General features: G+C 40.6%; 1 long non-coding RNA gene across 2 annotated transcripts; it reads left to right on the forward strand.

Annotated features, from left to right (window-relative positions):
* The first annotated feature begins 15,880 nt into the window (after positions 1–15,880).
* LOC101904715 (uncharacterized) lies at positions 15,881–29,624 on the forward strand. Of its 2 annotated transcripts, none has more exons than XR_237383.5 (3): positions 15,881–16,879; positions 20,587–20,694; positions 27,360–29,624. It is a non-coding gene; the product is annotated as an uncharacterized lncRNA (long non-coding RNA). The 2 variants fall into 2 exon arrangements; XR_003038085.2 differs by lacking the exon at positions 15,881–16,879 and adding an exon at positions 16,928–17,537.
* The last annotated feature ends 42,465 nt before the right edge of the window (positions 29,625–72,089 follow it).

Consider the following 72,089-nt stretch of genomic DNA (forward strand, 5'->3'; position numbering starts at 1 on the left):
AGAAAAGTCCAGAACTGGGCTTTTGTCTAGAAGTTCAGGCATGCATATTATTCATGGGTAGGGGCGTGGGAATGTCAAGCAGTGGCCCAAAGGCAAAGAGGGTTGTCCAAGACAATACCTGCCAGTTGCATAGTTCTTTCCTCAGCCTATTACTCTGGAAACAGTAGACACTCCAGGAATTCTTGCTGAGCAACTTGCTTTTACTACATTTTAAGCTAGGATGTTACATTTGGACAAATCTCAATCAAAGAGCAGATGTTTTCTTATGCTTCTATAAATCAGTGTGGCTTATTATTCTCAACTTTCTGTTAATATGCACTGTGTTACAAATACATTCCCTAGGCAAGGACTCAGCTATATTTTTAATGGGGAAGAAGGAATGACTTTCACTGCAGCCAGATTAGAAACAGCAGTCCTTCTCTTTCATCTCTCAACAAACAATTCATGCAGAAGTCAATGAAAAGTCTGCAGAGTCAAATTGTTTAGGGGTCAGTTAGTCATACTGTTGGATATTCAGACTCCCACAAATGTGATTCCAATATAAAAACAAAAGCAACAGTAATAATTACAATTTCCCAGGGTCATAGGGGCTTTGCATGATGAAAAAATCTTTCACAAGCTTTGCAGACTTTTCTCCCATCAACTAGTTTTTAAGTTAGGCAAAGAGGGTGTAGTGAAGGGTTTGGCAAACTTTTTCTATAAAATGGCTAAGTAGTAACTATTTTAGGCTTGTGAGCCAGATGGTCTCTCCCTCAATCCCTTTTGGAGCACAAAAGCAGCCACAGACAATGTGTAAAATTACAGGTATGTCTGTGTTTCCCCCAACATGTTATTTATGGATGCTGAGATTTGAATTTCATCTGATTTTTTTTTTCTGTTTTACAATTTTTTTTCATATTTATTTCTTTGGCTGTGTCAAATCTTTAGTCATGCGGGATCTTTCGTTGCGGTGCACAGTCTGATTGTGGTTACAGCATGCAGGCTCTCCAGTCGTGGCACACAGGCTCTGGAGTGTGCGAGCTCAGTAGTCGCACCAAGGCATGTGGGATCTTAGTTCCCCATAACCGTGTGCATGCGTGCTAAGTCACTTCAATTGTTTCTGACTCTTTGTGATCCTACGGACTTTGGTCCTCCAGACCCCTCTGTCCATGGGATTCTCCAGGCAAGAATACTGGAGTGGGTTGTCATGCCCTCCTCCAAGGGGATCTTCCCAACCCAGGGATCTCTTGGCAGGTGGGTTCTTTACCGCTAGCACCACCTGGGAAGCCCCTTATTCCCCAACCAAGGATCAAACCCATGTCCCCTGCATTGCAAGGTGTATTCTTAACCACTGGACTGCCAGGAAAGTGCCTTCATCTGATCTTTATATGTTACAAACTATCATTCTTCTTTTTATTCAACCATTTAAGGATATAAAAAATATTCCTAGTATATGGACCATATGAAAAGAGGAGGTGGACTGTATTTCACCCATGAGCCAGAGTTAGCCAATTCCAGGGCTTCCCTGATAGCTCAGTTGGTAAAGATAGCTCACCTGCAATGCAGGAGACCCCAGTGTGATTCCTTTCTGGGTCGGGAAGAGCTGCTGGAGAAGGGATAGGCTACCCACTCCAATATTCGTGGGCTTGCCTGTGGCTCAGCTGGTAAAGAATCTGCCTGCAGTGCAGAACCCCTGGGTTCAATCCCTGGCTTAGGAAGATCCCCTGGAGAAGGGAAAGGCTATCGACTCCAGTACTCTGGCCTGGAGAATTCCATGGACCGTATAGTCCACAGGGGTCACAAAGAGTCTAACATGACTAAGTGACTTTCACTTTCACTTTCTGGTTATAGTGCTTTCCTCAATCTACAGATGAGATTCTGTAGCTCAGAAGTTGAAATGACTTGTGTCTGAAATCACACAAGATGACACCAGTATTAGGTGTCTAGGCCATGTCATCTGATGAGAAGTCTATGCCCTGGCTCTCCAGCAATGTTTCCCTACATTTGTAAACATCTAAGAGTAGCTTATTCCTTGGAAGAGAAGTTATGACCAACCTAGATAGCATATTCAAAAGCAGAGACATTACTTTGCCAACAAAGGTCCGTCTAGTCAAGGCTATGGTTTTTCCTGTGGTTATGTATGGATGTGAGAGTTGGACTGTGAAGAAAGCTGAGCGCCAAAGAATTAATGCTTTTGAACTGTGGTGTTGGAGAAGACTCTTGAGAGTCCCTTGGACTGCAAGGAGATCCAACCAGTCCATTCTGAAGGAGGTCAGCCCTGGGATTTCTTTGGAAGGAATGATGCTAAGCTGCAACTCCAGTACTTTGGCCACCTCATGCGAAGAGTTGACTCATTGGAAAAGACTCTGATGCTGGGAGGGATTGGGGGCAAGAGGAGAAGGGGACGACAGAGGATGAGATGGCTGGATGGCATCACTGACTCGATGGACGTGAGTCTGAGTGAACTCCGGGAGTTGGTGATGGACAGGGAGGCCTGGTATGCTGCGATTCATGGGGTCGCAAAGAGTCGGACACGACTGAGTGACTGAACTGAACTGAAGAGTAGCTGCCTATTTTCTAAGCAAGGAACACTACACCCAACATGGAGAAAAGCATCTGAAACAATATCAAAGAATCACAACATTCCATCTTCCCCCGAAAGTCTCATGGGTGGTCTGTGACATCTCCCCAAAACTAAACGCAAAAATGATGTGTGGGTTTTCATTAACAAAGACTCCCTCCTGGACCAGACTTTAGCCCAGCTCCTCTGGATCTTCTCCTCAATTAGACCTCATTCTTGGCCTGCAGCCCTTACCTGCCATGCCCAGTTTTTGAGGCGGGGGAGAAGATTGAGCTTGTGCTATTACTGGGATCTACCCCGTCTTCTAGTTAGGATGGTAAACTCCCCTTCCAAAGGGACTGGGAGTGTTAAAGGCCCAGTGGCACAGAGCCCTGACTTTGGCCAGAAGCCTTTACCCTAATAGTTACCACCATAGGGATGGAAAATGAGCATGGCTGGGGACAGCAGCTGAAATAACTGGTTGGCCTCAACTTGGATGTCAGTGGTGGAGACCAGGGGAGGAGACTGGAAGAAGGGGTATTCCAGAATCACCCTGAACCTGAACGGTTCCCCTTGACAGGATTGACTTCATCATTCATAGTCAGATGCTACACTACCATTTGAAAATGGGGCTCGGTAATATGGAGAATGCACTAATATCCTAATATATTCTTGGGCTTAAGTCAACACAAACAGGGCTTTCTAGAGATACTGCTCAGGTACGTGGAGGATGAACAGACTGTGGGTACACTGCACAGCTATGTGAATACAAATCATTACTTTCCTGACACATTTGGTGTTTGATCCCCCAGGCTACTACTGCTTATGGGCATGGAAATATTGTAGAAGTCCTGACTAGTCAGATCACTGAGAAGAGCATGTCCATGCTTAGGGTCTGCAGATCTTTCTTCATTTATTTTTATATTAATTTTAAGTCTTTTCCTTGAATGGCAGAGCTGCTTCACTGACTCCTTTTGTTAGCCATTCCTTCCACTTTGGTGTTTTCCCAAAACAGCCTTCCCTAGACCATGCTGTCAGCTTTTTCTGTTTTAAGTAATCCACCCACCCACCTGTTAATGGCAAGTTTATGCCAAGTAGCATGATATAAATTTTTAAAGGTCAAGAAATTAGTTCCAGCCAATAAAAATCTTAATGATATCCAGTGGCCTGTATCAGGACAATGAACTATTTTAGAGTCTGATAATATTATTTTAATAAGGAGAAATGCATAGACATGTTTAGAGCCTATATAAGTGAATTTGGGTATCAGGGCTGTGTGTGTGTACAGGGAGTGGGGAGGACTGAAAATGGTGTGGTCCTGCCCTTGGTCAGAAGGGGGCGACAGAGGATGACATGGTTGGATGGCATCATTGTGGACTGTGAGTTTGAGCAAAGTCAAGGGAAGCCTGGTGTGCTGCAGTTCATGGGGTTGCAAAGAGTTGGACACGACTTAGCGACTGAACAACAATTCTCTTGGTCATGCCCAAGAGATCCTCTAACTAACCTTGGCCTTGCTTTGATCTATGTCTCTCTGCAGACCTGACTACTATCACACATTGAAAAAACAGAGACAGTTGCTAGACTCTCCTGACTCTCTATTTCTGGATTGGACCCGACAAGAAATTGTTTTTCCCTGTGTTAACCCTTAGTCTTTTCCCTTGGTCAGAGTTTTGTCCTTGACCTTCATCTGCCTCCAGTCAGATTTGGATCCAAAGCCTATTCTGCAGACCCACCTCTCACCCTCAGCTGCAGAAGGGGCTGGATGGACTTCCCTCCCCTCCATTGCATGTATTCCTCTCCTCACTTAAGATTTATCCACCTTCTCTTTTTAGGGAACTTACATTTGAACTTTCTTGTCCATGGCATACTCTATATTAGACCCTAAGGGCAGGCATCAGTTTTTTTCAGGTAGATGCTGGTACTACAGACATTCAATAAGTAAAACTAAAAACAAGCTTTCAGTTGCATTGTGCTTCTATTCTGCAGTCTGTTTGGTAAGTTACAGGATAGAGGTAAATCTGATATTCTACCTGTCTGAAGAAAAATACAAGCTACAGCTGGGAGGTCAACATGAGAGTGCATTCAGTTCAGTTCAGTACAGTTCAGTCGCTCAGTCGTGTCCGACTCTTTGTGACCCCATGAATTGCAGCACACCAGGCCTCCCTGTCCATCACCAACTCCCGGAGAGAGTGCATTAGAATGTATATATGTGGATTCAATCACGGGATAACTGATCTACATCTTATAACCACAAATACACGTAGAATTTCTTTATGCTTTTTCCTTATGCCTTTATACCGCCAGACCCTACTGAATGTCCTTACAGAAGGACATATTTACATACATTCTCTATTACACTCATTCATATTAGTGGTCATTTCATTTTTATCATTATCTCGCCATTTCATGTGGGATGCTCAAATGGCTCTCACAAGCCTGTGGAACTGAAACAATAATGATGATCACAATAGGGTAAGAATGCACAGAACATAGAAAAGAAATGCTAGCTAACTGAAGAAGTAGGAAACAAGGAATGCAGATTTGAAGTGACATTTGGGACCCAAATCAAAGTGATATCCTAAAAGGAGCGAAAGAGGGGACCATGCTGGCCCTGTGACAGCTGTTGAGGGGATCAGAAGTCACTCTCTGCAGCCCAACAAATGCTGCTATGTTTGGAGGAGCCAATTCAGGATGTGCTTCAGTAGCTGTAATTTAAGAATAAGGGCATTGGGATTTGAAGCTGAGCTCTCCACGTGCATATAATAACCAAGGATATTTCTATCCGAACTGCAGAACCTTGGGCTCATGCCACAGCTTTTCTACTCTCTGTCATCTTTTTGCAATTAGAGAGAAGATCACATATGAAAAAATGATCACCCACCAGCCCTATCTGAAAATCATCAGCTCTGAGCCCCTATGTTAGCTTTTTAAGTTCCGCTCCCTGGAGACCGACCGTAACTGGGCATTTCCAAGCACTGATTGAAGCTCATTATCACCAAAGTGGTTCTGTAGTTCAATTTTGTCCACCCCATTTCACAGATGGCCAAATTAAGGTCCAGTGAGGTTAAATAGTTGGCATGGTCTCCCAGAGACTGAATTTCAAGGACCTTGAACTGGAGATCAAGGTCTGCCCTTTCCTCACCAAAAGCTATTTCTTTTTCTCCCTCATCAAAACATTTGGAGAGAATCAGAGTTAAGTAAAAAAAAAAAAAAAATGTGGTAGGAGTCTTAGGGCTCTGAATAAAATGTTCTGCAGAACCCACATGAGATTTGATAGCAAACATTTTCTGTCGAGCTATCAAAAATAGACTCTTGCCACTCTTGACTAGCTCTGGATAAAATTCTTTTTTCCTTCTCCTCTGCAATCCTTTACCATTTTCCTGGCATGCTTCATATCTAATTAATATTTTCTGTAGTTCTGACCATTTTAATCCTTCCCCTCCATTATTCTATTCTCACCACTCTCACCAAGATAAAAGGGGAAAAATTTCTCACCAGTCACAACTAGTAACTTGTTGAGTATTGTTCAGTCCAACAAGGGAGGGATTTGAGCATTGTCCTGTCTATTTCCAACATTATCATTGTTGATAATGATGAACTGGATTCTATTTAGAATTTCACATCATTTGCTCTTATTAGTTGTCTCACCTACAAAATGAGGTTCCCACCCATAGGGTTGTTTGAAGGTTAAATTTTATATTCCTGGTGATACAGTGGGTAAGAATCCACCTGCCAATGCAGGGGACACTGTTCAATGCCTGGTCCAGGAAGATTCCATATGCTGCAGAGCAACTAAGCCTGTGTGCCACAGCTACTGAGCCTGTGCACTAGAGCCCTAGAGCTGAAACTCCTGAAGCCCTGGCACCCTAGAGCCTGTGCTCTACAACAAGCGAAGCCACCACAATGAGAGGCCCACAACTGGAGTAGGCCCTGCTCACCGCAACTAGGGAAAGTCCATGCGCAATAACAAAAACCCAGCAAAGCCAAAAATAAATGCATTTAATTAAGTTTGGCCACCTGATGTGATACTTTCGGCCACCTGATGGGAAGAACTGACTCATTGGAAAAGACCCTGATGCTGGGAAAGATTGAAGGCAAGAGGAGAAGGGGACGACAGAGGATGAGATGGTCAGATGGCATCACTGACTCAATGGACATGAGTCTGAGTAAACTCCAGGAGCTGGTGATGGACAGGGAGGCCTGGCGTGCTGCAGTCCATGGGCTCGCAAAGAGTGGGACATGACTGAGCGACTAAACTGAACTGAATTAATTTCAAAAATCTGATGGTATATGTAAAGGATTTAGCAGCACATCTGCTATACACTAGGCATCTTTAAAATATGTATTATTTTTAATGAACCTTTCATGGAGGCAATATGGTAGAAAGAGCATAAAGTTATAATTAATTCAGAGATTTGTGTTCCAGTTGTGGATCTGACATTGAGTGCCCATTTGTTTAACTCCAAAAGACCTCCTTCTGCTCTCTACCACGGGAACCAATCCCTGTTCAGTCTTCTCAAATTTATAGAAAGGATCAAATATGCTGGTAGTTTTCAAGTACATTTGAAAACATTTAAAGTCTATACACACAAGTGTGTATAATTATTTTAGTCATTCTTGCCATTGCTGTATGTAATAACAATGAGTTCATTCCCTTCATATTGGAGGGTGTGAGTCATGGTAGAATAATGTAGCAGACTTGGGCTCCAGACAGAATGGAATTCAATTCTAGTTCTACCACTGACATCCTTTGAGACCTTGGGAATGTCATGAACCTCTCAGAACCTTAATTTGAACATATATTGAGTGGGGATAATAAGTAGTAGTAAAAATCGCTCAGTTGTGTCCGACTCTTTGCATCCCCATGGACTGTAGCCCACCAGGCTCCTCTGTCCATGGAATTCTCCAGGCAAGAATACTGGAGTGGGTGGCCATTTCCTTCTCCAGGGGAATCTTCCTGACCCAGGGATTGAACCCGGGTCTCCTGCATTGCAGGCAGATTCTTTTCTGCTGATCCACCAGGAGATAATAAAGTCCATAGTAATAGAGATTCCTAGAACAGCTGGGTTAGGGCTAAGGCTCAGACATCCCAGAATTTGAATCTGGGCAACACTGCCTCTGTTTTCTGTGTGTATCCTCTCTTTGCTTGAGACACAGAGAAAATGTGAATCCAGTCTATACCTGGGGGTTAAATATACACAGTTATGATTCTCTGACTGGACTGGTATGGGTGGAAGTCAGATTCCAGAAAAATAATATTGAACCCCTAGAGAGAAAAATCTTAGTGAGAAAGAGCCACTACAATTGACCACTAAAAACAGAAGGCTTTTCATTTCATCCTAATATGAGATTCAGCGATAATAGGACCTATCTACATACATAATGTTTTTTTAAAATCAATAAAATGGCCTACCTATAATATGAAGAAGTAAAAGGGAAAGTAATTTATAATAAAATCCTTTGCACTTCATAAAGTAACAGCTGGGAGGTGATAACACTGGGATATTAAATGAAATAAGCAGAAGCGTGTACCTTTTTATAGAATCACACTGCTACAGTCCAGCTGACCCACAAGTCTGTAATATTGGCAACTCACACTTCACAAGTGGTGTTGCCACTGGTGATGTAATTTTCTGAGCTAAACAAATCCTAATGATGTTATGAAAAGACAAAATGTAATGTTCTCTCAGTTTATATAGTTGAATTGTAACTCCTCCTGAATTCTTAGAAAATTCAACGTATATTAAAAGAATGCATTGTGCTGACAAAAATAAGTTAGTTGCTAGGCTTGGAAAATGATAAATCGGCTTTCTTTATCTAATAAATGTCCAGGCGGACATTCAAAAGTTAGATGGGTATGGGACAATTCATTTGGGGCAACAGTGTAACACATATCACAAGATTTCCAATATTTCTGCCCCAACAACCAAGAGCTTCCTTAGTCATTGTAATAACCAAAACGGTTCCATGAATTTAAAAAACACTCTTTACGGGGTGGTACCCTCCCCATAGAAAATTATTGTTCCAATGAGTCAGTACAGTCTGACCAAAATTTAAAACTATAGTTATCAAGTAACTTCATAATCTATCCCTTCCTCTGGGCTTCCGTCTCATCCTAACAATCCCAGACCACTGTCCCTCTTTCTGTCTCTACTTTTATCTTAAATGATCTTCTTAGATTGTGCTCTGATCACATTGAGATCATATTTAGCAAGAATACTGTGCCTTTTCTCTGACTCGTGCATCTTCCATGATCAGTGGGTACCAGGACCCAATTTATCAATACTTCTAGTCCCATTTCACAGAGGAGAAGCCTGAGGAAATGAATGCAGGTAATTCACCCAAGGTCATGCCACAACCTGCTTGTAGGGATTGACTAGACTCTGTATCTTTCAGATCTGACCACTGAACCCCTGTTCCACCCACTTCCCTCATAGACCTTGACTTCATTAGCCCTTTAAGAAGGAGTGGGTAGGGACTTCCCTGGTGGCCCAGTGGTTACGACTTTGCCTTCCAACATAGGGGTCACAGGGTCAATCCCTGGTTGGGGGCCTAAGATCCCACATGCCTAGGGGCCAAGAGAAATAAAACATAAAACAGAAACAATATTGTAACATATTAAATAAAGACTTTAAGAGAGAATGGGTCAGCAGGTAAAACTGCAGTTGCTGTTTGGCTCTTTGTCAGCTTGGTAAGAAATCAGTGATGGAGGTGGAGACTCCCCAAATGAATTTCCATTCATCCAACTCTTGCCCTCCATCATTTGCGTGATTAATTGCACCCTAGCTCTCAGAGAACTTCTGGCTACCACCAAGGCTGCAACTCCAGTGAGTGCAGATCCACCACAGAACCTACTTAAGAGGAGGAGCGGATGATGAACACATCCAAATATGCTGAAGCAGGGTCAAACCGCAGACTCATTCAGCCCAGCGACAAGCAGTGTACCAGGCTTCCCATCTCCCTCCTTTGCAGAGATGTGGCCGGGAGTGTAATAAAAAGTAATGATGTGGAAGAAAGCATGCTGTTGCCTTCCAAGGGTCAAGTCAGTACAATTTGTGCAAGGTCCTGACATTTTTACTCTTTTCCAGTAGAGAAATACTGAGCTGGAAAAAAATGCAGTGCCCAAGGGAAAAAAAAAGACACAAGCCAGGGTCACTTCACACAGTTTAAAATAGATCCCATATGAAGCATCCCAATATATCATGAAGATTGCTTTACAGAGCAGGAAAGGAAGCTTGGGGGGACTGCCATCCAGCACCACCTCCATGAGTGACGATAGACTCACTCTTCTTAATCACTGTGGGCCATTCTTGTGAGCAGTTATACATGAGCTCTCACTTCTGGAAAAGCCGTTTTCTAATGGGGCAGCTGGGTTCTTGCTAATGCTGACAAAGAGACTTATCATTTCATGAAGTGAGTCAAAGGATTTATTCAGTGTTTTCAGAAGGCGAAGGGCACAGTGCCCACTTGGAAACACACATCATACAGCAGGTAAAGAAGACGGCAATTTGTAAAAGAATTTTCAAAACCTCCAAACAACTGATGTATTCCTGAGGGCTCTAAAATGATAAGTGGAAGTTTGCAGCCTCCAAATTGCAATGGTTGTAGCTGTGACCTCCTTGGAGAGAAAAGGGGTCTTTGAAAGGCTTCACTGGAGACTGTATTCTCGTATTATTATCCCCTAGATGGTAACCTAGCTTTTAAGAGCCAATGTGTGCATGCGTGCATACATGCAAAGTCACTTCAGTCATGTCCAACTCTTGTGACCCTATGGACTGTAGCCCGCCAGGATCCTCTATCCATGGGGTTCTCCAGACAAGAATACTGGAGTAGGTTGCTGTACCCTCCTCCAGGCAATCTTCCTGACACAGGGATGGAACCCACGTCTTCATGTGTCCTGCATTGCAGGCAGATTCTTTACTGCAGAGCTACTGGGGAAGCCCTTAATCTTAGTTAACCCACCCTAAAATCCTGTGAAACTATCTAATATGATGCTAATCAGTAAAAATCTCCAGTCTTTTAAATTAAGATGTACGTTTCTATTAGTAAAAGCCCCTTTTTAAAATTTTCAGTAAGGTCTACATGGATGGGAATTTAACTATCTCCATGAAGGCAGCACGTTAGGATCAAGACTTATTAATCTTTTTGCTATTCTTATGCTCTACCTGTAAAAGAAATGGAGCTGGGATTGTTTTCTAATCCCATAGGGAATGTTGCAAGGGTAATGGTCTTAGAATAACACAGTCTTATTTTTAGCAATGAGCATTGTGTTTTTAGGTGAGGATTGATTGCACTCACTCATTCAGCAGATACTTGTTGTGTACCGGTGCTGGGCACTTTGCCAGGTAGTGGGGACAGATCGGGCAGCATGTTAGCCCAGATACCTACAAGCTATTGGGCCATCCTACTAAACCAGACAGAAAAAGAAAATTAGAAAGAATAAGGTCAGACTGTTTTAGAGACATTGAAAATAATCACAATCAGCAGGATCTAGTGATTAATGAGGCAATTCCACAGAAAGATGGGAAACATAAAATGGTAGCACCACAGGTACATCAAGATGCATTTTTGAACAACTACGGCAATTAAAGCACCTGAAATAAAACTTTAAGGATATAGAAGGAGAGCATGAGAAAATATCTTGATGCTTTTCTAGTCTTCACTCCTCCTCCACCGCCTCCCCCAACACCCCTCCCCGCCCCCAACCCAGCCATCTGATTCTTGTTCCAATAATTATCCATTTACTAGCCTCCTGACAGCAAATCTGATGAACACATTCAATCAATTCTTTCCATTCTGGTCAGTCACACTGAACACATGCAGTATGACCACCCTTGGGAAAGAACGATCCACCAAGGTCAAACGAGCCTGAAAGATCTGTGGCCCGCAGAGCCATTCTCAGATCCTGATCCTTTTGACTTCTTAATCATAGAGAGGGACCATCTGCAGTACTTTCCAAGGTCATCCTCCTTGCTGGGCTTGGGAATTGATGTCAAACACCATGAAACTGTGCCAACTCAGACTCCTCAGAAGGGCTCTCAGATTCTGAACCTCCTGCACTACGTGGGACCCCAAAGCATTTTTATAAGTATTATTGACATCCTATTCCCTCTCTTTAGGGAAGGGTTGGGGAATACAGCTTGAGCGACTTCTCTGGTGGCTCAGATGGTAAAAGTGTCTGCCTACAATGCGGGAGATCCCTGGGTTGGGAAGATCCCCTGGAGAAGGAAATGACAACCCACTCCAATATTCTTGCCTGGAAAATCCCATGGACAGAGGAGCCTGGCAGGCTACAGTCCATGGGGTTGCAAAGAGTCGGACATGGCTGAGCGATTTCACTTTCTTTCACTTTCAACCAAATCCAGGACCTGTCACTTAATAGCCTTCTGGTCTCAAGCAGATTACTTCACTAGCTGAGCCTTGCTCTCCTCATCTATGCTGCTGCTGCTGCTGCTGCATTGCTTCAGTTGTGTCCGACTCTGTGCAACCCCATAGATGGCAGCCCACCAGGCTCCCCCGTCCCTGGGATTCTCCAGGCAAGAACACTGGAGTGGGTTGCCATTTCCTTCTCCAATGCATGAAAGTGAAAAGTGAAAGTGAAGTCGCTCAGTTGTGTCCGACTCTAGCGACCCCATGGACTGCAGCCAACCAGGCTCCTCTGTCCATGGGATTTTCTAGGCAAAAGTACTGGAGTGGGGTGTCATTGCCTCCTCTACTCCTCGTCTATAAAGCCGAGCAAACTCAGCTACACTCAACAGGTCACTGTGAAGATTAAATATGGCAATACTTGGGAGGATACTTTCACAGACCTTGGTATCTAATTTTCCAGACATGCTTAAAGTACCCATCCCTCCATATCCCTCCCACAAAGGAAAACTGGGTCCCTGTAGTCTCTGCAATTTCAGTGTAACGTCTGTGTTGATGCTCTGGGATGCCACCTTCCGCTCATCCACAATGATTGGACCAAAGTAGTCACCTGACCCCAAAGCAGACAATGCATAGGCTAGTCAGCAGCCATCGCCCATTGGCGCAATTCAAAAACAAGCATACAAATTAGTGAGTCGGGCTGATCAAATTCTTCTCTCTGGATTTTTAGATTTAGAAAAAGAGGAGGATGAAATAACTAACAATGAAGGAGAAGGTTTAAAAAAGAGAGAGCAAGAGGGCTGTTTTGGTGGTATGACATGCTAAAATCATGGATAGGCATATTTTATGAACAAGCAGAAAATTTTAAATGGAGACTAAGAAAAACATCTATAGAAAGAGGAAAACAAAGCAGACCTGCAGAAAAAGAGAATGAACAACGGATACAACTTTCTCTCAGTTCCTGAGCTTCCTGTTCTGATTCCATTTCCAGTCTATGGGAATCCTTAGAACAGCTTCCTTTTTTATTGAGATAACTTGGGTGGAACAAATGAGGTCTGATTAGGCACTCACTAAGTGTTACTTCCCTTGTCTTATTTACTTGTCTGGTTGTCTCATCACTTATTCATGCATCCTTCCCTGGCGACTCAGGCAGTAAAGAATCCACAGTATAAGAGACCTGGGTTCAATCCCTGGGTTGGGAAGATCCCCTGGAAAAGAGAATAGCTACTCACTCCAGTATTCTTGCCTGGAGAATTCCATGGACAGAGGAGCCTGGCGGGCCTATAGTTCATAGGGTCGCAAAGAGTCGGACACAACTGAGTGACTAACGCTTTTATTAAATTATGTATTAAATAATTCTTGACCACCTACTATGTTCCAGGTATATCGTGTCTTCCATATTTATTCTGAGGGTTTAACTTGTAACTTTCCCAAATGCTATTTTTGCATTTATCTGGGCATAGGAGAGAAAGACAAGACACTTACTAGTGACTGTCATGGTGGGGGAGATATTTAGAGAATTATGGAAGTGTATTAGATTGTCCCTGAGGGGCAGGAGGTGGGCCACCCTCTCTAATTCTGAGCAGCTGAGCCCAGCGAGCTTCCACATCAACCCCAGAGCCCAGAGTTAACTACCAGGATAAGGTCTAAAACCAGTCTTTCTTCTATGTCTCTCCCAACATGCCCAGCCTCGGAGAGGAACCTTTACAACATCTTCCTCTCATCCTGTCCTCCATGGCTCATAAAACGTCTCTTGTCTCCTGCTCAGTCCTCAGACTTCCTCATATACCATCATCTGTCACAGGGATGTTGACAGCTCAGAATAAACCTGCTTTAATTCTCTGGATTAGTTTCCTCTGGGTTTAAAAAAGAAAGGGGAAAAAAATGGGAGAAAATCTTCTCAGTCTCTCTTAAAGAGAGGTAAAGACCCAGAGGCGCAAAGAGACAGTGTCAGAGATCCTGGGGACACTGGCTGGCCTTAAGAGGTCTACCAGCTCAGGTTCACATTCGTGTCCACATGTTAGACAGATGGCTCTCCTCGAGAATGGTGATCAGTTTCACACTCTGCATTGCTGCTGCTACTGCTAAGTCGCTTCAGTTGTGTCCGACTCTGTGCGACCCCATAGACGGCAGCCCACCAGGCTCCCCTGTCCCTGGGGTTCTCCAGGCAAGAACACTGGAGTGGGTTGCCATTTCCTTCTCCACTCTGCATTAGCCATGCATTAGAAGAACTGTCGCTGACAGCAGGATAGATGCCGTGGTCAGCCCCTGCAGAGGCCTGGGGCTCACGCACCTCGGTCAGGCGCTCCAACCTGGTTCTTCAAAGACGCCGCTGGGAGTGGGTGGCCTGTTCTCAGTGTCTCCCCGGCCTGACAGATCCAGCCTGTGTAGCCACAGTAAGGCTGCACAAGCTGCCAGAACTTCAGACCTTTTCACTTTGGCCTGAAATGGATTATTAACAGGCTGGCTGAGTCTGTCATTGCCAAGTAACTAGAAACCTGACTTGGCAACAGGGGCCTCTTTGATTAATACCAAACAGGCAGTCAGTGAATCGTTTGATTAAATAGAGCTAATTTGGTGGATAGGTGAAAATCTCTCAAAGATAGGATGGGACAATAAAAGGAGAGCTTGGTGGGGAGAGAGAGGGAAATATGCTTTCAGGATTTTATCGATAGAGCATTTCAGCTTTCCTGAATTCAGGCCATAAAAAGCACCCTCAGGAGATCCCTTCAGGCAAAACACAAGGCCCTTCCTAAGGGGGAAAGAGTGAAGTTAATGGCCTGAACTACCACCCTCCAGCCTGCTTTAAAAGGTCAAATTGTGGCTTCAGCAAGCAAGCCCGGGCTGGCTTCCAATCACGCTGCTGAAAGAACGACATTCTGCTTTTTCAAGACAAAAGAAGAGGATGAAGAAGGGAATGTTGTCTGAGGGGAATTTAACTCCTGGCAGGCCACGAAGTGTTAAATCCCCTGCTGGATTCTCTGCCTTGTATTTGTTTAATGCGTCTTGCTGATGAGGCCATAAGGAGCACAAGGAGAAACAGCAGGCAGCTCCCTGCTCGTGCTGAGGTGGAGCGAGCCTTTCCACCACGAGATGGCAGCACGAGCCTGCATTTGAAGCAAGGGCTGTACCTGAGGGCCGCAAGCTGCAGCCCCCACCGCCGCCCCAAGAGGTTTTTATTCCCCTTGAATTTTAACCAATTGCATTACCAATTGCATTACATCTTTTGTCTCCAGAAGGACAGAAATAGGTTTCATTCCTTTCCCTCTAAATGATTTTAAGTTTCCTTTTGTTCAAGCTCTGCTCAAAAGAGAGAGCCCTATTTCAAGGGTTGACCTGCTTGAGACTTCTATTAAGTGGGCCAAATGATTATACCCCAAAGACAAACATGTTCTCTGAAAGGCACTCTCCGTGTTGTCAGGAGCAATGCTAGTGCTGTGCTAACCCGCCGACAGGACACCAGGGAGCCGTCATCTTCCCCCAGGGAGGTTTTAGCCTTCTCTCCAAACCCAATTGTTTGTTTATGGAACAAGAATCACCTGCTGTTACCTTTCTCTCAGGACTAGTTGGCATATTTTAAAAGGTGATGAATTTTCCCTTTGGCTTCAAGTTTCTATGACTAGATTTTCCATTGCCTTTTCCCCCCAAGTAACAGCATCACTTAATGAAGATACATAGCCTCAAATGTGTGTTAGCTTTTTGTTCAATAAATAAGCAATATTACTGTTTTCATGGTCTCCTTCCATACTGATTCCCTGTGGCTTGTAACAGCAGCCCCCCAAACACAGAAGAATCCTCAGACATAGCTCCCTCTAACTTCCAGAACTTGGTGTGTGCAGCTGCACTCTGCTGAAAGCACTCCTGCCCCCTCTTCACTTGGCTAATGTCACTACCTTCTCTAGCTCTCAATCTGTCACTTTCTTTGCTGGGTATGTCAGTTGTCAAGGCCAAGTCCAGATGAGATAGCTTGCGTATGACTCTTGTAACAGCCTGAACTTTCATCGTTTCAGTCCTTCTAACATTAGGAATAACCTTAGGTTGATGAAGCAGTGGTCTATCTCCCTTCCCTCATCGAAGAATAAAAGCTCAACAGAGGCATTTCCACCTGGCTTAGCTTACCCGACAGCCCAGTAGTTATTGAATTAAAGAAAAAAAACTGTAGAATTAAAAGCATACTAAAATTTGTGAACTTACTTTTATAATTTGAAGAAATATTTTACTTTGGTAACCTATCTGCAGCGCTTCTGCTTATTCTCTTACTTCCTAATGTTTTTTATTCTTTTGTGTAATTTTCAGTACACACGCAATGTCATGCAAAGCCTAATTTGCCTCTAATTACAAGCTCTAGAAGAATCTGCTGTGACCTTAGCCTGCTGCAGTGAATTAAGATCACTTGTGTTCTGCTGCTTGTTTTGAAAGATCCAGTCTCCTTTCCCCTGAAGTCTGCCTAGCCATGGCATCAGCTGACCTTGCTGGTTTGAAACTTCAGGCAGAGTTGTCAGGCTATTTGAAAAGCAGTAGACTTTTAAAATTCATAATAATAAGGGGCCAGCTCCCAATTTTGAGAATGTAAGAAGTCTCAGCATATGTATTTGTTTCCTCCGTTTTGCCAGCGTGGAGGGATCTACCATTTGCCTTCCTGAGATGACTGGCTTGAAGAACTGCAAGGAATGCTTGTATCTACATGAAGCTCGGAGCACTGGGCTCCAGGCCCTGCAGGGGCCGTGTGGTGGATTGCCTCGACCTGGATCCTGAGGATGTGGAAGCTTTGCTGGAAACTCACCAAGGGCTTTGGTGCGTCTGAAAGGATACATGGGAGACAAGGAGGTGAATGGGGCTGTGAGAATGAAGGATACAGATACTGTCTACAAGACTGAGTTTGGCAGAGAGCGTGCTGATGTGGAATGGAGGCGTCTTGGTTGTGTTTCGGGCTTCAATTCATGGTGTTCGTGAGCTTCACGCTTCAGCTGTCTGGTGAGTGACTGATGAACCAAAGGCTGGTTTTTTTCATTGTTTGTTGTTTTCTTATTGGAACTTTGAGCTACTTGCCGGTCTGAGTAGTGAATACCCCCTTGTCTGAAAGAATACGGCATGGTGCTACCCACAGTCCTCTACTGGGTTTGAGTTGCCTCGCAATTTCAAAAGTAGTGGGGTTGTCATGGCACCCCCAGGAATAGGAGACCGGTCTCCTTGTTTTTGGATGCAAATTCGTCTTGAGAGAGCATGGAGCCAGGAAGAAACAAGATCATTGTGCTAGTTCTTGTGTATTACAAGGTGTTGTGGTTTTCAGTTTAAAAATAGGGAGAATTCTGAGGCATTTGAGAATCAGTGTGGTGTGATGGGAATTGTTGAATCATGAAACAGAGGCCTAGGTGTGAATATTTCTCTGCTAACTTTGTGAGTCCTTGGGCAAAGCATTTACGATTTCATTTTCCTTATGGGTAGAACAGATAATTATGTCTAGTTTAGAAGATAATAGTAGGATTTTAAAAATGATGTATATCCATGCTGCAAATGGAAGAACCTTGGAAATACCATGTTCAGTTCAAGAAGTTGGTGAACAAAAAGGACACGTTTTGCTTGTTTTTGCTGACATGATATGTCCAGAGCCAGCAAATCACAGAGACAAAAGGTAAACTAGAGGTTGCCGGGGGCTGAGATGTTGGGGAGAGTGGAAAGTGACTGCTAAAGGGTATGAGGTTTCTTTTTAAGGTAATGAAATTGTTCTAAAACTAGATAGTGTGGAAAGTTGTACAGTTCTGTGAATATACTAAAAATCACTGAATGGTATACTTTTAAAAGGTGAATGCTATGGTATGTGAATTATATTTTAATAAAACTGTTGTTTCAAAAACTCTCTGCCACATTAGGAAAAAACAACGTAAGTCAAGTATTTTGTATGTGGCACATAGTAGGTGTTCATAAATGTCTAGTTCCTTTTTTTTCATTTTTTCTATTAAGGGATAATTAACAGATTACATTCTAGTAGTTTCAGGTGTGCAACATAACGATTCAATGTTTATATTATGAACTGATCACCGCAAGTCTAGTTAATATCCATCATCTTATAGTTACAATTTTTTTTCTTGTGATAATTCGGTACTCTTTCAGCAAGTTTCAAATATGCAGTATAGTATTATTAACCATGCTGTGCATTACCTCGCCATGACTTATTTATTTTATAAGTGTGTACCTCTGAAAGTGTGTATCTTTTGACCCATTTCACCCACCCTTGCCCTGACAACCACCAATCTGTTCTTTGTATCTATGAACTTGTTGTTTCCTTTGTTTTCTTTCTCATGGGTTTTTGTTTGTGTGTGTGTGTGTTTGGATTCCACATATAAGTGAGATGATACGGTATTTGTCATCTCTGTCTGCCTTCTTTCACTTAGCATAATGCCCCCAGGGTCCATTCATATTTTCAAAAATGGCAAGGTTTCACCTTTTTATGGCTGATTATCATTTCATTGTCTAGGCAGATAGGTTAAATAGATCGATAGCACCTCTTCTTTATCCATTCACTGAACTTTTACGGTGTTTCTGTATCTTGGCTATTGTCAATTGTGCTGCAATGAACACAGCGACGCACGTGTGCTCTCAAATTAGAGGGTTTTTTTCTTCAGGTAAATCTTAGAAGTGGAATTGATGGATCATACGGTAGTTTTGTTTTTCATTTTTTTTTTTAGGAACCTATGTACTGTTCTCCATAGCGGCTGACCAATTTACATTCCCATTAATGGTATATGAGAATTCCCTTTTCTCCATATCCTCACCAACACTTGTTATTTGTTGTCTCTTTGATAAATAGCTGTTATAACGGATGTGAGATGGTGTCTCATTATGGTTTTGATTTGCATTTCCTGGATTACTAGTGATGTTGAGCATCTCTATGTCTTCTTTAGAAACATGTCTACTTGGCTCTTTTTAAATCAAATTGTTGTTCTTTTTTTAATTGAGTTGTGTGAGTGCTTATATATTTTCAATGTAGCAGATATATGATTTGCAAAATTTTCTCCCATCTATTAGGCTATCTTTTCATTTTGCTGATGGCTTTCTGTGTTGTGCAGAAGCTTTTTAATATAGTCCCACTTGTTTATTTTTGGTTTCAGCTTCAAAAAATCACCTCCAAGACCTATATCAAGAACCTATGTTTTCTTCTAGGGATTTTATGGTTTCAGGTCTTTAATCCATTTTGAGTTAATATTTGTGTATGGCATAAGATAGTAATCCAGTTTCATGCTTTTCTTGTGGCTGTTCAGTTTTCCCAACACCATTTATTGAAAAGACAGCCCTTTCTCCAGTGTGTATCCTTGGCTCCTTTATCATGAATTAACTGCCCATATATGTGTGTGCTTATTTCTAGGCCCTCTATTCTGTCCCAATTATCTATGTTTCTGTTTTATGCCAATGCTATCCTGTTTTTATTACCATAGCTTTGGAACATAGCTTGAAATAAGAAGACTTAATGCCTCCAGCTTTGTTCTTCTTTCTCAAGATAGCTTTGGCTATTTGGAGTCTTTTTTGATGATTCCATATACATTTTAGGATTGTTTGTTCTATTTCTGTGAAAAACACCATTGGTATTTTTGATAGGAATTGCATTGAATTAGTAGATTGCTTTGGATAGTATGACATTTTAATCATATTAATTCTTCTAATATGAACGCAGAATATCTTTCCATTTACTTACATTTTCTTCAATTTCTTACGTTAATGTCTTTTACACATTTAGTATATGGGTCTTTTATTACCTCCTTGGTTAAATTTCTTCCTAGGTATTTTATTCTTTGTGATATAACTGTAGATTACACTCAATCAAAGGAAGATGTTTTCTTAGTTTCCCTTTCTGATGGTTCCTTATTACTGTGTAGAAGTGCAGACAACTTAATATATTAATTTTTTTTTATTCTGCAACTTTACGGAATTCATGTATTAGTTTTAATGGTTTTTTGATGGATTTTCAGGGTATTCTGTAAGATCTTATCATATGTGAATAATGACATTTTTACTTTCTCTTTCTGAATCCTTTTGTTTCTTTTTATTGCCTAATTGTTCTGGCTAGAACTTCCAATACCAAAGTGGCAACAATAAAGGGGCAAGAGTGAGCATCATTATCTTGTTCCTAAGAGGAAAAATTTGCAGGTTTTTTACTGTTGAGTATGATGTTAGCTGTGCAATTGCAATATATGACTTTTATTATGTTGAGGTATATTCCCACTATGCCCACTTTTTGCATGTTTTTAATCATAAGTGGATGGTGAAGAACTTACTTTTTCAAAAAACCTAACTATGGATCCATTCTGCTTTTTTCAACAGCTCTCACTTGACTTTCAATGTATTGTTTTAACTGAGTGGGGGGATTATAATTAGAAAACAGAATTGTGAAAATCTCTGAGTAACTCATGGGAATGTGTCACAATATCATCTGCATTATATTTTTCTATAGGGTAAAAATATGTCTGAATAACATAGCTCACAGGATCAAGTAAATTTCCTGCTCAGCAGTTGATGGATTCTAAAATCTTGCCCTAGCTTTACCTCCACCATTATTGCCCAGTTGGTACTTTTTCTATCAGGTAACTCTCATTTTTCCAGACACATACCAGTCTCCTCTCACTTTTGTGACTTGTTCTGACCACTCCATTTTGGATGACTTCCCTGCTGTCTCTCTATTCCTGCAGTTCCCACTTGGCCTCACAAATGTGCTCTGGTCCTGTCTCTGCCAAGAAGCTTCTCCTCAATATTGAAGCCCACAGTGATCCCTCATCTCTGAAACCCTACACCTGAAGGTCTGTATCCAGAGACTGTGACTTCTGAAATCAAAATCTCAGCTAGATTAAAATGGATTATGCTTGGATCCCAGAAAAGCCTGCATGCTAACTGGAAGTATAAACTGTTCATTCTGCAGTTATTTCCTGCCATAAGCATATTCTCCCCAACCAAAACAATAAGCTACACATAGAAAGCTTGTGTTATATGTTTTTGATATCCAGAAAGCATGTTATTTGAGTCTTGGCATAAAGTAAGCACTCCGTATGTTGATTTGTATGGAGCAAGCCACTCTTTTCAATCTGTACATTGACTGATTCATATGAAAAAAAAAAATCTATCATTGTTCAGCCTATTCCAAATCTTGGCAGTCTTATAAGAACAGAGTTAGACCTAAGAATCTGAGGGGTCCCAGGCCTCTTCCTGGTCCCAGGAGGACTTTGGGCTAGCACTTTAACAGGAATTCAGTGTCTCCCAGAGGGCAACACTCAAAGCATCTTAAAAGTAAGGGATGGAATAGCAGTGGATTGCATGGAGACAGACCAGAGGACACCTGAGATGCCTTTCCCCATCACTGCCCCACCTCCCAGATACAGATGTGTGAGAGTCTGCAGCATCCTTTCTGATTTAGTCAGTGACCGAATAACCCTGCCTGTTAGTGGGATGGTCACTCCATTCTACTCCATTTTCTGAGCACTCAATCAGAGGAAGAGTAAAGTATTCTGGCCATGTTTCTAGAGAGCTCACAAATTAAAAACCTTAAGGTTTTCTGGAGTTCCCAAAGCAAAACCAGAAAAGCTGAAAGATGACTGGTATGATTAATACATTTATCAGCACTAGGACATTGTTATTTTATTGCTGGTATCAGAGTGACATCATTTTTCATAAAGACACCATAATTGTCTTTGAATGTCATAAAAGGTGAAATTCATTCTCATGGAAATTGAAGAGAACATTGCAAAGGCTTCCGTCAAAGGGGAACTAAATGATATTGATGATAAAATATACTGGCTTTAAATTTCTGTCTGTAAACCAGGAGTGAAACCACAGAGAATTAGGCTTGAGATGAAGATTGTAATAACCTGGAATTAGTTTGGGCATCCCTCTAATCTCGTTTTTCATGGACTACAGCTATTCATTGGGAAATCTGTTTTCTTTCACTGGCCAATATTTCAGCTGTCTACTTTCCAAATGAAAATACTAGAAGGGGGAAGAGATGAAGATACTAACTTAAATATATCTTATTGGAGATGGCAGAAGCAACTTACTTCTCACTAAAGCACACAAAACTCAAGATATAAAGCAACTTATATGCATAAGACCTTAGCTCAAAATAGTTATCTTCTTGTCTGCTAAGTGGTCAGAATTTCTTAAGGACAAATCCTAGAACCATCACATACAAATTCGTTTTTCAACAGGCTGAGATGATGAAAGCTGGACAAATATTTAGGAATTCCTTGCTATTATGTTATATGTCAAACTTCCTTCCTTTTCCACCCCCACCTCAATATGAACCCACTGGAAATTCCTTCTGCTGCCAAGAGCCTTAGAAAACCTTTACATTATTAATTTTTCCATGGATTTGTCGTGTTTTGGAAGCCTCACAAGAAGCTGAGTGCAGAGTTTGAGGGCAATAAAACAGTCAGAACAAATGGCAAGCCTTTCAGTTTGGCACTGCAGAATGGAGCATGCATCTGTGCATTCCTCTCTGTGCGGCTGGAAGGCTGGAAACGTCTCAAATTTGGCCCTTGGTTTATGTTACTCAGGCAAATGGTCTTTCAGTTATTCTACGGGGGGAAGCCCTTTAGAAGAAAGGCAACATTCAAGGGGAAGGATGGAGGAAGGGACAGTTAGGGAGTTTGGGATCAACATGTACACACTGCTATATTTAAAATGGATAACCAACAAGGACCTGCTGTATAGCTCAGAGAACTCTGCTCAATGTTATGTGACAGCCTGGATAGGAGGAGAGTTTGGGGGAGAATGGATACCTGTATATGTGTGGCTGAGTCCCTTCACTGCTCCCCTGAAACCAGCACAACATTGTTAACCAACTGTATTCTAATACAAAACAGCTTTTGAAAAGATTTAAAGAAAATAAAGGCAACATTATAGGCCAGTGATTCTCAATTTCCAAGTGCATAGACATCTTGCTAAATGCATTTTCTGATTCATTAGGTCTGTGTGTAGAGCCTAAGACTCTGCATTCCTAGCAAACTGCCAGATGATGCTCATGATGCAGGTTCATGGATCACACTTTGAAACGAAAGGGGTTAGCAAAACATAGGGTTGACTCACCCTATGGGCTGCCCTGGTGGCTCAATGGTAAAAAACCCACCTGCCAATGTAAGAGACATGGGTTCAATCCCTGTGTTGGGAAGATTCCCTGGAGAAGGAAATGGCAACCCACTCCAGTATTCTTGCCTGAGAAATCTCATGGACAGAGGAGCCTGGTGGGCTACAGTCCATGGGGTTGCAAAAAGGAGTCGGATACAATTTAGCGACTAAACAAATCGCCCTATACCAGGCTTGGTTTCCAGCAATTTAATCAATGCTTACGTTTGACTTAAAATAAATTTGAAATTAGTCCAACTCACAATGTTTGTGAAAATAAAATCCATTTGATTTCCATTTGAGGCCAGTATTTACTTAGAAATAAAATAGGTTATCAATGAACCCAGGGAATGAGCTGGGTGTAAAACAAAGAATTCCTTGGTCTTTTACTTAAGCATTTTTCTTTTGTGTGTGTGTGTGTGTGTGTGTGTGATTCTTTGTGACCCCATGGACTGTAGCCCACCAGGCTTCTCTGTCCGTGGAATTTTCCAGGCAAGAATACTGGAGTGGGTTGCCATTTCCTTCTCCAACTTAAGCATTTTTCATTCTCACTTTGCAACTGTATATTTTGCTTCCTTGTTAAAAGTAGCTAATGCCAATTTTATCTTGCCTTTTTATTAACAAGCTTATCTTCACCAAGTACAAATCAGTCCCAGAAATGTCACTGCAGCTCATGTGCATCAGGCACAAGGATTAGATAGGGGAGAGCTTGGCATGGCCTGTTTTCTTTTGCTCACCCGAAAGGAATCTCATGCTCAGTTCCAAGCCAGATGTCATTTGGGGTGATATTATATAGAAATTCCAGTAATTAAACTCACTAAACTATGACCAGCTGGTATTAACCCTCTTGTTAGGTCACAGATTGCTTCCTTCTCTTTTGTTTGAAAATATATCTAAGAGCTCCTCTGTGTTCTGAATTAGTTACAAGTTCTTAGAAAAATGACCTCCAAGGGCATGAGTTTGGCATGCCGTAGTGATCAGAGAGGGATTTGTGTGTGTGTGTGTGTGTGTGTGTGTGTGTGTCTGTCTGTCTGTCTGTCTGTCTGTCTGTCTGTCTGCTGTCCGTGGGTGAACGCACATACCGGGCTAAATGTGTTAAGGCAAAACTTGTAAAGCCTGAATTTCAGATGTTGGTGCAGAAATGTTAGCATCAGAACCTAAAGAGAGCATCTTTCTTGGGGGCTGGACAGGGGGGCACATAAGAAAGTAGGTTACCAAAAGACATGGGAAAGCCCAGAAAAGGTCAGAACAAATCCAAAATCCATTAAAAACTGGCATTGGAGACCATTTTGCCTTATATCCCAGACAACACTTTAAAAGTGAAGGTATTTATTAAGCACTGTGTCATATGCATACTAGTCATTCAAGTATAGTAACGCCAAAAGCAGCGTAGACCGAAACGCTCACTCAGCTAATATGTACAGATGGCTGCCTTCCAGTAGGCAGATAGCCGCTGCCATCAGGGGACCTCTGGATAAGGGTATTGTTTAAGGCCTCAACAATGTCTTCTCCTGATCTCAGCAACTGGAGCTCAAGGAAGGTGTGAGTTTAGGACAGCTGTGTCACATGTCTGCATAAGGTTTGGAGCACACGTTACTGTGCCATACATGTCTGGATTCAAGAGTGAAGTAGGACTTGAACTCCATAAAATGTGAAGAGTAGAAGTAAAGAAGTAGCAAAACTGATAAGAAGTATTTGCCCATTGGGATAGTTTTATCTATTAAGAAAAGACAAAAATAAAAATGCTTATGACAAAACATATACATAACAATATAAATAACGTAATGTGTGTGTGTCGTGTGCCCAGTCGTGTTCAACTCTTTGCAACCACAGGGACTGGAGCCCACCAGGCTCCTCTGTCTATGGGATTTTCCAGGCAAGAATACTGGAGTGGGTTGCCATTTCTTTTTCCAGGGGATCTTCCCAACCCAAGGATTGAACTCATGTCTCCTGCATCTCCTGAATTGACAGGCAGATGCTTTACCAGTGTGCCACCTGGGAAGCCCATAAATAATGCTTTATAGATATATATATATAATATATACAACATAAATTATGTATAGATATAACTAAACACTGTGCTGTTGACTAGAAAACAAGTGTGCTCTCAGAAAGGATAAGCAAGTAAAATGATGGCAGGAAATACATCTTTCTCACTCTTCTAGCCCCGACATCCAGCACAGGGGCTGGTACATAACAGGTTTACAAGATTGTCTGAATAATTAACATATAGATCTTCATTTATTCATTGAGTTAGGTCAGAGGTGAGATGCTCCATGGGTATTTCTAGACTCACTCCCCCAATTCCTCCCCCACCCCCACTTGGGGGCTTCTAGCCTATCTGTCTACTGTTTTAGCAGACACTGCTTTCCATTCTCCAGTACTCTTGCCTAGAAAATCCCATGGATGGAGGAGCCTGTTGGGCTACAGTCCATGGGGTCGCTACGAGTCGGTTGCAACTAAGCAACTTCACTTTCACTTTTCACTTTCACGCAATGGAGAAGGAAATGGCAACCCACTCCAGTGTTCTTGCCTGGAGAATCCCAGGGACGGCGGAGTATGGTGGGCTGCTGTCTATGGGGTCGCCAAGAATGATTTCTGATGCTTCCTCAGTGATGCCTTTAAACCACAAGAGCCAAATGCTGATGGGATGGTTGCAGTGACCGAATAATCTGCTATCTTTTAGTTGAAGATCATTTGATTCACTCTACAGTGCAAACTGGGGCTTCCCCAGTGACTCAGCAGTAAAGAATCTGCATGCAATGCAGGAAACTCAGGAGATACAGGTTAGATCCCTGGGTCAGGAATATCCCTTGGAGGAGGAATTGGCAACCCACCCCAGTATTCTTACCTAGAAAATCTCTTGGACAGAGGAGGCTGGAGAGCTATAGACAATGGGGTCACAAAGAGTCAGACACAACTGAGCTACTGAATACACACACAGGGAAATTGTGTTGAAAAATAGAGACTGCAGAAAGAAAATAATTCTGGACAAAGTACCTTAAGATTGGCAAGGGTGTCGACCATCATTCTCAAACATGATTGATAGAATAGCTTCATCTCTTTGGTGTGCAGTCTTACTACACCTGTTACAAATTTAATACACTTTTTTTAATATTTCCGGAATTTTTTCAACAGTTATGCCCAGCATTGCTTATGGTAGCAAAAATCCTGAAAGTAAACTGTGCATTAGAGTAACAATGATTCAATAATTTCTGGTATGTTCATCTGGTAAAAGATGAAGCAATCAAGAAAAGGAAGGAAACAAGCTCCAAGACACCCTGTTAAACAGAAATCAGAGTGCAGAGCAGTAGACATCCTTGGTGGTTCCAAAGGAATGTATGTAGTACATAACTAATTATACGTGCACAGAATATGTTTTAAAAGATGCACAATAAACTGGAAAGAATAATTGCCTCTTGTATGGGAAACTTGGAGTGAAAAAGAGAGCCTTAAATACCCTGTGGACTTTTTTGTATTGTTTATATAGTTTTGTTTTTACTATGTATCCACATTGATCTTTAAGATCAATTTTATAAAACTACTGCTTAGGAAACTAGAACAGCTTGAGGGTATTTCAATACCATGGTTGCTGCTGCTGCTGCTGCTGCTAAATCGCTTCAGTCGTGTCTGACTCTGTGCGACCCCATAGACGGCAGCCCACCAAGCTCCCCCATCCCTGGGATTCTCCAGGAAAGAACACTGGAGTGGGTTGCCATTTCCTTCTCTAATGCATGAAAGTGAAACGTGAAAGTGAAGTCGCTCAGTCGTGTCCGACTCTTCGCGACCCCATGGACTGCAGCCCACCACGCTCCTCCATCCATGGGATTCTCCAGGCAAGAGTACTGGAGTGGGGTGCCATCGCTTTCTCCATCGATACCACGGTATCAGTGCCAAATTGGGCTACAAACACTCCGGAGCACTTCAATCACCATTTCCTAGCATTCTGCCTCACGATGGCAGTCTAGTTCTTCCATTTTTTCTTTCTCTAGCAAAAATTTAATTTGGTTTCCTCTGAGTGTTCTCTGGCTTCACCTGCAACTTCGGAGTCCACAGTGAATTGAATTATTAAGGAGCTCCTTTCCCAGAAAGAAGACTTTGGTTTTATTATATTTAACTCACCCCATCTTTTCCTCATCTAACTTTCTTTCTCTTTTAAATTCTCACAACACAATCTGGCTTCCCCCACCACGGCATGTACAGTGGAGTTTTCCCCTTAACAGCTTGATGGGTGGTCAGATTCTAGAATCTTGCCTTAGCTGAAGAATATTATTTAGACACCCGTCTTCGATGTATGTGCCTTATTTTCTTATTATTGTAAGTGGTGTTTTTATTTTATTCCCTTATGCAGATGACACCACCCTTATGGCAGAAAGTGAAGAGGAACTGAAAAGCCTCTTGATGAAAGTGGAGAGTGAAAGAGTTGGCTTAAAGCTCAACATTCAGAAAACGAAGATCATGGCATCCGGTCCCACCACTGCATGGGAAATAGATGGGGAAACAGTGGAAACAGTGTCAGACTTAATTTTTCTGGGCTCCAAAATCAGTGCAGATGGTGACTGCAGCCATGAAATTAAAAGACTCTTACTCCTTGGAAGGAAAGTTAAGACCAACCTAGATAGCATATTGAAAAGCAGAGACATTACTTTGCCAACAAAGGTTCGTCTAGTCAAGGCTATGGTTTTTCCTGTGGTCATGTATGGATGTGAGAGTTGGACTGTGAAGAAGGCTGAGTGCCAAAGAATTGATGCTTTTGAACTGTGGTGTTGGAGAAGACTCTTGAGAGTCCCTTGGACTGCAAGGAGATCCAACCAGTCCATTCTGAAGGAGATCAGCCCTGGGATTTCTTTGGAAGGAATGATGCTAAAGCTGAAACTCCAGTACTTTGGCCACCTCATGTGAAGAGTTGACTCATTGGAAAAGACTCTGATGCTGGGAGGGATTGGGGGCAGGAGGAGAAGGGGACGACAGAGGATGAGATGGCTGGATGGCATCACCAACTCGATGGACGTGAGTCTGGGTGAACTCCAGGAGTTGGTGATGGACAGGGAGGCCTGGCGTGCTGCGATTCATGGGGTCGCAAAGAGTCGGACACGACTGAGCGACTGATCTGATCTGATCTGAACCCCAATTTCTCTGGTTCTACATATTCTTCTTTACCCGCAATGGCATTTTTTTCCTCAATAAAAAATTTTCTTCCAACGACATACTGTGGGAAGATCCATAGAGTTGGACTTCCCAGGTGGCATTAGTGATAAAGAACCTGCCTGCCAGTGCAGGAGATACAAGAGACCTGGGTTTGATCCTGGGTTGGGAAGATCCCCTGAGTAGGTACACCAGCCCACTCCAGTATTCTTGCCTGGAGAATCCCATGGACAGAGGAGCCTAGGGGGGCTACAGTCCACAGGGTTGCGAAGAGTCAGACACAACTGAAGAGACAGCACGCACGCATCCATAGGGCCACTGTGGCTTCTCTAGGTTAAGTGAGGGTGGCAATGCTGACCCACATGCATGCCTTTTCTTCCTGCTGCTCTCATACCCCTGACTCTCCACTCTCCTCACCCCAACCCTACATGCAATTTTGAAATATCCTCCAGGGTGCCTGAGGGTGCACAGTCAAGTTTGAAAACCTCTGTCTAGAACAAGAAAAGGCAGCTGTAAGGGAAATTTAAGTCACTGTTGTCAGAAAGAAGGCAGTTACTCTGGTGAGATAGGAGACATGTAGCTCCAGGACCCATGTCTTCTGGCCTGAGCTACAGAGAATGCCTCAAAGCATTTTGTGCACCAGCCTCTAGCACAAACACAACACAAACCTTTAAAGGGCAGCTGAACAGATTTCTGCTTTCCAAAAATCTGTATTTTTTTTTTAAGAGAAAAGGATTTTAATTTTTTATGACTCCAAGAAAATATGTTATCAAAAAAAAATTAGACCTTTAAAGCCTGTTTTTCTGATTTTAAAAACACATTTTAAAAAATGGTGTACTAGAAAACTTTGGTGGTTGTTTTTTTTCTAGAAGGCTGTTACTTTCAACCAGCTCTCCCTCTCTAATCCCAGGCAGGGTTCTCTCCCTTCAGTGGACAGCCAATTTCTGAGGCAAAAGATTGAGCAGAGAGCTCCAGAGCTTTAGGAGCTTCCCAGGTGGCGCTAGTGGCAAAGAACCCACCTGCCAGTGTGGGTGGACGTAAGAGACGCGGGTTCAATCCCTGGGGCAGGAAGATCCCCTGGAGGAGGGCATGGCCACCCACTCCAGGATTCTTGCCTGGAGAATCTCCATGGACAGAGGGCGATAGTCCATAGGGTTGCAAAGAGTCGGACACAACTGAGAGACTTAAGAACAGCACAGAAATGAATGCTATTCATGATAAGTCCTTCTGTCTGCTATGATGTGATTTTTTAAAATTATCATTCATGTACCTTCATTACTTTGATGTTTTTAAATACTTAAAACACAGTATTAGATATGAAGTAATGGTCAAGTTACTTAATTTCAGTGAATTTGTTTCTTCTCATAAAATTAGAATAATAACCCCATTCATTGCTTCTTCTCTTCCTATCTCTTTATTTTGAGAAGGAAACGTTGTTGTTGTTGTTTTTTAAATAAATAGGACAACTAGCTATGTGACCTTGAAAAGACCATCTTTCTCACCATATTTCCATCAGGATTGTACTAGATCTGGGAAGTTCTTTTCAGCTGTGACGCCAAGGCATGATATTTTGTTACCTTTTTTAGCTTCGAAAAATACAAATGTATTATTTTACTGTGCTGGAGATTAGCTGTGGAAGGCTGGTCTCGCTGGGCTAACTTCAAGGTGATGGCAGACCTGTGCTGCTCCTTGGAGCTCTAGGGGAGAATTTGTTACTTGCTTTTTCCATTTTCTAAAGGCTACCTCCTTCCTTGCTTTTGTGTTACTAGGACTTCAAAACCAGTATTAGCTGGTCATGTCCTCACTGCATAACCCTCTGACCTCCTTTTCTACTTTTTTTTTTCCTTTAGTCCCCTTTTATTTTATGTCTTTCAATTGAGGTCATATTCATATAATGCAGAATTAACCATTTTTAATTGAAGTGTAGTTGATTTACAATGTTTCAGGTGTACAGCAAAGTAATTTAATATATATATTCTTGTTCAGGTCTTTTTCCATTATAGTTATTAAAAGATACTAAATATAGTTCACTACACTATACAATAGGTCCTTGTTGTTTAGCTATTTTATATATAGTAGTATGTATCTGTTAATCCCAAATTCCTAATTATCCTTGCCCCGCCCAGGTTTTTTTTTTAATTGAAGTATAGTTGATTTACAATGCTGTATTAATTTTTTCTATATAGCAGAGTGACTCAGTTATATTTTTTTTATTAACAGGATATTGACTATAGTTCTCTGTACTATACACAGTAGGACCTTGTTGTTTATCCAGCCTATGTATAATAGTTTGTCTCTCCTAACCCCAAACTTCCAATTTTCCCTCCCCTACCTGCCCTCTTGACAATCACTAAAATTAACCATTTTAAAGTGAACAATTCAGTGCATTTTTGTGCATTCACAATGTTGTACAATCATCACTTCTGTCTAGTTCCAAAACATTTTATCTCAAAAGGAAATTCCATGCTTATTAAGCAGTTGCTCCCCATTTTCTGCTCTCTCTACCCTCTGCAACCATCAATCTGGTTTCGATTTCAGTGGATTTACCAATTCTGATACTTCATAGAAATGGAATCATCTAATATTTGACCTTTTGTTTCTGGCTTCTTTCACTTAATATTTTTGAGCTTCATCCAATATTACCATGTACAAGCACTATCATTCCTTTACATGGTTGAATAATGTTTCACTGAGTGAATAGACCACAATTTGTTTATCCATCCTTCCATTGATGGACATTGGACTCTTTCCACCTTTAGCTATTGTGAATACTGCTGTTATGAATATACTTATACATGTTTTTGAGTACCTGTTTTCGGTTCTTTTGGATAGCTACCAAGGAGTAGAATTGTTGGGTCACATAGTAATTCAGTATTTAATTTTTTAAAGAACCACCTATATTGTACAACCGTTGGGCCAAGTTACCCTTAATTTTAATACATCTCCAGGGAGCTACACTCCCTCTCTCTAATGTGACCCCCTTTTGCTAATACCTCCCGTGATTGCAGGGGTTCCTCTGACATTTACTAAAGTAAGAAACCCTCTTAATGAATGTTCTACATGTGGAAAGCTGCCATAAACTCCTAGGAGACTGGAAAGCCCTTCTAAAGGGCTGTAGACCTTTGGACACTTTGATGAAACTTCCCTGTGCTGTCACAGACACATGCTCAAAAATATGGTAGATTTTTGTGATATGTGAGAAGCTGTGTAAGGTCAAATGAGGCAGCTGGCTTTTAGAAGCTGAAAAGGAAAACAACTACAATTTCACAGTCTTTGTAAAATATTTCTTTATATCAAACCTTTTATTTGCTTGGCAAAAGCATATTAACTGCCTGCTATGGTGCTTAGCACTGATTAAATAACATGATCCGTGTTATCAGAGAACTCATGAGCTAGCAAAGGAAACAGATGGTAAACAAATAATCGTGTTAGAATCTGACAAGTGCTAAAAACAAGCCTGGACAGAGTGTTGTGGGGGTGCAGTAGATGGAGGAGTTTATCATACCTAAGAAGCTGAAAAGCTGACTCACTGGAAAAGACCCTGACTCTGGGAAAGATTGAGGGCAGGAGGAGAAGGGGATGACAGAGGATGAGATGGTTGAACAGCTTCACCGACTCAATGGACATGAATTTGAGCAAACTCACGGAGATACAGAAGGACAAAGCCTGGTAAGCGCAGTCCATGGGATCTCAAATAGTCAGACAGGACTTAGTGACTGAACAACAACGACAAAGCTGAAAAAAGGCTTGACAGGAAAAGAGATTGTCAGCTGGGTCATAAAGCATGGTAAGAATATGGTCCTCAGAGAGAGATGCTACGATTAAAGGCTTGGGAGTACCCAACCACAAGACACAGTTAAGTGAATCTTTACATAATTCAAGAATATCTAGGAATAATAGGGTTTATGAATGTGGGAATGAGAAGGGAATTGGAAAGTACATATTGTATCTTTTTAGCAGCCAGAAATGAACTGACCCTACCAGCCTGAGACTGACCCCTTGGAGAGCAGCCCCCTCCTGACATTCAGAGTCCTCCGGGGTATCACTCACCCACACTGGCTAAGCATTGCCATTAGGCATATGTAGCAATGTATGACTTACTTCTGGGGGTGCCATTTAAAAGATTTCAAGACCTCAGAATGGCATTTCTCTAAATTTCTAAATGCATTTGTCAAAATCCTAGAAAGCTCTGCTGTATAAGCATATAAGCCTTGCAATAAAACAGCCTTAAGTGACTGCTTTTATCCCTCTAAGCATCAGTTTTATTATAAAATGGGCCTTATGAAAAGACCTGCCTTGTAAAGTTGTAAGAGGATTAAATGACAAAAATGAATTAATTAGTTCTAATCTGGTGACTCTGGTAACCTGCCTGCCAATGCAGGAGATACAAGAGATGCAGTTTGCATCCCTGAGTTGAGAAGATCCCCTGAGGAGGGCACAGCAACCCACTCCAGTCTTCTTGCTTGGAAGATTCCGTGGACAGAGGAGCCCAGCGGGTTATTGTCCATGAGGTTGCAAAGAGTCGGGATAAGTGAGCACATGCACACGCACACACACTCACATAGTAAGCATTTATAAATGTGACTTAATATTATTCTTAATGAGAAGCTCTAGAAATTCAAACTGATTTGGTATCTCAGGAAACTATATTCTTCACCTCTCTTTTAGGAAACATTTGAATCAAAGGGTCAGTTCTAGTGATGAAATCTTTATCACCAATATCATGAAAAGATCTGGACTTTTTGTTAATTGGCTTAGAAAGGAAAAAAAAAAAATCTGTGATTTCTGGTTCTTTGTAGCATCCTAAACAGATTGCTTCTCTTGGGAATTTCCCAAGACCTGGTCTCAACAGAGACAGCTCTCATCTCTGCGATGACAGCCCCCTCTACTTCTTGAAAATGTCCCTGGAAAAAAGATCAAGAGTGACTAAGGGAAAGAACTCAAGGTTTGAATAATAATAGTCTCCTGTCGGCTAACAGAATTTCACATACATTTCATGAGTGCTTGCTATTCAAATCCTTGCAACTTGGAGAAGTGTTTCATCCTGGGCTACCTAAAGAACTCAGCAAAAGCTAAACCTACCCTGACGAAGCTCTATCCCAAGGTGAAATTACATTTAGAAATATGGAGATGATTCCGACACAGCTTAAAGACTTTTCTCCATAATCTGTCACATTTAACAACTGTGTCCAGGCAGATGTTTATACTTTTCAGCATGACAAAGTAGAAGACAGACCAAAGAGATCAAGTTCAGACATCAGGCATACCTTGGCTTCACTCAAAAGAGAACTGGTAAGAGCATTAGAAATGTTATTAAATTTACATAAAGGGAAATATGGAAGGCAACATAAACAGATCAGGGGAGCCACACCTGGGAATTAGGAAACATGCCTGGTCAACAATTAGGAACAAGTTTGAGAGAGCAGAAAACACTGTATTTTTACATGCAGAGCATCTTTTTCTAAGGAAAGGTTTTTTGTTTTTTTTGGTCTTCGTTTTGTTGTTAACAAAAGCAAGAAATGCCTACCATCATGGCAATGTATGACTGACTGATGTGCTTAAAATTCAACAATTGGTATAGTCATTAGTGATTATATGATGGCACTTGTGGTGAAGAACCTGCCTGCCAAAGAAGAAGACATAAGAGACTCAGGTTCGATCCCTGGGTGGGGATGATGCCCTAGAAGAGGGCAGGGCAACCCACTCCAGTATTCTTGCCTGGAGAATTCCATAGAGGAGTCTGGTGGGCTACAGTCCTTAGGGTCTCAAAGAGTCAGACTTAGCACGCACGTAAAGCAGGCCATGGAATTACATATCCTCTGATAAACCAGTGAGTGACCCAGGATCACTTCTTCATGTGCTGTACTACTGTTTCTAGGCTATTCTTAGATCTGTAATCTGTCGGGAACTTCCTGTGCTCTGAAAATGTCGATCTGCCCTTATTATTTGCTGCATTTTCATCAAACTTAAAAAATAAGGCATAATGAACTTCAATTTAAAAATCAAACAAATGTTGCAACCTTCTGGAACTTCCCTACTTGAAATCTTGTCATTGTATTTGTAAAATCATCCCCTTCGTCCTGTTTAATAATTGATTTCCTGATGACTGCTCAAAGAATGATTTTTTTCCTTCAATGTCAAATACTCTGACATTGGACTGAGTCATTTTGAATCTGTTCACAGTCTTAGATGACCTCAAACAAACAAAAATTTTGTACTGAAGAAACACCATGCCCTGAAATTGGTTTTCCTTTAAATTCCAGTAATTTACTTCTTTATAATTATCTTTTCATTACTTTGGCTGTTTGTCTTTATGTAAGAGACACTGAACTTCATTAGCTTTTGCAGTGAGTAAAGAAAATGTAGAACTATTGATCCACCAACAAAACATCTGAGTGATGTAAGAGATGTTAGGATTGTGGGTTGATGAATTTTAGAACTTTCACTTTAGTTCTCAAAGCAGGTCAAAATTTTTTTAACAGAATAGTTTCTGTGGTTGTCTTTTTTTTTTTTGAGATTTGCGCTGATGACCTAACCTTTAAGATTTATCTCTGAAACTAAATTTCTGATTATGCTCTAATTCTCTTTAGTAAAAAACTAAATAGTCTATGCACTAGAAGCACTAAAAGCTCACAACTGGAAGGTGAATAGATTACCAGAATACAGTGTTATATTTTGTATGACAGTTGCAAGGGCCTGAGTAGCGAAAAATCAGTCATAGGTCCATCTTGTAGCTGATAGAAAGGTTCATATCTTATCTATTGTTGTTGTTCCATCTCTCAGTAGTGTCTGATTCTTTGCGACCCCATGCACTGCAGCATACCAGGCTTCCCTGTCCTTCACCATCTCCCAGAATTTTCTCAAACTCATGTCCCTTGAGTCAATGATGCTATCCAACCATCTCATCCTCTGGTATCTTATCTATAATTCTTATCTATCTTATAAAGTTTCACATCTTATAAATAAGGTAATTAAATCATTGGAATGGTACTTCCTGTGAATAAATGGAAAAAAACAGTGAGAAATCCTGGCAGAGACAATGCAATTTACCTTAGGAAAATGAATAAGCTCAACACCATGGGCAGAGGACACCTATCCCAGTTTAAAATGTTGAAAATAACAGTTTTGCCCTTACCTGGCCTTGCTGTCTGACATTTACTTAAATGAATGTGTTTTTTCCATCAATATTAATTTCTTTTCCCGTCACTTACAGGAGATAAAATAATACTGGCATTATTTGCTCAAGAGAAAATAATATGGCAAATGAAAACTAGTTCTGATTATCTTCTTTTTTAATTTCATGTTTAAATGAGAATGTTTTTAATTTTTATTGGAATATAGTTACTTTACGATGTTATGTTAGTTTCTGTTTTACAGCAAAGTGAATCAGTTATGTGTATATAGGTGTCCCCTCTTTTTTAGATTCTGTTCCCATTTAGGTCACCAGAGAGCATTGAGTAGACTTCCCTGTGCTGTACAGTAGGTTCTCATTAATTATTTTATACATAGTATTGTTTATATGTCAATCCCAACTCCCAATTCATTCCACCCCCCGCCTTTCCCCCTTGATATCCCTAAGTTCTCTACATCTGTGTCTCTCTTTCTGCTTTACAAAGAAGTTCATCTGCACCATTTTTCCTAGATTCCACATACAAGTGATATTACACAATATTTTTCTCTTTCTGACTTACTTTACTCTCTATGACAGTCTTTAGGTCCATCCATGTTTCTGCAAATAGCACTATTTCACTCCTTTTTGTGGCTGAGTAGTAGTGCATTTGTGTGTGTGTGTGTGTGTGTGTGTGTGTGTGTGTGTACCACATCTTCTTTATCCATTCTTCTGTTAACAGACATTTGTTGTTGTTCAGTTGCTCAGTCATGTCCAACTCTTTGCAACCCCATAGACCACAGAGCCCTAGGCTTCAGAGACATGACTGTTGCCATGAGTTTTACATAATGGATAAAAAATGTCTAGGCGGTCATCATTCCACACCTGGATTACTGTAACTGCCTATTATTGGTTCTCTTCTGTCCCTTCCCAAATTTAATCCATCCTGTATATGGCTGCCAGATGAGTCTTTGGATATTTATCTTTTTCATCATATCAAAACCTACAGCATATCATTACTTACGAGGACTAGCACATCTGGTGTAAGCTCTTTATGACATCAGAGTCTTTTACATACAAACCTTGTGGGTTTGTGCTCAGTTGCTTCAGTTCAGTTCAGTTCCATCGCTCAGTCCTGTCCGACTCTTTATGACCTCATGAACTGCAGCATGCCAGGCCTCCCTGTCCTTCACCATCTCCTGGAGTTTGCTCAAACTCATGCCCATTGAATGGGTGATGCCATCCAACCATCTCATCCTCTGTTGCCACCTTCTCCGCCTGCCTTCAATCCTTTGCAGCATCAGGGTCTATTCCAATGAGTCGGCTCTTTGCATCAGGTGGCCAAAGTATTGGAGCCTCTATGTCCAGGCTATTGTGAATAGTGCTACAATGAGCATTGGGGCACAGGTGTTCTTTTGAATTATGCCTTTTTCCGTATATGTCCAGCAGTAGGATTGCTGGGTCACTGATTATCTTCTAAGTTGATACTATCTCAGCTTGTCCTTCACAATGTCATTTACTGTTACCTTAGAGAAACTTATCAGTAATTTGATAACCTTTATCTACTACTACTACTAAGTTGCTTCAGTCGTGTCCGACTCTGTGCGACCTCATGGACTGCAGCTCACCAGGCTCCCCCGTCCCTGGGATTCTCCAGGCAAGAACACTGGAGTGGGTTGCCATTTCCTTCTCCAATGCATGAAAGTGGAAAGTGAAAGTGAAGTCGCTCAGTCGTGTCCGACTCTTAGCAACCCCATGGACTGCAGCCTACCAGGCTCCTCCATCCATGGGATTTTCTGGGCAATAGTACTGGAGTGGGGTGCCATTGCCTTCTCCGAACCTTTATCTACTAAGTATATTTGTTCTTTATTTATAAACCTATATATCATGTGCATTTTCCTTTATATATATATATGTACAGGTACATATATATATAAAGACATGTCTATCACATATAATTCTTTCACCTACTAATTTAAGCTAAGAGAAAGATCCCCATGTTCAAGGGCTTGAGGTTTTTATAGGATCAATGTCAGAAGGATTATCACTTTTTTCTCTTCAACAAAAGAACCCTTTCTGTTTAATAGTCTTCCTAGTCTAGTATTACATACATGAAAAAGAACCTGAATGTGTTAGAAATTTGTAGAAATCCATATATGTCAGAAAACCCCAGGAAAGCATTGAAACTAGATGTTTGTTTTTTCTTTTTTTTAAGTTTTATCAAGATACAATTAATAAAAATACTGCACACATGTAATCTATACCTCTTGATGAGTTTGGACATATGCATATACTTGTGTTACCTAATCCCAAGATTTCCAGTACTGTACAGCAACCCTTTGCAATCTAAAGACTGTCCCCAAAGGCTGGAGACAGTAATGCTGTGTTAATGCTTCTTAAGCTTTTTTTGTTGTTGTAACCATTTCATAAAATCTTTGTTGTATTCATATTTTAGGGCAATAATTTAATTTGTTCCTTAAACAAAAGATTTAAAATTTTTAGGATTTTTTTTCAAATCACTGCCTAAATTTCTCACTCTTTTTCCATGCCTATTAATAGCCTAACATGTATAAGTGATGTTGATATGAGATCAGACAAAAATCCTTGCCCACCAGGAGATCATAATATCATCTAAAATCATCCATTGTCTCTTCCTCTACTCTTTGTTTCCTCCAACAAAAACAAATTAAACAGTAACCAACTGACAGGCAGAATCCTCCAAGATCAAAATTTATTTTCAGGAAAGTTAAATTCCTTGGGTAAAAGGAGAAAACAATTTACCAGACTCTGTTACGAATGCTTTGTAAACATCTTATTTAAGCAAAAATAATCCTTTGAAATATTTTATACATAAAGAAACTTAGGTTCAAAGAACTTGAATGACATACTCAATATCACACTATAAATGACAGAATTAGGATTTAACCCCAGTTCTGTGTAACCTCAAAGGTCCTCCTACTCTTTCCTATAACTGACACCTTCTCCAAGGACAGAAGCAGGGTGGCAGGTGAACATTAGGAAGGAAGGAAAATCTATTCAGAAGTGAAGAAATGAGAATTGCATTATCTTGTTCTTCAAATAGAAATGATCAGTAGGAATCCCAGTGGGACTTAAGGGTATAAGTTAGCATGACCCATGACCCAGGACCCAGTTTTCACTGGTCTCCTCTGAAGCACTGCCATTCATTTCTTCACTCAACACTAGTTTATTGGGGGTCTAGTAAGAGCCTAACACTGTTCAAGTCACTAGTATAGCACAGTGAATAAGGATCTCTGTTCAGAAGACCCAAACGATTAACAGGTAGACAAACAAAAAATAAAGTAATTGGGTTATCTGGGCTCGTCTATGACGTTGATATTTGGCTTGAGGTCTGAAGAATGGAAGGAAACAGAAAGGTAGAAAGGCTCTCCTAGAAAGAACAGCAAATGCAAAGGCCCTGGGGCGGGAAAGAGCTTGACTTGGAAGAACTGGAAAGCAGGCCAGTGGTGTAGCCTTGTGAGCACCAGGGCGGGTGGTAGGAGATGATGCTGGAGTGAAAGATGGGTGCTGACCCCAAGCCAGGACTTCAGGCTAACACGGCAGGGTCATTCCTCTCCCTATATTCTACTGTCTTCCGTTTGTCAGTGGCCAGCACAAAGCTTTTATTTTGGACAATGCCCGCAATCAGGAAACACACTGTACTCTTGTTCCTTGTTTACACTTATTTACTTTTTTTTGGCTGTGTCAGGTCTTCGTTGCGGCACATGGGATCTTCGTTCTGTCCTACGGCCTCTCTAGTTGCGATGTGCAGGCTCAGCAGTTGCGGTGTGCGAGCTTAGTTGCCCCTCGGCATGTGGGATCTTAGTTCCCTGAGCAGGGATGGAACCCTCATCTCCTGCATTGCAAGGCGAATTCTTAACCACTGGACTACCAGCGAAGTCCCTGTACTCTGATTCTGATTACCTGCTGTAGGTCCAAGCCCTCAGTAACCACTCTGAGTGTTACTCGGTGATAATGCCTACATTTTGGTGGGATTCATTGCAATGGACTTCCTGGCACCCTTTCTTCTTTCTCACAACCAGAATAAGTAGCGTAGTCTAGTAGCCACGTGCCTGGGCTGTCACACATGGGCACCAACAAAAGTTCTGCTACTTCACAGTTGTGTGACTTCCAACAGGTCACCTCACCTCTCTAGATCCCAGGTCTGTCATTTCAAAAAGGAAACAACTATCTTGCTGCATTCATTCTGTGGGGAATAAGCAAGATAAAGTGTCAAGATTGTCCAGCATAGGGCCTGGCAGGTAGTAAATGCACAATATACTTGTACATATTTCAATCCCGGGCTTCCCTGGTGGTTCAGATGGTAAAGAATCTGACTGCAATGCAAGAGACCTCAGTTCAATCCCTGGGTCAGGAAGATCCCCTGGAGAAGGGAATGGCTACCCACTCCAGTATTCTTGCCTGGTGAATTTCACAGCCAGAGGAGCCTGTATCCCACCCCATTCTGCAGATAGAAGAACCAAAAGTCAAAGAGATAAAGTGACTTGTCTAAGTTTGCACATTTAGGAAACGCTAGAACCAAAACTTTGGCTACTTCATCTAGCTGCTTTTTCCGCTCTATGGCCATGAATCACTGCAAAGGGAAAGGAGGTTAATAAACCTGCTTCCACCATCAAGGGAGAGGGTATCATGTACAGGGAGAGGGAGGTCAGTTTCTGGGAGCATGGGATTCGTCTGAGCATTGATCTAAAAACTCTTCAACAAGAATTTCTTAAGGGCATACTTGACTCTATTAAACATTTCTCTTTGCTGTTTCTGCTGAGCAAAAGAAGAAGGGAAAAAACCAGCCTGCCCTATGCTCTCTTAAAACAAACAAACAAAAAAAAAAACAAATGAAAGTTTGATGAAATCATGTGGGTGCTCTTGACTTATCTTTATCCATCACCCGAAAATGTGCCCATATGGAAGATAAATAGTGCTATTACATCCAGTTCTCTGTACTAAGTTCCAGAAATGCCGACAAGACACTAATCCCAACAGAATGTATGGAAGTTAATTATAACTGAAGCGCAACAGAAGTCAGCCAAAAGATTGCAATCAACAAGATTCATGGAATGAACACTTTGTTCTTCGCTGGGAAGGAGACATGCCGCTCTCTCTCCTCATCCCCCTTCTGCAAAGCCTCTGCCTTGCCTACAGAACTCCTAAAGCACATGACTCCATCCTAGGAACAAGGACGGAAGCTGGAAGCTGAGAAGGAAAGGAAACCTTCTCATTGGCTCATGCTCAGGGGACTGCAGAGACCCTAGTCCTATCTGTGTCAGCTTAAACTTGAAGCCATTTACTGCCACTTATCTTCTCCCAAGAAGGAATCCATCAGGCATTCAGTGTAGTAGCATCTTTCCCTGAAATATGATTGGCTGTAAGGCCACCAGAAATTCAAGTTTGCTATTAAAGCCTTGTTAGGAACGCTAGTCAGATTTCAAAAGCTATAGTTCTTGTAAGATAGGCAACTAAATTTTCTGCCGAAAAGAGAGAAGGTCAGGATTTCCCTAGTGGTCCAGTGGCTAAGATGTCATGCTCTCAGTGCAGGGGGCCTGGATTCGATCCCTGGTCAGGGAACTAGATCCCGCATGCCACAATGAGGAACTGGCATAGATAGAACTGGCAACTTGGCAACTTGGATAGAAAGAGATCACAGAAGACTCTGTAGAAGAAATAGCACTTGAGACAGGATCTTGAAGGGTCGGTAAACATATTTGAAAGTCAGAAGGCTTTTGATTTATAATAGATTAAAGAATTAGCTGAAAATTCCAAAAGAAAAATACAATGTATCCAAATGGAAAATATGAAAAAATATTTCTCAAAATTGTTAACCACTTTAAAACACCTTTCATTTTTGCAGTGTTTTGGGGGAAATAGCATCATGTAAAGGTCTTTCTCTTCAAAATATCTCAGCAGTTTTATTGGCTGAATAATGTCTACTCAACAGCAATTTATACTCAATATCTAATACTGGACATTTAACTATGAGTAAAGATTTTGCGATTGCATTATTAGCAATGCATGAGCAAGTTTTACTCATGGTTATTCTACCTGAATGATACCATGTACAGATGGGAAATGAAAGGCAAATATTTTTATATTGGCCAATAGATCGGCCAAACTAGTCACTTTGGAAATTTTTTGAGCTAGTCAGAATGATAATGTTTTTTAGTGATGGTTTATGAAACCAGCTCCTCTGGTTATCAGAGAGCCCAACAAGGCTCTCTAGTTTATAAGGTCCCTCTTATATATGGTTTTCTAAGAGGGACTTTGGTTTTATATATATGGTTTTATAAGAGAGGCTATGGTTTATAGGAAGGACCTTAAGGTACCTTCAGAGGGTTGTTTCTTCCAACCCTCTCCTTCCTCTGTTTCTCCCCCTGATTGAGTCTTGCATATAATTCCTTGCACTGAAGCTAGTTAGCAATTTTCTTTCATCTTGTGCCTGGCCCATGCCTCATCTCACCTGCCTTTGCCTTGCAAAACTTGACATCTGAGCCTTCAGAATTAAGCCTACAAGTGTTGTTATGCCCAAAAGTCCTTTGGAGATGTATGCCAGACCAACCTCTGGGCCTCAGTTCCTTTATGCCTGTCCTGCCCTCAACATTCCAGCCTATTCCAACATATTCCACTATTTTCAGTTTCCGAAACCAATCTAGATTTCTTCTGACCTGCTCCTCAGTGCCTTTGCTAATGCTCTTCACTCTGTCTAGAATGGTCTTCCAGCACTCCATCCCCAAGGGTCATTTCACAGATTTCAGCATTTTTTCAGTCTGTTCAACATAAAGCATTTTTATATAAATCTATTCAATTTTTTAAAAATATGTTGAGCTTCAGCTCTTTCCAGGCATTGTGCTGATTATTAGGGAAAGATAATGGAATAAGATGGGTCTTGTTTTCTGGGGCCTAACAGTCTTTGTGGTAATTACTGTGTTTTTGTATATCAAGCATCTGAAATTGTTTTCCTAAAAGGCCAGAGACTAAATATTTTAAGTTTTAAGGGAAAACCAAAGCTGATATGTAAGTATATAGATGACCATTTAAAACTTAACCATGTCTACTGTATAGCACAGGGAGCTCAACTTAAGACTCTGAAATGGCCAAAATGGGAAAGAAAATCTGAAAAAGAATAGCTTTATGTGTATGTATAACTCCCTTTGCTGTACACCTGAAACTAACACAGTATTGTAAATCAACTATAATACAAAATAAATTTAAATTTAAAAAAACACTTAATCATGTTAAAATGTAGAAAAAAAAATGATGCTTGGCTGATAAGTCTTAAAAAAAAAACCAGGTGGTTTTCTAAACTTGGTTCAAGCAGCCAAATTCTATCAACCTATGGTCTAGACCTGTGGTGTCCAGTAGCAGCCACTCACCACCTGGGACTGCTGAGCGCTCACAAGTGGTGAGTCCAAACGGAGATGTGCTCCAAGTCTCCACACTCAATTTTAAAAACTCGATTTTAAAAACTAGTACAAACAAAAATAATAATAATAATAATATAAAATATCTCAAGATTTGTTTCATGTAGTTATGAGAATTGGACCATAAAGAAGGCTGAGTGCTGAAGAATTGATGCTTTGGAATTGTGGTCCTGGAGAAAACTCTTAAGAGTCTCTTGAGAGACTGCAAGGAGATCAAACCAGTCAATCCTAAAGGAAATCAGCCCTGAATATTCACTGGAAGCACTGATGTTGAAGCTGAAGCTCCAATACCTTAGGCCAGCTGATGTGAAGAACTTCATTGGAAAAGACCCTGATGCTGGGAAAGATTGAAGGCAAAAGGAAAAGGAAAAGAGGGCAACAGAGGATGAGATGGTTGTACAGCATCAGTGACTCAATCAACAGACATGAATTTGAGCAAAATCCAGAAGATGGTGAAGGACAGAGAAGCTTGGCATGCTGCAGTCCATGGGGTTGCAAAGTCAGACATGATTAAGCAAAGGAACAACAACAAAATGCATTAAAATAACGATATTTTAGATACATTGTTTTAACATATATTATTAAAATTTCACTTCTTTTTTTTTTTTTACTTTTTTAAATATGGCTGCAAGAAACCTTTAAATCGTATAGCTGACTCACTCACATTAAATTTCTGTACAGAACTGGTCTGGATAAATTCTGTTTTGGGCAGAATGCCATAGTTTAAAATGAACTCATTAAAAATAACAAAAAACAAAACCCCAAACCCTCATTTTTTCATAATTCCCTTCCCAAAAACTTCTTAGCAAAGTTTTCCCTAGACTGGGAAATTTGAACTTCTCTCTGTGATTCAGTAACTGTCATATCGTATTTCTTTACTTTCTCCACAGACATTTCTGGAATTTTCATATATGTTGGTTTCCTTACTTATTCTCTGCCTCTCTGAGTTAGAACGTCTATTCTACAAGACAAGACCCCTTTCCAATCTTCTTCACTGTGGTTCCAGGACAGGTCAGCCTTCTGGTACTGCCTTTCGCCTTGCTTCCATTGGGTCTAAAGCTATGCCCTAGTTGGTATTATGTTTTATTTCACTGGTGTTATAGAAATGGGTACTTTTGGAATAGTCATGGGATCATTAATAGAGTATTCAGAACAAAACACAGAAACATCCATTAGTTTATTAGTCAACTTTGAGCCCAAAAGATGGATGTCTAATGGTTTTGGTGAAGAGGAAGGGGAAATAATGGAATGTACTTGGATAAGAAGCACCAAGAACAGACATTAGGAAGAGAAGGGAGATAATACTGGAAGGATGGTGATGGTTTAGTCGCTAAGTCATGCCTGACTCTTGTAACCATGTAGACTGTAGCCCGCCAGGCTCCTCTGTCCACGGGATGTTCCAGGCAAGAATACTGGAGTGGGTTGCCATTTCCTTCTCCAGGAGATCTTCCCAATCCAGGGATCAAACTCGAGTCTCCTGCATTGCAGGCAGATTCTTTACCAACTGAGCCAATTATCAAGAGTTAATATAACCCAGTGGAAAATAGACCATCTTAAATCAGGTAAGCTAATCCTGGAGAAGTCCCCCAAGAGACTAAGAAAAATTTAAAAAGAGATTCAAGTTGGTTTTGAAGCAAACACTTGTCTTTTCACCTCTATCCCTCCTAAGACAATTCCCAGGTCCCTTTAATCACCCCTAAGAAGGATTTCCAGTTTTACCAAAAAGGCTGGCACCAGCTCTAGGTATATTTATGGTTGTGATTTTTAAGCTATAAAATGTTGTATAATACACCTACCACATTTTTGGCAACTGCTGCTGCTGCTGCTAAGTCGCTTCAGTCGTGTCCGACTCTGTGCGACCTCATGGACTGCAGCTCACCAGGCTCCCCCGTCCCTGGGATTCTCCAGGCAACAACACTGGAGTGGGTTGCCATTTCCTTCTCCAATGCATGAAAGTGAAAAGTGCAAGTGAAGTTGCTCAGTCGTGTCCGACTCTTAGCAACCCCATGGACTGCAGCCTACCAGGCTCCTCCGTCCATGGGATTTTCCAGGCAGAAGTACTGGAGTGGGTTGCCATTGCCTCATTTAATGAGAAAAATAGGTGACTAGTAGTATTATTTTCCTTCTTATGTATTTTACTCTTCTATCTATCTAGAACGAGACTAGGGACTGTTCAAAAAAGGGTACCTAAATGATTTGATAATATTTCCTACTTAATATTCCTGTTGCTTAGACCTTGTGTCCTACTTTTGGTCACTAAATACTTTGTGCTTTGCAAAAGCTATTTCTAGTGTGGAAATGAAAAGGCATCGTGCAGTGGACACAGAGGTACCTGAGCTGTAGAAAGCAGAGTTCTCATAGAAACAAATTCTACAATGGCAAAAAAACGCTCTTACATTTTCCTTATACCATACTGTCCATTCCTCTTATGTTTCTAGACTTTCCTCTCCTTACACTGAAGGAATATGAATCCATTTTGCTAATATTCTTTATACAATTGAATTCTCACAGCTATACCTCTTCTAACGAGGAGGTAATGAAATTTCCAAGAAGTTATAAGAAAAACTGATAGTTAAGGAGACAGTGAGAGGAAGTGCCAGGGTTTGCTTGCTCTTTCATCAGACATAACCCTGTTAGAATGAGAAAGTCATGCCAATGTTGAATTATTAGATGTTTTACTTAAGTCTGCAAGATGATGCATGTTCATCATAACAATTACAGTTAAAACGCTGCTTGCTGAGTCCCTACAAAGTACAAAGTACTGTTTTTGGCACTGGGGAGTCAAAACCTTACATGAAATACATGATGTCTGCCATTGAAAGTTTACAGTCTATTTGAAGATACTGTTCACACATATGTGTACATGTGCATATATGTGTATATAACTTGGGATTGTGTGCTTTATATTTAACTATATAATTGGGATACATTGTGTATGCATGATTATAATTGGGAAAATTAAGTTTGGAATTAAAAAGTTAGACTTGGAAGATTAACTAGTAAAATATTACAATTGGCCATCATTTTAAAAATAATACTAACAGAAAATATAGAATAGAACAGTCTGTACCAATTAAAAATAAGAAATAAGGGAACTTATACGAACAAAATTCGTATTTTTTGTATGTCTGAAGTTTTGCATACCCTTCAAATTTTGAAAAAAGTTAAAATGTAAGAAGCATATGCTAAATATATGATGAGTGATGTTTGTACAGGCAATTAGTACAAAAGCTCAGAAGAGAAAGCAGCTTGGGGATTATTCTGGAATATCTCCAAAGTAAGCTAAGTACATACGGTTCCTGTGTGTTTTATGGAGAGTGAAACTCTTTACTCCATAGTTAGCCACTATGTGGAACCAGAATGTGGAACCAGAAAATCTTTAATTTACTGAAATCTACATTGTACATAGTCTTTGGAAATTATTCAATCTTAATAGTCCATAAATATATATGTGTGTGTTCAGTTCAGTTCAGTCACTCAGTCGTGTCCAATTCTTTGCGACCCCATGAATCGCAGCATGCCAGGCCTCCTGTCCATCACCATCTCCCATGGTTCACTCAAATTCATGTCCATCGAGTCAGTGATACCATCTAGCCATCTCATCCTCTGTCATCCCCTTTTCCTCCTGCCCCTAATCCCTCCCAGCATCAGAGTCTTTTCCAATGAGTCAGCTCTTCGCATGAGGTAGCCAAAGTACTGGAGTTTCAGCTTTAGCATCATTCCTTCCAAAGAACACCCAGGGCTGATCTCCTTCCGAATGGACTGGTTGGATCTCCTTGCAGTCTAAAGGACTCTCAAGAGTCTTCTCCAACACCACAGTTCAAAAGCATCAATTCTTCGGCGCTCAGCTTTCTTCACAATCCAACTGTCACATCCATACATGACCACTGGAAAAACCATGGCCTTGACTAGACGGACCTTTGTTGGCAAAGTAATGTCTCTGCTTTTCAATATGCTATCTAGGTTGGTCATAACTTTTCTTCCAAGGAGCAAGCGTCTTTTAATTTCATGGCTGAAGTCACCATCTGCAGTGATTTTGAAGCCCAAAACAATAATGTCTGACACTGTTTCCACTGTTTCCCCATCTATTTCCCATGAAGTGATGGGACCAGATGCCATGATCTTCATTTTCTGAATGTTGAGCTTTAAGCCAACTTTTTCACTCTCCTCTTTCACTCTCATCAAGAGGCTTTTTAGTTCTTCTTCACTTTCTGCCATAAGGGTGGTGTCATCTGCATATCTGAGGTTATTGATATTTCTGCTGGTAATGTGTGTGTAAGAAGCTTTAAAAATATTTATCAAGTAGTATCCTGTTATGTGTTATTTAATAACTTAAAATAATTTGCTATTACCTGATTATTCAGTTCATTTCAGTTCAGTCGCTCAGTCGTGTCCGACTCTTTGTGACCCTGTGAACCACAGCACACCAGGCCTCCCTGTCCATCACCAACTCCCAGAGTTTACCCAAACTCATGTACATCGAGTCAGTGATGCCATCCAACCATCTCACCCTCTGTCGTCCCCTTCTCCTCCTGCCCTCAATCTTTCCCAGCATCAGGGTCTTTTCAAATGAGTCAGCTCTTCGCATCAGGTGGCCAAAGTATTAGAATTTCAGCTTCAACATCAGTCCTTCCAATGAACACCCAGGACTGATCTCCTTTAGAATAGACTGGTTGGATCTCCTTGCAGTCCAAAGGACTCTCAAGAGTCTTCTCCAACACCACAGTTCAAAAGCATCAATTCTTCAGCACTCAGCTTTCTTCACAGTCCAACTCTCACATCCATACAAGACTACTGGAAACACCATAGCCTTGACTAGACAGATCTTTATTGGCAAAATAATGTCTCTGCTCTTTAATATGCTGTCTAGGTTGGTGATAACTTTCCTTCCAAGGAGTAAGCATCTTTTAATTTCATGGCTGCAGTCACCATCTGCAGTGATTTTGGAGCCCAAAAAAATAAACTCTGACACTGTTTCCACTGTTTCCCCATCTATTTCCCATGAAGTGTGGGACCGAATGCCATGATCTTCATTTTCTGAATGTTGAGCTTTAAGCCGATCTTTTCATTCTCCTCTTTCACCTTTATCAAGAGGCTTTTTAGTTCTTCGCTTTCTGCCATAAGAGTGGTGTCATCTGCATATCTGAGGCTATTGATATTTCTCCTGGCAATTTTGATTCCAGCTGTGCTTCACCCGGCCCAGCATTTTGCATGATGTCCTCTACATATAAGTTAAATAAGCAGGGTGACAATATACAGCCTTGACGTACTCCTTTTCCTATTTGGAACCAGTCTGTTGTTCCATGTCCAGTTCTAACTGTTGCTTCCTGACCTGCATACAGGTTTCTCAAGAGGCAGGTCAGGTGGTCTGATATTCCCATCTCTTGAAGAATTTCCCACAGTTTATTATGATCCACACAGTCAAAGGCTTTGGCATAGTCAATAAAGCAGAAATCGATGTTTTTCTGGAACTCTCTTGCTTTTTCCATGATCCAGCGGATGTTAGCAATTTGATCTCTGGTTCCACTGCCTTTTCTAAAACCAGCTTGAACATCAGGAAGTTCACGGTTCACGTATTGCTGAAGCCTGGCTTGGAGAATTTTGAGTATTACTTTACTAGCGTGTGAGATGAGTGCAATTATGTGATAGTTTGGGCATTCTTTGGCATTGCCTTTCTTTGGGATTGGAATGAAAACTGACCTTTTCCAATCCTGTGGCCACTGCTAAGTTTTCCAAATTTGCTGGCATATTGAGTGCAGCACTTTGACAGCATCATCTTTCAGGATTTGAAAGAGCTCAACTGGAATTCCATCACCTCCACTAACTTTGTTTGTAGTGATGCTTCCTAAGGCCCACTTGACTTCACATTCCAGGATGTCTGGCTCTAGGTGACTGATCACACCATTGTGATTATCTCAGTCATGAAGATCTTTTTTGAACAGTTCTTCTGGGTATTCTTGCCACCTCTTCTTAATATCTTCTGCTTCTGTTAGGTGCATACCATTTCTGTCCTTTATTGAGCTCATCTTTGCATGAAATGTTCCCTTGGTATCTCTAATTTTTTTGAAGATATCCCTAGTCTTTCCCATTCTGTTGTTTTCCTCTATTTCTTTGCATTGATCGCTGAGGAAGCCTTTCTTATCTCTCCTTGCAACAAAATGCTGTAAAACTTCCTTAAGAGGATAGGCTATTTTATTTTTCCCAAAGAAGTCCAACATCAGTATCACCCTTAGCTATTTTTTTCATTCTCAACAAAATAGCACACAGGTGTTTTGTCTTTGTCAGTGCCCACGGGTAGTGCGAAATTATCCTTTGTCTGTCCCAAAGCTGCAGAGTCCACCCTAGACTCTGAATCAACAAGTCTGAGGCCCTGCGGCTGGCAAGCAGTAACTTCTGCTGTCAGCTCTCCAGGCTTCTCACTGACCCAGGCTTGGAATGCAGAGCAGAGTGGAAGTGTTTAATTTGGAAGTTATCTGCTCCTTGAAAGTTTACCTCAGGGGTTCAGAAATATTGAGCTGCTTGGCAATGGAAGAAACCTCCCAATAAGAGGGCAGGCTGGAAAGATTAGTTTCACTGAGGCAAGGAGGACAAAATCTGAAGCATGAAACACTGGTCACTACTCTTGATCTCAAGTGATAAAAACACAGTGAAACAAGTTTAATCAGAAAGAAAATTGGTTCATATTATTGAAAAGTCCAGGAGAGAATCTGGCTTCACGGTCTCTAGATGATCAAAACTTTGGGCTCTCACTATCTCCTGTTCTCTTTCTTGCTCCTGTTCTCATAGCTGTTTCTCCAAATGAATTACCTGTGTCCTCTCAGACTGTAACCTGAGGATGGAGTAGACAAAGAGTTGAGGATAGGAGAGTGGACTTAGGGGGTTTGAGATCAACAGGTATACACTGCTGTATTTAAAATGGATAACCAACAAGGACCTACTGTACAGCACAGAGAACACTATTCAGTATTATGTGGCAGGCTGGATGGGAGGAGAGTTTGGAGGAGAATGGATTACATGTATATGTATAGCTGAGTCCCTGGTGGCTCAGATGGTAAAGAATCCACCTGCAATGCAGGAGACCCCAGTTCAATTCCTGGATTGGGAAGATCCCGTGGAGGAGGGCCTGGCAACCCACTTCAGTATTCTTGCCTGGAGAATCTCATGGACAGAGGAGACTGGCGTACTACAGGTCATGGCATCACAAAGAGTCAGACATGACTGAGAGACTAAGCACAGCACAGAACTGAGTCCCTCTGCTGTGCACCTGAAATTATCACATTGTTAACTGGCTATACTTCGATATAAAATACAGAGTTTAAAAAAAAGAAACTGCGACAAAACCAGATATAAGAAGTAAGTCAGCCATCAGATATATGAGTACAGAGGACAAAAGGCTCAATGATTTTCATAGATCTCCATGCGATAATGACAGTAACATTTATTGAGCATCACCTGCGCCTTTACTTTACCAAGCAGTAAATCTCATTAAACCTTCAAAATTCTATGAGAGAGTCTCAGAGATCTAAATGTCTTGCCCAAATTCACATAACTGTTAAACCATGCAGCTACCATATTTGAAAACCCAGGTCAGTACATATCAATCCATTACTGGACACTCTGGACATTGGCCAAAGTGTTGACTGCTAAAGACTCATAACTGCCTTCTCCTAAAATCTCCCTTCAGAAAGAGAGTTCCCTTAAGAAAGGGAGATGCTTCACCCAAGGCTTTGCCCCTCAATAAAAGGTACCAAGATCCAGTCACCTCACATTAATTTGAGAGACTGCAAAGAACTTCCCATGGGATCTTCAGGGGCCTCTGTTACAACTGTGTCACTGTTAAACTTCAGTTTCTGCCCCATTTCACTCCCCACTCTTCCATATGTGTGTTGTTCCCAAGCGTACCCATCGTAAGACTCACATGCACAAAACTCCATTTCTGATTCTGTTTCCAGGGAACCAAACTTAAACAAGTTGAAAGCCTGAGCCGTTGACCTTTATCATAAACTACCTCTTCACATCAAGTTTGTTGACTCTACCTGCTTAACTCTAAAGAGACAGTGGGAAATGAATCATGAAGTTTTGAAAATGAGCAATTTCCAAACAGGGAACCAAAAAAAAAAATGTTCGCATGACGTACTCAGAACAGTAGCATAATTTTATGTGAATTGCGGACCTAGTCAACAATTTTTCAAGGTATATATTTTATGTTCTCTATTACAAAGCTGAGCAGAAGGCCTTCATCATATTGGTTTACTCTCTCCTGTCTTCTTGGCAAATTAAACTGTTTGATGAACAGCTTGCATTTAGCAGTTTCTCCTTTGTGGTGTTTTACAACATTGAGCTTGCCTGCCTGTCAGAAATGGTTTAGATACAAATTGTTTCCTTGAGGAGTAACCATGCAGTCCTGTACTCCTAGGTCACTGGGAATTTGTTAATATTCATCAAGTCCTGTGGTATGTCAAATAGACACAAAATTTCCAATCCCCAGCTTCAATCTGAGTTGCAACAGAAACCACTATAAGAAAGAGCACTTTGTCCATCTAGTCCTTGAAGGATGTTTCAAGTTCATCTAGTCCTTCTAGAACTTTCAGAAAATGGTCATTTTTTCCCTTCCCTCTCAGTATTTTTCAGTATGAAAGACTGGCCTCTGTGTTTCGATTTCTTCAGAATATTTGCAGTTCCACTGTTAGAAATTCTTTCTCTAGTAATCAGTCAAAGGTGACTAAAGCAATAGCAAACTTTTAAACCTTTTTATTGCAGTTCGGTATAAGGGTGACTGAGTTTACAAGCAACTTTTGAAACAGGTGGTTTTGATGACTAAGTTCTATAGAGGGATAGGGTAGGAAGCCAGCACTGGTAGAACAATTATTTGTTCATGATGCTTGGCAGACATGACTTTATTTGGTCCTCAGCTAACCCTAAATTATTCCTGTGTTATCCCCCTTTTGGGCTTTCCTGGTAGCTCAGCTGGTAAAGAATCCACCTGCAATACAGGAGACCCTGGTTCAATTCCTGGGTTGGAAAGATCCCCTGGAGAAGGGAATGGCAACCGACTCCAGTATTCTGGCCTGGAGAATTCCATGGACTGTATAGTCCATGGGATTGCAAAGAGACGCGTCTGAACAACTTTCACTATCCCTCTTTTATTGGTGAGGAAACTGAACTTTAGAAAAAGTTGTCCAATATCACATACCTAGAAAGTATCAGACATGGGTTCCAGGTGTGGGCCTGCTTAACAGAACAGCATCATCCTCTCAAAACACTGGACTCATCAGGGGAGACGATCATGTAATCATGGTAGAAAAGTGAAGAATGAAGAGGAAGTAGGAACCAAAACACAATTATTTAGCCTCATGAGCATCACTGTACTAGGCTCTCGGGCCTAAGGTAACACAGACTACACAAAGCATGACATGAAGCTTTCACCCTGGTGAAAAAAGCTCCTTCCCAACAAATAGACTAATAGTTCCCATGAAGTAAAAAGGTCACCTCCTGTGCATCAAGGCCAAGAACATCTGTAAACTCATGAAATTCTCTGGTGCTGGAGAAAGTCCAATCTGGTTTATAGATTCTTTGCTGTTTGGTACATCAGCCTGATATTTCTTCAGCCCACACTCAGAATTAGGGTGCTCAGAAAAGGACTGTGGAGATACTTGTAGAGGGGACTCACCTGAAAGTACCTGATATATATAGTTCTCCATAGGAGGCTGGGCTCCCCAGGTGGTGCTAGTGGTAAAGAACCTGCCTGCCACTGCAGAAGGTGTAAGAGACACGGGTTCAATCACTGGGTCGGGAAGATCCCCTGGAGAAGGGCCTGGTAGCCCACTTCATATTCTTGCCTGGAGAATCCCATGGACAGAGGAGCCTGGCAGACTACAGTCCATAGGGTCACAAAGAGTTGGGCATGACTGAAGCAATTTAGCACACACACTACATGAGGCTACAGATTCATTTCCAAATAAAACAGCATTTTCTTTGGGACTATCTACTGCTACATTATCCACAGTGTCTCTCCCTAAAACACCAACAACGCTTAAGTGTTTGAAGTAGAAAAGGTACTCCCAGGTAAGGTTCTCCAAGTATAATAGGTTTTACTTATGTCATTGGATTTAGATAAAATTCACTCAACTTAGTATAAATTCAGAAGAGCCATGAAAAGATATAACTTTCATTGTACTAAATGTAAGAGAAAGCATAATTTTTTTATCTCTGTTTAAAGATAGCATTTCAATCAAACCTTTTGATGATTGAATGATTGATTATTCACCATCAATAAGTGGATTTTCTCCTAGAGCTCCTTTTCAGGCACTAATTTCCCATGGTAAAGAAGGAGTTTCATAGCACCAGGCTGGGCTCCCTGTGTTGTATAGCAACTTCTCACCAGCTATCTGTTTTACACATGGGTAGTGTATATATGCCGATGCTATGAGTTCACATGCAGATGTATGTGTAATGTATATGAGTGCTAAGTCCCTTCAGTTGTGTCCAACACTTTGCAACCCTATGGACTGTAGCCCGCCAGGCTCCTCTGTCTATAGGATTCTCCAGGCATGAACACTAGAGTGCATTGCCTTGCCCTCCTGCAGGGATCTTTCCGACCCAGGGATCGAACCCAGGTTTCTTACATCTCCTGCGTTGGCAGACAAGTACTAGTACTACCAATAGCACTACCACTAATGCTACCTGGGAAGCCCATATATACATAATGTAATACATGCAATTTTGTATAAATCATTCAATTCAAGAGTAAAGTAGCATGATATCTGCAATTTATATTCAAATTGTTTAGTTAAAAATTGTGTTATTTATATATAGAAATGTAAAGGTGACCAAAAAAAAAAAAACCCACAAAACCCGATAATTAAAAAAAAAGAGTTTCTGTCCACTGAGATGGGGACACATTTGTGGATGCTGTCAAAGGCTGTTGTATTGATACATTTGATGCCTCATGTCAGAGAAATCAAAGATCCCAGAAGGAATTACTTTCTACCAACTCATATGTGCTCAGCTTAAGTATGTATTTTACAGGATTTTCTTCAAACACAGGACTTTATGACAACTATTTTGACAAGAACTGAAAAAGATACATTCAGAATGTATCTCTCAGCTCCTTGTCTAGTTAGGTTTATCCTACAATACCTTTGTGACATTTTAAATAGCATATCCTTTATCTGTGATGGGAATTTCACAAGGAAATCTCTTGAAGAACCAAAAGGAGTATGTGTACAGATTGAAAAGGCAATTTAAAGGGCTATTGTTACCATGGATATCCCACTGGACTGGATACAGCTGTGTAAACCCAGGGTGGGAGGTGTGTAAACAGAAGTTTTGACAATGAGATACTGCTGAGTTTGGCTGGAGCTCAGATCACACATGTCAGGTTGAATTATCAATATCTCCCAACATGTCTTTGACCTAAACAGAATATATGGTTGTCTCTTCCAACACATCTGTGTAAAGTCATTTTGGATAAAGTGAGTATTTTGACATACAGCATCTGAAATTTTTACTTTAATGGAGGCGTTCTTCTAAGGATTAAAGATTAACAAAAAGGAAAAACTACTTGTACAGAAAAGTAAGCAAAGGCAGAGATACCAGAAAAATTTCCTTCTGGTCCACTAATCAATACCGGCACTCTGTCAATGAATTATTGTAAATAAGTTAGTAGGGAAACCCACTTGTCATTACTCTGTATGCTACTGAAATGCTATAGAGCCTGAGGATAAACTGATTCGTTTCATTTATCAAAATCCTACTCACACTTTAAAACCCAGATCAAAGATCATCCCTTCCATGAAACCCTGAATGTCCACGACCTGGAATAGGTTCGCCCTGCGCCACATCCCACCATACCAGTTTTCTCTGTCATATGTAAGAAAATTGTCTGAATACAAAGGGTATCTTGATAGACTTTATATCAGAGTTTGAATCCTGGCTCTTCCACTCCTAGCAGAGTGACACTAAGCAAGTAAGTTTGCCTTTCAAATCTAGTAATGAAAACAATGATGACATGTATTGAAACCTTACCATACACAAAGCCTCATATGCCACATGGTATTTCTAATCCTCACCACAACCTACAGTGTGATCAGCATTGTTCTCCATTGAGGAAACTGAATGGTTAAATAACTTAAGAAAGAAAAGAAGAAAGTGAAATCGCTCAGTCATGTCCGACTCTGCGACCCCATGGACTGTAGCCTACCAGGCTTCTCCGTCGTAACCCATTCAACAAGCTTATCTTCCAGCTTCAGCAGCTAGGCACGTTCCATTCGTTATCCTTTCTCACTTCACCTACCACTTCGGGAGCAAGTAACAAATAGTAGCTCTTATTACACACATGCTGACAATACCAGGCTGTTTATTGATTAACCACATAGGCTAGGTTCTAATGGGAAGTTTTAAAGACCATATTAACCACTGTGGTCTCTCAGGACCTGGGTTCTTCATTTACTGTGGACAACCCGGACCTTGAATTTTACACTGTGAAGTAAAAACTGCAGCATCAAAGGCTCTAAAATGCAACAAGATCTCATACATCTCATTTATCTCTTTTTTTTCTTGATGAAAATGACCACTCTCTGTAGATGTAGAACATTTTGACCATAATTTACTATATGGGTTCCACATTGATTAATCTGAGCATGATAAAATATTTCAAAATATTGTAATCTAAAAATTAATGGATGCTTAAAAATAGACTTTCTCAATTCCAACATTACTGAAACATTATAAATTGAATATTTTGAGCCTAGATTTTTAAGAAAAATTGAAAGAAGTATATTTTTATACTAATTTCAAAGTTGGATAAGAATTCCAAAACTTTATTTAGAATAACCACTCTTCAGTCTGGAATACAAGTATTTCAGCTCTTTTTGAAGTCCTTGGGCAAGGTTTAAAATGTCAATTTAAGGCATGTAATTTATAACAGAAAGAATTCCTTTGGGGGCTACAAACTACTTGAGCTTAGCAACCTGGAGTTTATATATCTTTTCTTGCTCTTGGCAGTGATCTCAGAAGTCTAGCTTCTGAAAAGATAGTAAATGTGTTCAAATTAGGAATTGACCCTGATGAAGCTAGACTTTCTCCATTGAAAGCTACTTGCCTTAGACACCAATCCAGTCAATTAGACCTGTGAACACACTTACTAATAAGGATGGAACTGTTCATGCGTAGAGGCAACGTGGTACAGTACAGGAGCAAAGACTTTGAAGGAAAGAAGACAGAGGTCTGCACCCTGGCTTTGTAGGTGTTAGGAGAGTTAATTACTTCCCTGGTGGCTCAGCAGTAAAGAATCCATCTGCCAATACAAGAGATGCGGGTTCAATCCCTGGGTCAGGAAGACCTCTTGGAAAAGGAAGTGGCAACCCACTCCAGTATTCTTGCCTGGTAAATGCCATGGACGGAGAAGCCCTGTGGGCTACTGTCCATGGGGTCACAAAAGAGTCAGACACATCTTAGTGAATAAGCGGCAACGACAAAGCAGTTAATATGCAGGAATGATTTATTGAGAACTTGGCTTGTGCTGGGTACTATTCTGGGTATTAGGCCTTAAAACCATTCTCTAAGCTTCTTTTTCTCATATTAAATCTAAGAAACAGTTCTTGAAATAAAGTAGGTGACTGATAAATAGTGGCTGATATGATATTTTTGTTTCCATGGCCATGGAGATTGTCTGAATGAATCTGGCCTTTACAGCTTGATTTTTCTTCTTCAACTCCCAATCAATGTGACTAAAGCTGAATTTATTATTTCAGAAATGTTCTTAAATGCTCACATGTAAAAGTAAAATTTAGTCATTTGAATATTTTGTCAATAATATTAACCTGAAGTAATATTTTGCCAATAAGTATCATCGTTTTAGAATGAGTCAGTTATTCAACAGGTTATAATAATAGTACTTGGATCAGGATGCTTTCAGCTGCAGTTAAAAGAAAAACTCCACTCAACACAAACAATAAAGGAAATTTATTAGCTCATGTAATTGAAAGGTAGAGATAAACAGTATATATTATCACATATAAGTCTTACAATGTACCCATTTATCATCATTTTATAAGAAATAAATGAAGCCTGGAGAGGTTAAATAATTTATCCAAGGTTCACACAAACATTATGTGGGAGTCAGTAGTTGAGCCCATGTCATCTGACTCCAAAGTCCATTCTAGATTTTAAGCCACTTAGAAAAATTCCTGGCATAGAGTGCACAATTAACATCCCGTTTTCATAATAACCACTAGGCTCTTTTCTGAAATATGGTGACTTTTTCTTCCATTTTCTATTTTAACAGTACAGTGCCATATAGATATAACCAAAGAATTTGGATTAATATAGTACATCACAATCAGTTTCATTATTCAAGCCAACAAATACCTAGATCCAGGTGCAAAGCCAGGTACTCTGAAGGAGATAAGATATTTGCTCTTCATTTTATTTTATTTACAGCATATACACTTATACACTTCCATCGTTTTTCAGGGTTAACGAGGCATAGGACCTACATTATAGCAAAACTGGTCAGAATTTCTATAAGCCTGATCTGGACTGTCAAGGGTCAAGGCCCACAGTAATTGTGGGCTGGCTAGCAATCTTTACACAAAATGTGAATATGTGCTGTAGCCCAGGGCTAGACCACTGGGCCACAGTAGCTTTTGCCAGCTTCCCTCATCGCTACCCACCCTTACCTCACTCGCCCCACTCTTGATTCTAGTGCTAATTTCAAGAAATGCCAACCGCATTTGTAACACCAGAGTCAGACTAACACTCCTTGGGTCTGAGTCAGACACTTAAAATAGAGAAACATGTTCAAGCAGCTTGAAATGGAAGCTTGCTTCATCATTTCTTTTCCTTTGTGTGACTGTAAAACCTTAGTTGATCTCTTGAAGCATCCTAAACACAATTATTTTAAAGTCCAGATCAATATAAACTATCATAAAATTTATGGTGTAAAATGTGGAAAATGTCTTTGTCAGACATGCTATAGAATTCATGGTGTCTCTAGTACATTCATGTCTCTATGTTGATTTTGTTTCTTAAAGCTAGTTTTCTTTATGTGTTTATGCATCTGGGCTCATTTTGAAAGGAAGCCTTTTGGCTGGGGGTTTGGATTTGACTTTGGCTCTCTCACATCTGCCTGTGAACATGCTTTCACTCACTTTCTGTCTGGATCCCCCTGCTCTCATCTCTCTCCAAGTCCCTGTGTGTTTCCCTCTACAATTGCTTCAGAGTGCCCCACACACCCACCCACCCCTACTCCAAAGCAGGTCTTTTAAGGTTTGGAGATCTGGGCTATATGTTGGTTTTCTAAGGGTACCGCAATAAACTACCACAAGCTTGGTGCTTTCAAACAATAGAAACTAATACCCTCATAGTTCTGGAGGTCAAAAGCCTAAAATCACGGTCAACACGTGCAAATCCTTCCTTGCCTCTTCCAGCTTCTGGCAGTTACTGGCATCCTTGGCTTGCAGTAGCTGTGTCACTCCAGTCTCTGCCTGTCTTCGTGTGACCTTCTCCCCAGTGTGTCTCTGTGTGTCCTGCCCATCCTATAAGGACATCTCAGTCATTGGGTTCAGGGACCATCCGAAGTCCAGGATACTTAACTAATTATATCTGTAAAGAGCTTATTTCCAAGTCAGGTCACATTCTGAGGTTCTGGATGGCCATGGATTTTTGCAGGGTTGGGGGAGTGTCTATTCAATCCCGTGCAAGTCACAGGCCCTACGATGATATTGAGAAGAACAAAGACACAGTTACCAAGCCTTTGTATGGTTTTGTTCAGCTCCCAGTCACAAAGCTGTTTATAAGTACCTTGACCCAGCCAGTAATCTACAGTACTTTTTCCAGCTGTTTGTTTTGGCGTTGCAGGGATGCTTGTCTCATGTAGAGGATGCTCAGTCCCTTGAAGAAACCAAATTCCTGGCACCACTGCCAGTTGAGGGCACAGTGCATCTTCCCTCTAGCCTGCTACCTCTTCACGGGTCTATTCCATTTCTGCTTCTTGAAGATACTCACATTGTTTTTGAACCCAGTTATGTGTGCTAAGCTTGCTTCCTTTACATTTCTCTCTCTCTTCACTATATGTTTCAGTACATCTAAGCATCAGTTAACCACATCATCTTGATGGGTTTCTCCTTTCTTTTTTGTTTTTTTTAAAGTGCATTCTGTGTAAGTCAAACAAAGTAAGCATCTGTCACTTGGCAACGTCTGCTGAGGTCAAGTATCCCCAACTCTGGCAAATCTTCTCAGACTCCACAGACAGACAGTTCACTCTGCTTTGTAATCAGCGTCTTTGCAGCACTGGCCAAGGGTAGTGCTGTTTTCAGGAGCTTATCTCCGCTTTAGACTGTGGACCACTTGAGAACAGAGACCCTATTTTCTCATCTTTATATCCCTGATATGTAGCACAATACCCGGTTCCCAGCAGTCTCTTATATGCTGAGTGAATGAATGAATGAGCAGAGCAACTTCAATAAGTTCATGAGTCTTGGGTCTCATTTTATCCCATTTCTGTCTCTGCTCGCCTTCCAAAGAAAATTCCTTCAATAAATATTCTTCATTTTCAAAACACCATCTGGGGTATTGTGCTCTGTACCCTGACTCACATAAAATTTCAAAGCCCTCTTTTTAGATCAATTGCACTTGGCAATTAGGTTTTGGTAAATAAATTTAATTTTCCTGTTCTGGTTTTAATTCAATGCAAAAACACCTCAGAAACAAGTTACCTTTTTTAAATGGCTTTAATTTTCTAATGGCTAAATTGTTATAACTGTTCATTAACCCCCCTATAAATAATCTAGCAGCTGTGAACATTCTATACATCTAACAAAGAAATACTTTTAATAGAGGACAGGGGAAATGTCATAAATAATGAGGGCTGTTGTAAAAATTAATGTTTCTGCATTTTACAGTTCATCTGCAATGAATTATAGATTATATTTTAAAGCGTGTTCCGGACTTCCACCTCATAAAATCCATCGCCAGAATAACAGGCAAAGTGTTCAGTTCCTCATTTTGTAACCCACTGCCCTCTGGGTGGTCTGGCTTCTAGAGGTGGATGTTAAGAGGGGGATGGGGTATTATAAAGCCTATTTACATGGGGGGGTATTATAAAGTCTATTTACACTCTTAGTCTTCTGCTTCTGGCAGTAAAGTTTCTCAGAACCTATGCCCAGATATCCTGGTCATAGACTCCTTTTGAAACACAAATGCTGCCTACATTTTCTTTGCTAAATTAGACTTTGAAAGGTGAAGTTACGCTTAAGGACATCTCCACCTGAATGAAACACTCCAGGTTTCTATATTTAAATTATTTTCTATTTGGGAAACAGCACAAATAATGGAGTTTGGGAGTTGGGCCATGTTTTCCTTTGCTTTTGTGCTTTTCTTCTGCTGAGACGGTTCTGTATCCCTTTCCAGATACCTGAATACCACTGAGTAGGAGCCATAGGTACATGCAAAAAACATCAAGTTCTCAAGGTTTCAAAGCTACCAGATAAATATACTTGCTACCAACATGTCTTTCATCCTACGTGTTCTCATGGAATAGTGTACACGGAGTGTGCCTTGTGGGGAATGTATCGTGGTGGTCTGTGACCTGCACAGGATAAAAATAAGATCATCCACCGTGGTTGGGAAGAAAGAAGAGGGAGAGACAGAGACAGAAAGAAGGATAGTTGGGGTGGGGAACAGGAACATAGGAAGGTGGTGGGAACCTAGGTAAAGATAAATTTAAAAGTGGGATAAATTTAAAAGTGATTTTTCCCAAGTATCTGGGACTGAAAGATTAAAGCACGAAGTCCTTATCCAGCTCAGTTTCTGAGCCTCAGCTTCCTCATGTAAAATGAGAGCTTTGGGTCCCATTGGATCCAAAACATTAAAATTACCATCTATTTTACTTATTAGAAACTTTTCTATCGATATTTACACTCTGCTGTATTTAAAATGGAGAACCTATAAAGACCTATATATAGCACAGAGAACTCTGCTCAATGTTATGTGCAGCCTGGATGGGAAGGGAGTTTGGGGCAGAGCGCATACTTGTGTATGTATGGCTGAGTCCCTTTGCTCTTCACCAGAAGCTATCACACAATCAGCTATACTCTGATGTAAAGTAAAAATTTTAAAAAGGAAAAAGAAAAATCCTTGGGGAGACCCAGGAGGCAAAATTAAAAAGTAAAGATATGAAGACTTGGAGATAGTGGCTGCTTAAGTATCGTCCCCTCCACCTCCCTCCCCATGCCTGAGATATATCCAGCACCTGCCATATCAGCCTCCCCTCTAGGCTCTGACCACATAGAATGTTCTCACCAGAGTGGCACACGACAGTCACCAGAGGAGCTTTCTAAAGAGACACATCCCCTGGCTTTCACCTCCAGATACAAATCCCATAGCCAGGGAAGGGGCCAGGGCTCTCATATTATTATAAATGTGGTTCTTCAATATGTCAATGGAGAACCACGTGGGAAATGAAGTTCTTGTACGTTTAAGGCATCATTAGGATTTGACTAAATACAGATAGAAACTTGACTGTAAGCAACCTATTTGGGTGGCTTATTTGGCTGAAGAATACTTTAGGTCCAAAGTCCACATCTCTTTCAAATGAATCCTTGTCATTTCAACAGCTCCCATACCTGGGCATCTCCCAGTACTTTACAAGTATATATTGAACCTCCTTCTAAGGCAGAAAATGTCATCACAGCCGTCGTGGAGTAGGGCAAAATCAGTTTAGAGATGAACTCTGTCTCCTAGGGAAACCCTGTGTCAGATGTGTGCCTACATGCTTTGTCATCAGCATTTGAAAAGGCATTAGAGTGATCTTCCATGCCTTTACTAACCACAAACAAGAACACACATACGTAACTGGAAAAAGGAGAGAAAGAGAAGCAAACCAATAAATCAATGTTAATCATACTACATGTTAGCGATCATCTTCCATAGTCAGGGTTAGTCATTCATTCAGGGAGATGCCTTCTAAAACCAACTAAGACACATACATGTCATTTTCTCATGGCCTCAAACAGTAGGGATTATGCATGTTAAGATTTTGAGGATTTACTTTGCTTTTTGAAAGGAGAGGAGAAGGGAGTTTCTTAAAGAAGTATAATCCACAGAGAAGGATTTGTAAGTCATTAGGTTACAACTCATTGAGTTTTTACAAGGTCATTCAGGTGTGTCACCACCTCCTGGATCAAGGTATAGTTTACTACCAGGAACCTGGAAGTCTGTCTCTTCATGCTTCCTGGAATTACCTTCCAGGTAGCATGAGTTTTATGGCTATGGACACATGTATACCTGTGGCCAGTTCATGTTGATGTATGACAAAAACCATCACAATATTGTAAAGTAATTATGGCATCACCGACTCGATGGACATGAGTCTGAGTAAACTCCGGGAGTTGGTGATGGACAGGGAGGCCTGGCGTGCTGCAATTCACAGGGTTGCAAAGAGTCAGACACGACTGAGTGACTGAACTGAAATGAATTATTCTCCAGTTAAATTAATTTTAAAAAGCAAACCAAAAAATGTGAACAGGGCTTCCCAGATAGCACTAGTGGTAAAGAACCTGCTTGCCAATGCAGGAGATGCAGGTTTGATCCCTGGGTTGGGAAGATCCCCAGGAGGAAGGCAGGGCAACCCACTTGAGTATTCTTGCCTGGAGAATTGCATGGACAAAGGAGCCTGGCAGGCTACAGTCCACAGTGCTGCAAAGAGCTGGACACAACTGAAGTGACTTAACATGCACATTAACATGAACAAGTAGAATCCTACTGCATTTTAGGCTCTTTTTGCATCTGCCGTCTTTCAGCTGACAATTTTCTATGAGAGTCATCCATACTGAAATGTGTACTGTAATTTATTTTTTTAATAGATAGTATTCTATTGTTTGACTATACCACACTTTATTTATCCATTTGACTCTACCTAAACATATGAGTTTTTTCTATCATGAATAATGATGCCATGAATATTCCTGTGCATTCCTTTTGATGCACATATCTAACTTATATCTGTTGGATCCGTATCTAAAAGTAGTATAACATGATCGTGGGGGCTCCATAGTTCTGGTTTGGTAGATAGTGGCAAATAATTTTCCAAGACAGTTGCATCAGTTTACACTCCCACAAGCAGTATATGAGAGGTCTAGCTGCTCTGTATCTCCTCTATTTTATGTTCTCTTGGATAACTTCTGTGAGATTAGTTTTATTTCTTCTTTAAAAGTTCTGAAAAATCCACCAGTGAAGTTATCTGGGCCTGGAGGATTTTTCTTTGTTTGAGGAAGATTTTTTGTTACAGATGCAATTTATTAAGCAGATGTGGAAATGCTAAGATTTTCTACTTCTGTCCATTTTGGCACATTGCGTTTTCAAGAGATTTTTCCATTAACTCTAACATTGCAAACTACTGTCAGAAATATGCGGGTCACCTTTTATGCTTTCCTTCTCTCAAGAATTCCTAAGGGGAAAGTTCATAGCAATACAGGCATACCTCAAGAAACAAGAAAAAAGTCAAACAAATAACCTAACTCTACACCTAAAGCAACTAGAAAAGGAAGAAATGAAGAACCCCAGGGTTAGTAGAAGGAAAGAAATCTTAAAAATTAGGGCAGAAATAAATGCAAAAGAAACAAAAGAGACCATAGCAAAAATCAACAAAGCCAAAAGCTGGTTCTTTGAAAGGATAAATAAAATTGACAAACCATTAGCCAGACTCATCAAGAAACAAAGGGAGAAAAATCAAATCAATAAAATTAGAAATGAAAATGGAGAGATCACAACAGACAACACAGAAATACAAAGGATCATAAGAGACTACTATAAACAATTATATGCCAATAAAATGGACAACGTGGAAGAAATGGACAAATTCTTAGAAAAGTACAACTTTCCAAAACTGGACCAGGAAGAAATAGAAAATCTTAACAGACCCATCACAAGCATGGAGATTGAAACTGTAATCAAAAATCTTCCAGCAAACAAAAGCCCAGGTCCAGACGGCTTCACAGCTGAATTCTACCAAAAATTTAGAGAAGAGCTAACACCTATCCTGCTCAAACTCTTCCAGAAAATTGCAGAGGAAGGTAAACTTCCAAACTCATTCTATGAGGCCACCATCACCCTAATACCAAAACCTGACAAAGATCCCACAAAAAAAGAAAACTATAGGCCAGTATCACGGATGAACATAGATGCAAAAATCCTTAACAAAATTCTAGCAATCAGAATCCAGCAACACATTAAAAAGATCATACACCATGACCAAGTGGGCTTTATCCCAGGGATGCAAGGATTCTTCAATATCCACAAATCAATCAATGTAATATACCACATTAACAAATTGAAAAATAAAAACCATGTGATTATCTCAATAGATGCAGAGAAAGCCTTTGACAAAATTCAACATCCATTTATGATAAAAACTCTCCAGAAAGCAGGAATAGAAGGAACATACCTCAACATAATAAAAGCTATGTATGACAAACCCACAGCAAACATTATCCTCAATGGTGAAAAATTGAAAGCATTTCCTTTAAAGTCAGGAACAAGACAAGGGTGCCCACTTTCACCATTACTATTCAACATAGTTTTGGAAGTTTTGGCCACAGCAATCAGAGCAGAAAAAGAAATAAAAGGAATCCAAATTGGAAAAGAAGAAGTAAAACTCTATTTGCAGATGACATGATCCTCTACATAGAAAACCCTAAAGACTCCACCATAAAATTACTAGAACTAATCAATGATTATAGTAAAGTTGCAGGATATAAAATCAACACACAGAAATCTCTTGCATTCCTATACACTAATAATGAGAAAACAGAAAGAGAAATTAAGGAAACAATTCCATTCACCATTGCAATGGAAAGAATAAAATACTTAGGAATATATCTACCTAAAGAAACTAAAGACCTATATATAGAAAACTATAAAACACTGGTGAAAGAAATCAAAGAGGACACTAATAGATGGAGAAATATACCATGTTCATGGATTGGAAGAATCAATATAGTGAAAATGAGTATACTACCCAAAGCAATTTATAGATTCAATGCAATCCCTATCAAGCTACCAATGGTATTCTTCACAGAGCTAGAACAAATAATTTCACAATTTGTATGGAAATACAAAAAACTTCAAATAGCCAAAGCTATCTTGAGAAAGAAGAATGGAACTGGAGGAATCAACCTGCCTGACTTCAGGTTCTACTACAAAGCCACAGTCATCAAGACAGTATGGTACTGACACAAAGACAGAAATATAGATCAATGGAACAAAATAGAAAGCCTGGAGATAAATCCACGCACATATGGACACCTTATCTTTGACAAAGGAGGCAAGAATATACAACGGATTAAAGATGATCTCTTTAACAAGTGGTGCTGGGAAAACTGGTCAACCACTTGTAAAAGAATGAAACTAGAGCACTTTCTAACACCATACACAAAAATAAACTCAAAATGGATTAAAGATCTAAATGTAAGACCAGAAACTATAAAACTCCTAGAGGAGAACATAGGCAAAACACTCTCTGACATACATCACAGCAGGATCCTCTATGACCCACCTCCCAGAATACTGGAAATAAAAGCAAAAATAAACAAATGGGATCTAATTAAACTTAAAAGCTTCTGCACAACAAAGGAAACTATAAGCAAGGTGAAAAGACAGCCTTCAGAATGGGAGAAAATAATAGTAAATGAAGCAACTGACAAACAACTAATCTCAAAAATATACAAGCAACTCCTACAGCTCAATTCCAGAAAAATAAATGACCCAATCAAAAACTGGGCCAAAGAACTAAATAGACATTTCTCCAAAGAAGACATACAGATGGCTAACAAACACATGAAAAGATGCTCAACATCATTCATTACCAGAGAAATGCAAATCAAAACCACTATGAGGTACCATTTCATGCCAGTCAGAATGGCTGTGATCCAAAAGTCTACTAGCAATAAATGCTGGAGAGGGTGTGGAGAAAAGGGAACCCTCTTACACTGTTGGTGGGAATGCAAACTAGTACAGCCACTATGGAGAACAGTGTGGAGATTCCTTAAAAAACTGGAAATAGAACTGCCCTATGATCCAGCAATCCCACTGCTGGGCATACACACTGAGGAAACCAGAATTGAAAGAGACATGTGTACCCCAATGTTCATCGCAGCACTGTTTATAATAGCCAGGACATGGAAGCAACCTAGATGCCCATCAGCAGATGAATGGATAAGAAAGCAGTGGTACATATACACAATGGAGTATTACTCAGCCATTAAAAAGAATACATTTCAATCAGTTCTAATGAGGTGGATGAAACTGGAGCCTATTATACAGAGTGAAGTAAGCCAGAAGGAAAAACACCAATACAGTATACTAACACATATATATGGAATTTATAAAGATGGTAATAATACCCCTGTATACGAGACAGCAAAAGAGACACTGATGTATAGAACGGTTTTTTGGACTCTGTGGGAGAGGGAGAGGGTGGGATGATTTGGGAGAATGGCATTGAAATACGTATAATATCATATATGGAACGAGTCGCCAGTCCAGGTTCGATGCACGATACTGGATGCTTGGGGCTGGTGCACTGGGATGACCCAGAGGGATGGTATGGGGAGGGAGGAGGGAGGAGGGTTCAGGATGGGGAACACATGTATACCTGTGGCAGATTCATTTCAATATTTGGCAAAACCAATACAATATTGTAAAATTTAAAAATAAAATAAAATTTAAAAAAGAAAAGAAAAGAACAAGTAAAAAAAAAAAAAAAGAATTAAAGCCCTGTGTTGGTTGCTATCCAGTGGCTGCAAATAGTTATTTTACGCATTTTGTCCAGCTCTGATATACATTTATAACAATAGTGTGAGTCCAATACCAGATAAGAGATGTCTCTGCTCCATAGGTATTAGCCTCTTTATTGTCTCTCTCTTAGTTTCTGAGCCTCTTATTGCATGCATGCATCCTTTTGTAACTAATAGATGCCTCACAGGGAGACTGCATATATACTTTGGGGCTAACATTTTTGTGACTGCCGTGGTACGCATGCTATACAATTTTTGTCTTCCCTACATAAGGCTGTTACAAGTTTCAGGAGATCACTTTTTCTTAGCATCTAAAGCTCCTGCAGCTGCTAAGCCACTTCAGTCGTGTCCAACTCTGTGCAACCCCATAGACGCCAGCCCACCAGGCTCCCCCGTCCCTGGGATTCTCCAGGCAAGAACACTGGAGTGGGTTGCCATTTCCTTCTCCAATGCAGGAAAGTGAAAAGTGAGAGTGAAGTCGTTCAGTTGTGTCCAACTCTTAGCGACCCCATGGACTGCAGCCTACCAGGCTCCTCCGTCCATGGGACCTTTCAGGCAAGAGTACTGGAGTGGGTTGCCGTTGCCTTCTCCAAAGCTCCTATTATTGATAAATATAAGCAAATGCTTTGAGGGGATAAGACCATGATAAATTTAGCATTTACTATGTGTGTTCATTCCTGTCTGAATCATGGCCACGTATTTCTGGTCATCTTAGTTGATTTCCAGTACTTTCATACATCTTCTTTTTCCTTTGTTTTGTGTTTTAACTCAACTTATGGAGTTATTCTCAGCAGAAGAGTTAGTCAGATACAAGTTACTGTTGATGCAAAAATCCCTTGCTTGCGTTTTCATTGTAACTGTCTACCAGAACCATTTTTTTGGTTCTGGCGTGAAATTTAAATCAAAATCAAATCAAGGGAAGAAATGGCATAACTGAGTTTTCCAAGCTTTGTCATCCTGTTATTTTTGAATCGCCTCCTACATAATTTATACTGAGTTTCACCTATAATATAGTTCATTGACGCAAGCAATTTCAGTGCATTTTAAGCAAATAAATCTCCCCCGTGAAATATTCTTAGTTAATAACTAACACATAAAAAGTCAGAAGTACTGGCCAGAACCATAAATTTTGAGTTAATTTTATAGCTGTTGAAGAGCAGGATGTTATTCTAGGCGTAGACCCCGCACCACCAGCCTCAGGGCCACAAGACACTTACTGTGGAATTAAATGGACTTTGCTAAGCATCATCAAATGTGGCTTTTGTGTTCTTCTCTTTCCTTGTTAGCAGCAGACCTGCACGTGATTTCACAGGCTGCAAGTCAGAGGGAATATATTTTCTAGTCAGGGAAAGTAATTTAAACTCCAATATTATGAATCTGTACCAACTAATGTCAGCAGGAAAGTTAAAGATAAAACAGCTGAATTTACATATCTATTGTCACACCAAATCTTTTATTTTGCTTAAAGATTAAGATTCACAACTGATGTCATGATTGATAAAAGTGTGTCTGAGTTTTGCAAGTAAATTGGAAGAAAATAGAAACTAAAGCAGTTCAGAAAAACATATAAAAATGCAAGTGAACATCCAGAAAGGAGAAACTTTTGATAGAAGATAGCAGAGTAGTATTTGAAATTAGAGGGAGTATAAGAGAAATATGGGAAATGCTGAGTATTATTCTAGTACTTCATTTATAAAGAGGAAAGGAGGAAGAAAAGTTCTAACTCTTATAAGGTAAAGGTGACTTAAAAAATTGAATGGTAAATATTGGGTAGGCCAAAAGTTAGTAACTAAATAAATTACCAACAGCATTTCCCTGGCAAAATTCTCCCCAAATAAAACTGTATTCTGAAGCCTGAATTTCATGTATATTATTTGAACAAGGTTTTAGTTCACACACACAAACATACACATGCACACCCCAAACAAGAATACATATATCTCACTAATAAGTGTTGTGTAGTGGCTGGTTACTTAGCAGTAGCAGCAGCAGTGGCTGGTTAAGCGAACTTTTTATTTTAGAATAATTAGAGATTTACAAAAAATGTTGCAAAGATAATAAGGAGTTCCTATGTACCCCTCACCTAGTTTCTCTTAATGTTAACATCTTCCATTATCTATGATACATTTGTCAAAGCCGAAACCAACACCAGTATGTTTGCTATTAACTAACTTCAAATTTATCTGATTCACCAGTTTTCCACTAATCTTCTTCTGTTCCAGGTTGCCACATTGCATTTAGACATCTTACCAGCTTATACAACTCTTGGCTCTGACGATTTCTTAGTCTTTCCTTATTTTTGCATGACTTTGACAGTTTGGGGAAGTACTGGTCGGATGTTTTGTACAATGCCCCTTAACTTAGGGTTGGCTGATGCTTTCTCATGCTTAAACTTGGAGTTAAAGGATTTGGGGAAGAAGACAACAGAGGTGAAGTACCCTATCACATTGTAGCAGAGTACATGATATAAATATGGCTTATCACAGGGAATGTTCACCTCGATTACTTGGTTAGGAAGTATTTGGCCGTTTACTTGCCATGTGTGTACACACACATACACACATTTTTTTTCCTTTCCGTATGCTCTTCTTCGGAAGCCAAACCTCAAGGGAAATGATAGCGATTAGGCTCTACCTCCTTACAGGGGAAACAAATGTTTCCAAAACCTAGATTTTTAGAAATAAACATGAAAGAGCCCATAAAGGGACTTCCCTGGTGATCCATTGGTTAAGAATCAGCCTGCCAATGCAGAGGAAATGGGTTTGATCCCTGATATGGGAAGATTCCACATGCTGTGGAGCAAGTAAGTCCCTGCGCCGTAGCTAATGAGCCCGTGAGCCGCAACTACTGAGCCCATGGGATGCACGTAGTGAAGCCCGCACGCCCTAGAGCCCGTTCTCTGCAACGAGAGAAGCCACCACAGTGAGAAGCCTGTGCGCTGCAGCAGAGAAGAGCCCCACTCACTGCAACCAGAGAAAGCCCATGAGCAGCAACAAAGATCCAGCACAACCATAAATAAATAGGCAAATTAAAACAAATACAAATTTTACTCAGTGTTTTGTAACATCCAAACTAATATAGAGTATATCTTATATCATACCCAACAGAATAAAAACCTACACACCATGGTTTCAACCTCAGGTGCGGGAAGTTAGTTTTCAATTCTTGCTATCCAGTTGAATGACAAAGTAGATGGCGCAGTCCTGAGATGGTAAAGATATGGGCATGCCCTCCTCATTTTCATGGCAGATACCACTGATCAATCAAGACATCTTTTCTAACTTTATCCAGTATAGTTTTGGAATTCTTTCATTGTCAACTATGCTGGCAATAGATATGTAAATAGAAGCCTAACAACCTTTCTTATTTTGTTTCTGACACTGAAGAACACAGTCACAAAATTTATCATTACACTTCAGCAAACATTTTAACATTGGCCAGTGGTCTTTCTTGAGGAGCTATAGTTGTGTAGCACATTCAGAGTTACCTGCAAATCTCTATTTGTCCCTTCCTCCACATTTAACTCAGCAAAACTATGCTCTAATTCTCGGAAATCAACAAATATAATCCTGCTTATTATCTATTTTTTATGCACTCAAAATTATTTTTTTAATATCTACGTCACTCAGTGACTTGTGTTAGGTTCTGTGGGGGCCATAGTTCCACTGAATAGCGTTACTGCCCTCAAGGAGTTTATATGAGGAGACTTTGCATAAATCAGGGAACACAATGAAAAGTCTATATGGATGGGAAAACATATTTCAGGCATTAGGAAGATGGGGATCACCTTCCCCAGAGGAAGAAGCAGAGAAGGAGAGGATAGTTCCCCAAGGCAAGCCTGAGTTAATCCAGTCATTTTACAAAAGCAGAGGCTAAGGATTGTAGTACGAGAACAATAGCAACTATAATAATATGAATAATTACTTTTAATTCAACCTTTCTTTGTGCTAGATGAACAAAATTACAGACATGGTCTTTAACAACGGTTCTGAGAGAGTCATGAGAAGGGTGCCAAGGAAATAGAGGAGTATCATCTAAAATGGAATTTATGGAAGAGAAAGGCAAAAACTTTAACAGACTTCCTGGAAGAGTGACTCCAACCAAGTTTTTAAAGCTGAATAGGAGGTAGCCATCTGTATGGGGCCAAATCACCACCCCCAAAGAGAGAAGAGCTTGGAGGAAGACCCTAAAGCCAGAGAATCCATGGTGCATACTGAAAAAGACTGGATGCCGTGAGGGGAAGGGCATAGTCCCAAAGGAAGATGGGGCTGGAGGGACTTCCCTGGTGGTCAGTGATTAAGAATCTGCCTTCCATTGCTGGGGATGTGGGTTCAATCCCTCGTCAGGGAGCTAAGATCCCACGTGCCACAAGGCAACTAAACCCTCACTCTGCAACTACTGAGCCTGTGCACTCTGGAGCCCATGTGCCACAACTAGAGATAAGCCCACACCCTGCAACAGAGATTCCTGCATGCAACAAGGCCTTATGCAGCCAAATTAAAAATTTAATTTAATTTTTATTTAAAAAAATTAAAAATAAAAAAGATAGGGCTGGAGGATGAAGCAGTATATGGAAGGAAGAATGAAGACTTGAGCTTCATAGAATTTAACCTTGTCAGCTGACTGTATAGTATAACATGACAACATTCAAAGTGAAGTTTACACCTGCCTGCCACATGCTCTGCTGGATTACGGGATTGCCTCCACATTCCCCTTTCATGAGTTGCCCGTCAGGATCACCCATTATCACATCTGCATGGATGAGTTTGTCAGAGGAAGACTGGGCAGAACAGGGACCCTGATAGGCAAGACGTGAGTCAGGGAAATCCCAATGGTGAGGAGTGTCATCCTATCAGATAAGTCTAAAAACATGGACCTCAACCCCAACTAGTGAAATGCCAAGTGGGGATATCTAAGTTGAAGAGTGAAGAGAAAAAGATCACCTACCAAGAAAAAAAATTAAAAATAAGTAAAAGTATTAGAACACTCTTCATCTAGCTCATAGGCAATGGATATTTTCTTTTCGGCCTATGGTGTAAGATGCCTGGGTCAGATGATAACTGAACAGCTGATGAATTCAAGACTTGAAAGAGGAGTACAGAGACTTCAAGTGAGAGGAATTTAATTTCCCTAAGTCCAGTCTTTTTTTCTTGGGGATGGTCTTGATCACTGCCTTCTGTACAATGTCATGAACCTCCATCCATAGTTCTTCAGGCATTCTGTCTTATCAGATCAAATCCCTTGAATCTATTTGTCTTTTCCACTGTATAGAGGTAAGGGATTTGATTTAGGTCATACCTGAATAATCCAGTGGTTTTTCCTACTTTCTTCAATTTAAGTTCGAATTTTGAACGGTGGTGTTAAAGAAGACACTTGAGAGTCCCTTGGACAGCAAGGAGTACCAACCAGTCTATCCTAAAGGAAATCAGTCCTGAATATTCATTGGAAGGACTGATGCTGAAGCTGAAACTCCAATACTTTGGCCACCTCATGCGAAGAACTGACTCATTGGAGAAGATCCTGATGCTGGGGAAGATTGAAGGTGGGAAGAGAAGCGTACGACATAGGATGAGATGGTTGGA

This window comes from Bos taurus, chromosome 14, assembly GCF_002263795.3.
Source record: "Bos taurus isolate L1 Dominette 01449 registration number 42190680 breed Hereford chromosome 14, ARS-UCD2.0, whole genome shotgun sequence".
Taxonomy (NCBI): Eukaryota; Metazoa; Chordata; class Mammalia; order Artiodactyla; family Bovidae; genus Bos; species Bos taurus.